The following is a 69,058-nucleotide window of genomic DNA, read 5'->3' as shown; positions in this document are numbered from 1 at the left end:
GTAACACAAGCCCTACCTCCAGGGCTTCAATGGGACAAAGCGTGCGGAGGGCTCTGCGGGGAGCTGAGGATTAAGTGGGATCCTGGGTGACGGAGGGCACCTCTCCCTTCCGGGAAGATGGGGGTGGGGGCAGCGGGAGGCCGGGGCTCTCCCTCTGTCCCTAGCTTTTCAATGCCCTCCCTGCTTTCTCATGAGCCTCGGGGTGCCAGGGTGGTATCTGTGTCTGGGAATGGCTAGCTATTGCACATGTGAACACACACCAGCATGTGAGAGTGCATGAGCCTCCATGAGCACAGCTGTGCAGGTGTGAGCATATGCAGGAGTGTGGGCGCCTGGGCCCCGTGTGGGCCAGAGGATGCTGGGGGGGATTTGTGGTTTCTGTTGCCCGGTTCCAAAGCCCTTTCACCCATCCTGGGAAGTCAAGGGGCTGGAGCCCGCCGGCTGGGCCCTGAGCCCCTCTCCCAGGATTGGCTACAGAATTAGGGGCCCAGTGCAAAATGAAACAGGGCACCCCTTGTTCAAAATGTGTCCACCTTAAACATGGCAACAGCAGAGCCTTAAACCACATGTGAGGACCTTCTGATCGTGGAGTCTGTGTGGCCGCCCAGCCCTGTCTCTGCTCCCTGGCAGCTCGGTGTATAGCCTGGGCCGGCCCACGGGACACCCAGCCCAGCAGTGGTGGTGGGTCAGCGGGAAGGGTCTGTAAAGTCTATGAAGCTACCCCCCACAGCCCCCCAAACTTGGAGGCAGGCCCTATAAAAAGTGCTTTCCCAGCCGCTCATTTAAGCCCAGGGTGAGGTTTTCTCCCGCGGACCAGAGGGCATGGAGTTTGTGTAGCTCTTGTTTAGAGCCAGGTGGCCGGATGCTGTGGGCGAGGCTATGCGTGGGCGGGACACCCATTAGGTGGCCAGGATGGCTCTGCTGGCTGGACGGGTGGCCTGGGCAGAGCTAGTGAGCCCTGGAGGTGTGGGCGGGTGCAGTGGGGTAGCAGGGTATCCTGATATCTCCTGCACAAGAAGAGGAGGCTGGCCTGGCTGGTGTGGCTCAGTGGTTGAGCGTTGATCTATGAACCAGGAGGTCACAGTTCGATTCCTGGTCAGGGCACATAGGTGGGGTGCGGGCTCGATCCCCAGTGGGAGATGTACAGGAGGCAGCCGATCAATGATTCTCTCTCATCATTGATGTTTCTATCTCCCACTTCCTCTCTGAAATCAATAAAAATATATTAAAAAAAAAAAAAAGCCAAGATGACCACCCTCAGAGAGCAAGGCCCCGGGAGGGCAAAGGACGATTAGCCCTGACATGCGGTTTCATGGAAGAGGTCCTCCCTTTCTCTCTCTCTAAAAATCAATTTAAAAACATTTCTTTAAATTAAAAAAAAAAAAATCCCACCTCTGGAACCGAGGGTTGTTTCTATGCTGCACGCCAGCCAGCCTTTTGTAGCCTGTTTCTCATCCGTAAAATGAGAACAGTTAAGTGTACTGCTCATTCCTTCAGCTCCTCAGCAAGTATTTATTGAGCATCTACTATGTGCCATGGGCCATTCTAGGCACTGGGGTACAGCCGTGAACCAAGCAGCCCCCGTGGGTTGTGAGAGTTGAGGATGCATGCCTGGCCCAGGCCCCCTGTACAGGCAGGCCAGCAGGTGGAATTCAGCAAAACAGGCCAGAGCTGAGATGACCTCTTCTGTCCTCAGGTGGTGGGGGACCAGGCAAGGGCCAGAAGGGAACAGAGAGAGGATGGGGGGCCAGAAAGAGAAAGAAGGATGAGGGAGAGGAAGGAAGGAGGGGTCGTCACCGCCATCATCCTCTCTGAAGAAATGACAGTTGTCAGGCACTCGCTAGTTGGCCAGTCACTCTGCTCAGCTTTCCACTTGTCCTGTCTTGTGGACTCTGAGGACCATCCAGCGAGGCAGGAGCCCCATTTGACAGATGAGGAAACTGAGGCTCATCGGGTGAAGCCACTTGCTTAAGGTCACACTGCTTGTGAGAGTGGAACCTGGGTGGATCCTTCCACTGCCAATCTTTTAATTATAGAGGGGACGAGCGGAGAAGCAAGGAGAGGGGGACAGGAGAAAGAGACTTGACCCGGGGAGGAGAAAAGCCCCCTCCGGAGGACTTTCTGGACCCCACCTCGTCCTCCTCTCATCCCTGCCTCTCTATGGTCTTCTGCTCCCGGGACTCAGGCTCGGCCCGGCTCTCAGGGAAGCCTTTGGGCCTGGCCCCGGAGTCTCCTGAGAATGTGGCAGCTGTTATTCCTCCCTAAAGATGGTGCCCCCACCTTGGGGCTGGATTCTTTCCTCAGCCAGGGACCTGGCACCTCTGGCAGCCCGGGGAGGCTATTTTTAAACCACACAGCTGGTTTTGATCGTGGCTGCTGCTATGTGTGTGTGGAAACTCTGGGTTCGTTCTGCCAACACTCAGAGCGAACATTGCAAATAAGCAGGGATGGTGCTGATCAAAGTGGAGGCTCAGGAAGAATGAGGCTGCAGCCAGTGCTCGGTTCGCACCTGGGCCCTGGGAAGAGAAGAGGGTGACAGAGCCAGAGCCAGGCAGGAGCTCCCAGGTCGGGACACCACAGGGTTTAGGCATGTTCCCCGAAGATGTAGATGAAGCCTGGGAGGGGAGGAGTGGAAATGTTAGCAGCTCGGAGTTCTGTTATACTCATTTTCCTTCTGGGAGATGGCAGGACATATAGGGGTTGAGAGCATGGATTATGCAGCCAAACAAACCTGCTTTTCAGTCCTGAATCTGCCTGTAACAATTGCATGATTGTGGGTGTATCAGTTAGCTACTGCCGTGTGACAGATCACCCCAAACTCAGTTGCTTAAAACAACATGACTCAGTGAGTGAACAATATAACCTGAACCATCAGTTGGATAGTTCTGGTGTAAGCTGGGGTCTCCCTTACATTTATGATCAGCTGCTGGGTCAGCTAGAGGCTCTGTTTCTGGGGAGTGACTGCTATCTAGGGTGATGGGGGCAACTGGGTAAGGTGTCTCTCACTCTCTGGCAGGCTTGGTCTCCTGATGGAGATAGGAGTCTAAGAGAGAGAGAGAGAGAGAGAGAGAGAGAGAGAGAGAGAGAGAGAGAGAGAGAGAGAGAAAAGAAGCATGCAAGGCTGTTTGAGGCCTCAGCTGAGATTTGGTGCAACACCACTCCCAGCAAGTCTGTTGGCCACAGCAAGTCACAAGACCCACCCACATTCAAGCGGTGGGGCTGCCGCTGCAAAGCCACCTTGCAAAGGGTTTTGAATGCAGGGAGGGATGGGGATTGAGCCTCCTTTTTTTGAATCAGTGCACCACTCTGGGTACTCAGGTAGCTCCCTGAGCCTCAGTTTCCTCACTTGTAACCTGGGAAGAATATGGGTGCTGTGGCAACTAAATAGGTGATGTACGTAAAGTCACTAGCAAAGTGCTGGTAGAGAGTAAGTGCTCAAGATGGGAGCTGTCACAGTCCCTCGAGGGGAGGGATTACCTCCTGCCCCTCCCCCACCATCTCTGGGAACCTGCCCCAGAGGCCCGCTCTCCTCTCCGGAGAAACCCCGCTCCAACGAAAACCTGCTGCTGCAGAAAACCCAGCAGAGCCAGGAGCCTTTGGCAAACATTTCTCCCACTTGCCTGCCTGCCTCGGGTGTCAGAACCAAAGGCTCATGAAGACTCACAGACTACTGTCCATCTGTCCTCCAGCCGGGCAGGCGTCTTCACTTTTTATTCAACAACACCAAGCACCTACTGTGTGCCAGTGATCTCTGCAAGGCCAGCTGTTTAGGTAAAGAAGTCCTGATGAAGTGATGAACAGCATGGGGGTTAGAGTTCATAATATTGTGCTGCATATTTGAAAAGTGTAAGAGACTGGACCTTCAAATGCCCACCACAAGAAGGAAAAACCTTCTGTAATGATGCATGGTGACCGTGTCTACTAGTCCAGTGGTCGGCAAACCGCAGCTCGCGAGCCACATGCGGCTCTTTGGCCCCTTGAATGTGGCTCTTCCACAAAATACCACGTGCAGGCGTGCACGTACAGTGCGATTGAAACTTCGTGGCCCATGCGCAGAAGTCGGTTTTCGGCCTGGGAGAGTCTATTTTGAAGAAGTGGCGTTAGAAGAAGTGGGGGGTGTTGGTCGGTCGGGCGACGGGAGACAGTGCAGGCGGCCACGGGATACGCAGCGCGGGGGAGGCGCGTGCGATTCATGCACGAGTTGAGTGAGCCAGGCAGTCAGCAGTCTCATGTGCAGTGGTTAGTGCTAGTCGTGTCCGCAAATCGTGCGCAGGTGACAAAAGTACCTACTTGAAGCATAAAGTTACCTGTATTTTTCCAACCAGCTGCAAATCCTACAGGTAATTTTGTCATCAATTTAAGAACTGTAATTGTTTTGTGTTGGTGGCTTTATTATTATAAAATGAAACCTTTTTTTAGGTGCCCCGTTTGAGATGGCTACAAAGAAGAAGCAAAGAAAAACGGAAGAGGAAAACCGTGAATTTAAAGTTGAATGTATCTACCTATGTAGTTTAAGTTTAAAAAATTTGGCTCTCAAAAGAAATTTCAATCGTTATACTATTGATATTTGGCTCTGTTGACGAATGAGTTTGCCGACCACTGTACTAGGCTTACTGTGGTGACCGTTTCCAAGTGTGTACAAACAGCAAGTCATTATGTCGTGCACCTGAAACCAATATAAATGTCAATTACACCTCGATTTTAAATTAAACAAATAAATATTTTTCTCGATGTAAAATAAAATGTAAAATTAAAGAAAAATCTTCGCTCTAGCCAGTGTTTTCAGTGGTTAGAGCATAAGCTGGTGCACCGAAGGGTTTTGGGTTCGATTCCCAGTCAAGGGAATTACTTCCTGGTCAAGTGCATCCAGGAGGCAACCAATTGATGCGCCTCTCTCGTATCGATGTCTCTCTCTCTTCCCTTCTCTCTCTCTCCCCTCCCTCCTCCCTCCTCACTCCCTCCCTTTCGCTTTTTCTAAAATCAATGAAAAAATATCCGAGGGTGAGGATTAACAAAACAAAAAAACCTTTCACTCATTCTCTTCAGAGTGGGTCATTCTAATTTGCTTAGACACTTTTCCTCACTTTATAATTTCTCAGAAATTTCTTTATTCTGTTTCCTTCCTAAGGGACTCCACAGCTTTCCGACCTTCCATTCTATGCATATAAAATGGTCACACATACCAACTGTCCCAGTGTTTAAATTAAGAAAAAAAAGTCTTTTAAGAAGTCAGCTATTGCCAGACCGGTTTGGCTCAGTGGATAGAGCGTCAGCCTGCGGACTGAAGGGTCCCAGGTTCAATTCCGGTCAAGGGCATGTACCTTGGTTGCGGGCACATCCCCAGTGGGGGGTGTGCAGGAGGCAGCTGATTGATGTTTCTCTCTCATCGATGTTTCTAACTCTCTATCCCTCTCCCTTCCTCTCTGTAAAAAATCAATAAAAAATATATATATATGAAGTCAGCTATTAAGGAACATCAGTTCCTCTATCAGCAGAACTAAACAGGTTCTGAGGGTGTTTCCCGACACTTGCACTTACCAAGTTTGTCATTACACTTTCACTTGCAAGATTCTTCGTTTTCTGTCTGTTTGTCTCCCAGCACCACCCGCTGAGGTTGGAGGGACTGAGTATAAATTCCTGAACAAACAGCAGGACCAGGATTTGAACCTTAACTAAAGGGTTAGATGCTCCATCCCTCCCCCCCACACACACACACACCCACTCCGGTCCCTGTCAGGGCTACTGTGTCCACTTGCACAGGTTGTGGACTGCACAACTCCGGGGCCCCCTCGCATAGCAGGCTCTGTGACCCTTGCAGTTGGGTGGGGTCCAGCCTTTAGGCACATGGGCCATGGTTTTGCTCCTGAATCTGGAGCCTGTGTTCTCGACCTTGGCTGACCTTGGAGTCACCCAAAGGACTTATAAAGTCCTGATGCCTGGCCATGCCCCAGACCAGTTGCCCAGAATCTCTGGAGTGGGCCCGAGCGTCTGCATTTTAGGGCTCCCTAGGTGGCTCCAAGTTTGGGCTAAGGTGCAGGCTTCTGTCTGGCAGGGTCAGGGAGAGTTACATAACCCTGAGGGAGGGAGCCTACTGGGCCAAGCTTGTGTAACTAAGGTCCTGCAGCTGCCGGTGACACATGTGCCCTTCCCCCCGCCCCCCCACTCCCCCCACAGGCCCCATTTCTTCACACTGTGCAGCTGCAGCCCGGCTCTCAGGTTTCCTGCGGTCGATAAGCCAGCTGCATCGGGCAGCTGCCCTCGTGGCCTTAGGCTGATTTATGACCAGCCAACATCTGGCCATCCGTGGACTGGAGCTGCTCTTGCCCCTCCATCGAGGGTGACGAACTGGCTGCAGAGAGGCAGGGAGGGCTGGGGGCAGGGGGGGGCAGGGAGAGAGCAGGTTCCCGGAGGAGCCCGTCCTCGAGTCCCTTGCTTGGGAGTCACTTGAGGGTTGCTGGGTCCCCCGTTGAACTTGGCCGCATCAACGTGCTGGCACATTACTGGGCATTTTCCCCTCCGAGGGCGGTGAGTGCAGCTTCTGAGGGCTGGGCAGCTCACGTATGGGGCAGGTGACGAAACGCACTGGGTGCCCGGCCTGGCAGCGGGGGTGAGAGTGGCCACGTGAGCTGTCTGGGGCAATGTGCTGGCAACGCTGCTTCCAGGACACTTCCCCTCTGCCCTGCACTGTGGAACCCCGTTCGAGGGAGGAAGGCGGGAGGAGGAGGCATGGAGGAGCCAGGGTGGAAGCCAGCAAGAGACGGACCCGGCTTGCACATCTCACCATTCGCGGAAATACTCATGCCCCCCTCTCTGTCCCTGTGTGAGGTTGTGGCCCCTTGGCCATGTCTCGCCCTGGAAGGGGGTGCCCTGCTGGGACATGAGCCCAGAGACGGGCCTGGCGGACGACTGTTTCTCCAGGTCAGCCACAGCTGGTCAGCACAAGGCGAATCCATAGCAGCCCCCCCCCCCCCCGCCCCTCTTGGCTCTAATCTCTCTGCCTTTCCCAAAGAGTTTTTGTCTTCACCTCTTAGTTGGGGGCCCGGGAACTCATCTCTTTCTGTTTCCTCCTCGGTCAAGCTGGCAGTGGGGGTGGGGAGACTCAGGGTCTACTCAGGGCAGGAAAGGGGGGGACCATGGCTCCTCCCAGGCAACCCCCCAAAAGATGAAGCATTAGCTTGGCAAACCAGCTCCCTGGACAGCTAACACAGCCCCTCTGCCCATCCCTGACACGTCATCATGGGAACGTCTGTTGTGCCCTCTGCTCAGCTTGGCCGTGCCCGAGAACCGGGTGGTGGGGCTGATGGGAAGCCACCCTCTCCAGAGCTCTGCGAGTTTGTTCCGTGATAATCACCGCTGATGCTTACTGAGCACTTGCTGGGACCCTTCCCAGCCTAGACACGTAGGAGTTCATTTAATCCTCAGCCCTGGGAGCCAGGTAAACTCCCATTTCATAGATAAGAAGACCAAGGCATGGAAAGGTCAGTTAGCAAGCCCAGGGCTGCACAGCATGTGGGGGCCGCGCGGGCGCTGGGACGCAGGCTGAACTCCGGGCCTCTGTGCAGAAGGCCTGCCCGGCCCTCTGCAGGCGCCGTGAGAGGGGATGTCGCGGTCCGGCCGCAGGGGTCACGGGAGTATTTCAGCTGCTCAAGAGGAACCGGAACTCTGGAAACCACATTCTTATCTGCTCCCCGCAAAAGCTGCAACTAGGCAGCACGCAGGAGCCATTGTAGTCGGTGGCTCCTCATTGCTTGCTTGCTCATTCATTCATTCACTCATGCATTCATTTGTTCAGCCAGTGTACACTGAGGCCTCTCACGTGCCAGGTTCTGGACCCAGGTGCACAGCCGTAACCAGACAGGCCAAGGCCCCTCTCCCAGAGTCCCAGGCCCAAAGGGGAGCTCGGTGATGATTCACAGCTCGCGGCGTATGTGCTATGCCAGGTGGGAGGGCTACCGAGCCTCATTGCAAAGATGGAAGAACCTGAACATGACTCAGAGCTGCGTTCAACACTGCTTTGCCCCTGATCAGCTGTGTGACCCCAGGGAGGTGGTAAACTCTGACCCTCGGGCTCCTCCTCCGCAGATACTGGTAGTGGCCTGTTACAGAACTGTTGCCAGGTTAGTTGAGCCCACACGGGGTGGCATTGGGGGTGGGCATGTGGCTGGGCTCTGTGGTTGGTCACCATGTCTGTTTGGAGAACTTTTGCATGGTGTGGGGCGTGCTTGGTGTGGGGCACTGTTCATCTATAAAGGCTGGAGTCTGAACACTCTGAGAAGAGGCCTGGCCTCTGTCTGCAGCCACCTCGGAGAGGTGAGTTAATCCCGTGCCCTGCATGCCCACGCTCACCTGCCACTCACCTCCCCGCCCGCGGGGCCCTGGCTGCCTCTGCGGTGTTGCCCATGCTGGGCTCCCTCGCTTTGTTCGGAGGGGCCTGCCTTCTTTCCCTCCCCTGTGTGCTCCCATCTGGAGGCCTCCAGCATCGGCAGGAACCTTCCCCAGGAGGCATCCCCGAGTCTGCAGGCTCAGGGCTGTTCTCCCGGCTACCATGGGCCAGAGGCTTCCCAGGATGTCCTGGGAAGGTGCCCCCATGCCACACTGTGACCTGCAATGCCAAGTCCCATCCTGCACTATGTGTTGGGGAGTGTAGAGGCTCACAGTGCCCGCCCACTGCCTGGAACAGAGCAGGCAGATGTCCCCCGTGAGAGCGAGTTCCTTCCAGGAACACAGGAACCAAGGAAGTGCCATTTCAGGCATGTTGGCAAAGGCTGGCAGCAGGCTGGCCAGCGGCCAGAGACTGGCTCATCTCCTGTAGCTGCCTGATGACCACTGGACTTCTCCCAGAGCCCCTCCCCACCTCCCTCTGCCCTTCCTGATAATGGTGTGGGCCACTCTGACCTCGCGATCGACTTACACGTTAGCCAGTGGGGAGCCATTGGGGGCGGCTGGAGGGGCCAGGCTGCTTGGTGACAGCATCTGCTGACTTGGTCTCTGGTTTCACTCTCGGAAGGTGGAGAGGCGCTCAGCAGGCTGGCTTCATGGTGTGTCACCGGTAGTCACGCATGGCCCTGAACTCTGAGGGACCCCATGCTGGGGCTAATGGGCCGCTGTCATTGTCTCAGTACTTCTTGAACAAGGGCCCGGATTTTCATCTCTCGGCCCTGCTCTCGGATATGGGGATGGTCCTGGCCCGAGGCCGTCCCCTTCTGGGAAGACACGTGTTTGTCACGAACATTCCTCATGTCTGCTTCCTCCTAAGTGGCCCCTGACGTGGCCCCCGGGGGCGATTCACTCATTCTCGTTCAGGGGCCCCTCAGAGGTGCCTTCAAGCTCATCGTGGGGCTCTTCGGTGCCCCAGTTTTGATCCTCCAGCTTTTCCCTCAATTTTTGACCTTTTCCCGGCCAACACTCACCAAGCCTGAGCCTGGAGTGAGCTTGACCTCCCTCCTAGTCCTCATGACACCCCTCTGAGATGGAAATGATGGTGAGCTCCACTTCACAGACGGGGAAGTCGAGCCTGGGAGACAGGGGCAGCTGACTGGGTGGCTGAATCCAGGCCGCGGAGCCCAAATCCTTACCAGCAGCTTCCCCTCCTGCAAGGGGCAGAGGCCACCCCCTGGAGGTGGGAGGAGAGAAGAGCTTGTCCTGAATCCACATGCTCCTCCCCTTTGCAGTGTCCCTTCCCCAGCGCCCGCTGGGCACTGGAGCCAGTGGAAGTCTCTGGGCTAAGTCTCCGAAGGGCGTGGGTCTGTGACTGCATCTCTGGGGTGGCGGGTGGTGACCCACAGGACCCCTCGGTGGGGGCACATGTGGTCAGCACCAGGGGCCAGCCTGGGCCTTGGCCTACATCCCATCGGGGCCTTGCCTAGGCTGGCAGAGTGGCCTCCCTGGGGACCCAGGGACTCGCTGTACCAGCGTTCCCAGGGCTGGTTCTAAGGGAGCTTTTTAAAGCCATTTCCTGGGCTACAAAGAGGAAGATGCCAATTAAGTGCCTGGCTGAAGCGTGAGACCCAAGCACCCTGAACCCAGTCACTCACGTGCTTCCTTGCGTTTCTCTCCTGGCCTCTGGGACCTCTCACTGCAGTCCCTACAGGGGAGACTTCTCAGGCTGTGCCCCCTCCCCCCCCCGTGCCCGGGTGCTCCTCACAGTGCACACCCCACCCTGCAGGTCTGCGGGCTCAGGCATTTCTAGCCATCTCCCCATGGCCAGGTGCTGCTGGTCCTGGAGAGAGAGGAAGAGGAGGAGGAGGTGGGGAGAGAAGGGGGGACATGCAAGAGGGTGAGAGAGATGAGGGAGGAGGAGAGGAAAGGAGGGGGGATGAGAGAGAGAGACAGAGGGGAGAGAGAGAGAGAGAGAGAGAGAGAGAGAGAGAGAGAGAGAGAAGGTACCTAGTGGAGGGGAAGGCTCAGGAGGTGTGTGTGGTGGTGACTGGCATGGGCTATGCCACTGGGGTCCTCGGCCCAAATCCCAGCTGCACCACTGCTGGCTGTGGCTCAGCGTGCCCTCCTCTTGACAATGGGGCAATGACAGTCCACACCGTGGGCGGTGTGAGAGCAGAGGGCCTGGCACCAGGCGGGAGCGCAGGCCCCGTGGGTGAGTTTTTTTGCCTTTTATTTATTTATTTATTTATTTATTTATTTATTTATTTATTATTTTTAAAAATCTCCACTGGAGCATTTTTTTAAAAAATTGATTTTAGAGAGAAAGGAAAGAAGAGGGAGAGAGAAACATCGACGTGAGCGAGACACATCGACTCGTTGCCTCCAGTATGCACCATGATGGGGATCGATCCCGCAACCCTGGTGTGTGCCCTGGCTGGGAATGGAACCCGCAACCTTCTGGTGTACAGGATGATGCTCCAACCAACTGGGCCACCCGGCCAGGTGCCATGGGGTTTTACGTTATTTGAAATATGACCCAAGCGTGGCTCTTTCCAGAGATATTCCCTGCCCCGATTTAGGACTCCTCCCTCCCCAAGGAGGGATAACCTGGCGGTGGAAGAGTCTCGTAAACGTGAAAACAAAGAAGCGAACCCCACACGTGATGCTTCAGCGTGGAGGGCGTGGCTGTGGAGAACATCCGGGAAGGGAACTTCATGTTTTGCTTCGCACACTTCTTCTATGTCAGTGCCCTGGGGCTCACTGCAAGGGGTGCCCTTGACCTCTGATAAAAAGTTGCAAACGCAGTACAGAGAGTTCCTGAAGACCCCGGCTGAGCGCACTCAGCTGGAATGGAATGTCATGGGGCCTCCTGACCAGGGAACACTTGGCCAGACTAGGAGGCCAGCTGGGAACACTGTTGCTTACGGCGCCGTCGGCCTCGCTTAGAGATCTCCGGGCCTGGGCTGCCCCTTGCCTGCCCCAGGCCCCGTCCAGGGCCGTGGCGTTCAGCCCTCACTTCTCCTGAGTCCTCTGGCCGTGGCACTTCCCCATCACTGCTTGTTTGGAGATCTGGGCCATTTGGGGGAGCACAGCTCAGGTGTTTGCTGAAACACCCTCCAATCTGGGTCTGCCTGATGTTTTCCTCCTGGTTGGACCAGGGCTGTGGGGTTCCGGAAGTGGACCGCAGAGGTGACGTGCCCTTCTTGTCACATCCTATCAGGAGGCTACGTGATCTCCACATGGCATTGTTTTACTTATAAGCCGTTCTGGAAACATAGTGATGCTACAGATGTTTCCTGTGGGATTTCTGCCTGCTGATCCAGATGTGGAGGTGCATGTCCGCCTCTCAGAGCCCAGGGGTCTCTGCACAGAGATCTCCGGGGTTAACTCTGGGGACGGCCGTGGGGCCCAGCAAAGGGTGTGGTCATCAGGGAGTTGAACCCTACCTGTTTTCATTTTGACAAGTTACTCGCTTTTTCCACTGAACCGTCATTGAAACTGTGACTGGTCCCACGCTGGCTGCAGGACAGGGACAGTGCACAGACACGGAGGAGGCCAGGCACAGGGGCTCACGACCCGAGTGCGTCTCTGGGTTCCAGCCCGGAGCTCACAGAGGCCCCTGTCCTGTGGGCTGGAGTGGGAGGAGCCCAAGCAGAGCTGCCGGCTCCCCGGCTGCACTTTGGGGGCAGGCTCACCGACCTCCATGCACAGGAGGGGGAGGGGCCCGTACAGCACGTGGGCCCACGTCAGGGGGACCACACAGTGTGGCCACCATCCGAGTGGCTAAAGCCTCATTCAAACACATCTCCTTCCAGGCCAGCATGACCCAGAGCCCCCCAGAAACAAAGCAGACACCTGGGGGAGGGCCACCTGGGGGAGGGTCACCTGGGGGAGGGTCACCTGGGGGAGGGCCACCTGGGGGAGGGTCACCTGGGGGAGGGTCACCTGGGGGAGGGCCACCTGGGGGAGGGTCACCTGGGGGAGGGCCACCTGGGGGAGGGCCACCTGGGGGAGGGTCACCTGGGGGAGGGCCACCTGGGGGAGGGCCACCTGGGGGAGGGTCACCTGGGGGAGGGTCACCTGGGGGAGGGCCACCTGGGGGAGGGTCACCTGGGGGAGGGCCACCTGGGGGAGGGCCACCTGGGGGAGGGCCACCTGGGGGAGGGTCACCTGGGGGAGGGCCACCTGGGGGAGGGTCACCTGGGGGAGGGCCACCTGGGGGAGGGTCACCTGGGGGAGGGCCACCTGGGGGAGGGTCACCTGGGGGGACCACCTGGGGGGACCACCTGGGAAGGGCCAAGCAGAATGTGAGTTAGATGTGTAACCCCTTCCCTCCCATAGAAACAGCTCAACTCCCTCCCTGTCTCCCTCTCACGTGGTGATGAATGAAATCCCAGGGAACATTGGCCAATGAAGGTGGGGCTTCGCAGCCAACTCACTGTTCCTAGCTCCTGGGAAACCCATGTTTTCATCTCCCGAATAGCACGAGACTGTGCTCCAAAGCCCGCCCTTGCCCGCCAGCCTCGGGCAGCAGTGAGCTGAATGACGGAGCCCCTCTCACACCCACCTGGAAGCTCTGAATGCGATCTCATTTGCGAAAAGGCTTTTTGCAGATGTCATTAAGGATCTCCAATGAACTCACCCCGGATTAGGGTGGGCCCCAGGTCCCATGCCCAGTGTCCTTAGACCCGAAGGGAAGGGGCGGGGACACACAGAAGAAGGCCACGTGACGACCAAGGCAGAGACTGGAGTGATGCTGCCACACGCTCAGGGGACCTGGGGTCGCCAGAAATGGGAGAGGCAGGAAGGCATGCCCTGGGGCCTTCAGAGGGAGCCTGGCCCTGCCAACCACTTGACTTTGGACTTCTGGTCTCCAGAACAGGGAGAGAATGGAGTTCTGTTGTTTTAAACCACCGAGTTCGTGGTGTTTTGTTACAGCAGACACGGGAGCTAATACAGACACCATAAGTGGTTGTGATTATCATAACTATTCCTCTGTGCGGTTCAACCAAAATTCACCTCCGACCTCAAGTGAGGGCCGGCTGTGTGCACACCCCCACGGCTGTGCACCAAGATGAGCGCCTTGCACTAAGGGCATCCTCTCCCCGCGAGGGGCCACTCCCTGGAGGGTGTACCGGCCCCTCCCTTGCTACATGGTGTTTGAGAAACCTTCTCTGGCATCCCGCAATCTGACTTGGCCAATTTCCTTGCTGAAATCAGACCTCCTCATAACACTGAACCCCGGCAGCCTGGCTTCCGGAGGCGGCACCTCCCCCACAGGCTCTTTGGAAAGACAGCAGGGCCAGGTGGGTGGACAGCAAAAGGCTCAGGTGTGTGGTCCTGGAGGAGCTATTTCGTTCTTTTTTTTTTTTAAATATATCTTTATTGATTTCAGAGAGGAAGGGAGAAGGAGAGAGAGAGATAGAAACATCAATGATGAGAGAGAATCATGGATAGGCTGCCTCCTGCATGCCCCACACTGGGGATCGAGCCTGCAACCTGGGCATGTGCCCTGATTGGGAATTGAACCTTCTGGTTCATAGGTCGATGCTCAACCACTGAGCCAGGCCAGCTGGGCTGGAGGAAGCTATTTCAAGACACTCTGCGCCCTGGGGGCTGCCTAAAGACAGCACGAGGACCTGGAGGGTGCAGGAAAATATTTAGCGTCTTTGAGGGGCATTTGGCTAGAAGTGAGTTCTCAGGGGAGATGCCCGTGGGGAAGAAGCCACGTATTCTGGAATGGGGCAGACTGGGCACGAATCCCCGCCGCCACGGCACTGGCTGTTGACCGATGTGCAAGTTAGACCACCGCCCCGGGCCTTCTCTGCAAAGGGGCTAATCATGGTTCTGCCAGCGCTGGCCAGTGAGACAACTGACATTGTGCCACCGTGGCTCTGGGCACAAGGACGGCATCTAAGATAAGGAGCTGTGCCCTGGCTGGTTGCTCAGTGGTTAGAGCGCCGGGCCGGCCACCAGAGGGTCCAGGTTCGATTCACAGTCAAGGACATAAACCTGGGCTGCAGGTTCGATCTCTGGGTGAGGATTCACGGCCCTGGTCGGAGATTCCTATCACGTTACAAGTCACTCAGGGTGGACGCATCTTAGATGCCTCAGAGCCACGGTTGTACAGCGTCAGAGTTTTGTCTCACTGACCGGCGCTGGCAATACCATCTTAGCCCCTTTTGCAGCGAAGGCCGGGGCCGGTGACCTAACTTGCACCTTGGTCAGCAGCCCTGGTCGGAGAGCATGTGGGAGGCAGCCAATCGATGTCACATCAATGTTTCTCTTTCTCTCTCTCAACCCCCTTCCAATCTCCCTAAAAAGTCAAAGGAAAAAATAGCCCTGGGTGAGGATTAACCATAAATAAGTAAGTAAGCGGTGGGAGAGGCTCCTGGGAGCACCTCTGGGGAGTTTGGGGGATGTCACCCAGACCAGGGGTGGTATTTCCATCCCGCTACCGCCAGAAGCTGAAGATTCCGAGGTTGGCCACCACTGGCTCCTGTCTCCCAGCACCCATTGCTAAATACTCTGCTGTATTTATATTTTCAGTTTGGTTTCCTGCGCCCAGGCCACCCAGTTGGTATTTCACTCCCTGCTTGCTCCGAGCCTGGTGCGCGGGAAGCCTGCGGCTGGCGTGGTGGCTGCTCGCCACTGCTGTCCACGCCAGCTGCGACTTCCCCTGCTGCCCGGTCACAGAGAGGACCGACCTCTGCTGCCCACGTGCAGGCCCCTGGGCTCTCCGGCTGCCCCTGCACGTGCCGGGGGTCCTGTCTGCCTGGAGAGTTCCTTCCTCCAAGCCTTGCCTTCTGGGGGTTCCTGCACCCCGATGTCTCCCCACATGTTCTCAGCCCCTCCTTATTCTTCTAGACCCATTGTGAGAGTCACCCGTGACGGCCCAGGTTGTCCCCTTGCAAGTTCCCTGGATCTTCTCGGCCTCTGTGCCATGAATTTGAACTTGACTTTGCTATCTAGTTGGCAATAACTAGTATTTTCCAGTCCTCCAAAAAACTTCTGCATACATCACTTAATTTCCGCACTATCCCTGCCAGATGGTGGTGTGAGTATCACGGGCTCCATTTCACAGGGGAAACTGAGGGCCCCACAGTCCTGGTGCCAATGAATGTTATTTACCCAGATGGCTGTCCTGGCTGGAGTTTACTGATCTGAATGTTCAAATCCGAAGGCTTCAGGCCACGCTGCTTCCCACCCCAGCAAACTTTTATTATGTAAACTTTCCAGCATGCAGAAAGGGGCAAAGAATTTAGTACAATAAAAGCCTGTATGTCCTTTGAATCTCCGCGCTGGTCCATAAGCACCGCAAGGGCACGGGGAGCGCAGGTCTGCAGGTGCAGGGTACAGGCACTCCGTCCAGGGGTCGCCCCAGACCAGCCTCCTCAGACTCGCAGTCACCAAGATCCTCCGGGGCGTCACGGGCACAGTCGGGCTTAGCAGTGCTGCTGACCCAGACTTTTGTCCACTCTGGAACCCAGCCTGCACATAGTAGGTGCTTAGTTCGCACCTGGGGAACGAAAGGACGCCAGCTCCCTCCCTCTCGGTTCAGGGCTCTCCTGGGACAATGCCCATCAGGGCTAACTTGGGGCACAGACCTGAGATTTGCATGCGTTTTGACTGAGGACCCGGGCAGCTGGCAGGCAAATGCAGGGAAATGGCCCTCGGGCTCCGGGAGAGGCACAGGGAGGAGCCGTGGGGCAGGGCCCCCGCTTTCCTTCTGGCTCCCACCTGCCCCTGTCCTATTTATAGCCCCACGGGCGGGCGGCCGGGGACTCTCCCCAGACAGTCGCCACTAGGAACATTCCTGGGCTACTTGCGTGCCTCCGGGCAGCCAGTCCCACAGCTCGGGCTGGAAGATAAAGGGCGCCAGCCCAGCGCTGAGCCGGCTCCTCAGACCTTTGCTATCAGTCCCGTAAAAATAGCCTGCTTCTCGCTATTCTGGGCCATGGAAACCCTCAGGGAGACACGCTGTTCTGAGGAGGACCAGGGGGAAACCCGCGGCTCACCCGGAGGGGAGGGGAGGGCCCTTGCCAACCCCCACCCGGCCGCACGACTGACCGGCATTTCCAGCAGATGGGCCAATTTCTACAAATCGCAAATTAGCGGCCAATGTGTAAGAATAATGGGGAATGTTCTCGCGAAAATGCAGTCCTGCCTCTTTCTACTCCCCTTTTGGTTGCCTGCCAGGCTCAGAGGCCTTTGAGCTCCTGGCCCTGGGGTGACTTGACTCCCTTCATGGGGGAGGGGCTGTTTGAAGGGGAAGGGTCTTAGCAGGAACCTCTCAGGTGTAGGATGAGTTCACAGCAGAGGTCCCTTTAAATGTCCTATGCCCGTTTGGCTTAGTGGATAGGGCATCGGCTACGGCCTGCGGACTGAAAGGTCCCAGGTTCAAATCTGGTCAAGGGCACATGCCCAGGTTGTGGGCTCGACCCCCCCCCACATATATATATAAACAAAACAAAGCACATACTAGTAGGTGCTTGCCTTAAAATAAATAAATAGATACATAAATAAAAAATAAAAATCCTATCCCATCCCAGCTGAAACGTTCTCTCCTCTGATGAGCTCCTTAAGGACAGCTTTCTAATGGGTGGGGCGGCCTGGTGCCCACCACAGAGGCTCGGTGGCATCCATATTCCCTTCCTGCCCCACCAAGTCCGCCTGCAGCTGCTGAGTGGCCTTAAGGACCAGGAAGAGCACGCAGTCCTGTCGAGGCAGATGCCGGTCGGCTGCGGTCACTGTCCTGAGATGCCCACGTCGGCGGCAGCAGCAGTTTCTCAGGGTTCTCAGCGCAGGTGACGCAGGTGACCGAGCATGAGGAGGCGTTGATATTCACATGCTGGCTTCGAAGGCTTCTTTCTCCGGCGAATGAGCCTCCGTGTTCCCATCTGTAAAGTGGGGGTGGTGACCCGCTCACAGGCTCTGGTAGGTCCCTGGAGGGTTTAGTGCACAGCTGGGTTAAACATCCTCCAGGTCCCTAGCTTGGCACCCCTGCTGCTCACGATTCACATTATTCTAACATTATTTTGCATCCTGAAGAGCAATCAATGCAATCCTGTACCCACAGCCTTCCCCTCCTTCCCCCTCCCTTCCCTCCTCCTTCCCTTGTCTCCTTAGGGTAGCTGCTTGGAAACAAAGTTGCATGACTGCTTTCGCAGGCCAGGCTTCAAGGTCAAGCAGCCTGTCCAGGGCCAGGCAGAGTGTGAGAGCAAACCGCTCCGCCGCTGGGGGAGGGGGTGAGGGTGGTGATCTCTGGGGGAGGGGTGGGGACTGAAGATCCTGAACCCCCACCCCCACCAGACCCTAGCCCACCCTCGCTTCTGGACCAGGAGCCTCTTTGCATATGCAAAGGAGCTGCTCAGCCTCCCCAGGCCAAGTGGGGCCATTCCTGCCTCCTGCTCTGCTCTGCCAGCGGCTGCAGCCACTGGGGGTGAAACCGCTGGGGACCTTGGAGGGGCTGAGGTAGGGACCCCCATCAAGGGCAGCAGAGGAGCCTCCCTCCTCCCTCCTTCCCTGCCTCCCTCCTTTCTACTTCCTCTTCTCTCACTTTCCTTTCCTTCTCTCTCTCTCTCCCTCCTTCCTTTCCTCAGATCTTTCTCATTTCTCTCCTCCCTCAACCCTCTCCCCTCTCCCCTCCTGTCCTCACCCAAACCCTCCACTCCAGGGTACACACAGTTGGCCAGGTGCCCAGTGGGGGTTAAGGAGTGGGTGTCCTTTAGCTCTTCTGACCCTGGAGTCTTTGCAGGTTGCAGCAGAGCTGGGGACAGAGATTCACATTTCTGGGCTGACCTCACTCTCCATTTCCTTTAACACATGAGTCAGGGGAGCAGAGCCTGACAGGGAAGGTGGGGCTGGAAGTCTCCCCTCCGTCCCCAGAATGATGCTTCAGTGGGGAGCGCAACCAGAGCCTGCCCCGCCCCCGGGGTCCTGGTGTAGGGGTCTAGGTGCGGCTTGGACACTAGGAATGTTTAAAGTTCCTGCAGGACTTAATGCACAGGCAAACTTGGGGATGGCTGTGCCAATGAATATTTGAGAATCCGAATAAAATGAACTCTCCTTTATTAAGCAACTCCTGCACACTGGATTTCTTTATTTTTGCAAATGTCACAAACTGAGCTCCCTCAGGGCCAGGCAGGCTGTGTGATTAAAAAAAAAAAAAAAAACAAAAAACAAAACAAAACAAAAAAAAAACAGACAGAGTGAGAGGCAATAGGGAATGGTGAGGACTGTGGTGAACAACTTGGCGCACTTGGTCATCACCATCCTAGGAAGCAGGCCCAGTGCATTTGATCATCGACAGATCCAGAGCAATAGGATCTCTGAATTTTAATGTGAAACGAGCCAGTTTAACAACATCAGCAGCTAATGAGCTTAAAGAAGGTGGGGTGGGTGAGGACAACCATGCCCATGGCTGGACGTAGCCTGCAGGTGGCCAGTTTGAGGTCTTGGCTTCATGGCCATTACCTTTTTTCCCTCATTGAAGTGTCCATGGAAGTTAGTATTATCACTCTTTTAAGAGATGAGGAAACAGACTCAGAGAAGTGAGGCGGCTGACTCTAGATTGCTGTGGTAGGCAGGATAATGGCGCCCCAAAGATGCCCCACCCAAATCCCTGCGACCGGGGTTATGTCACGTGGCAAGGGAAATTAAGGTTGCTAATCAGCTGAATTTCAGATAGGAAGAGTCTCCTGTGTTAGCCACGTGGGCCCAGTGTCATCATAAACATCCTTTAAATGTGGAAGAGGGGGGCAAAGAGTCCATGTCAGAACTGGAAGATAAAACTGGCCTTTTTCGTCGTTGTTATTGTTAATCCTCACTCAAGGATATTTTCCCATTGATTTTTAGAGAGAGTGGAAAGAAGGGGGAGAGACCGAAAGAGAGAGAAACATTGATTGGTTGCCTCCTGCTTGCACCCCGTCCAGGACCGGGGATCAAGCCTGCAACTGAGACACGTGCCCTTGGCCAGAATTGAACCCGGGCCCCTTCAGTCCAATGCTCTATCCACTGAGCCAAACCGGCCAGGGCAAAACCGGCCTCTTTTAACTTTGAAGGTTGGAGAAGAGGCCACATGCCAAAGAATACAGGTGCCTCAAGAAAATGGATTCTGTCCCTGAAACCTTCGGAAGGAGCACAGCTTGCTGACACCCTGAGATTAGCTCCTGAGGCCCATTTAGCCATCTGACCTCCAGAACCAGAACCATCTACACTAATAAAAGAGGTCCCCACTGGGGTGCCTGGCCAGTCTGGGTGAGGGGCTGAGGGCTGTTTTCAGGCTGGGGATGACTGAAGCTCCCAACCGCTCCTTTTCTTCTTCTTCTTCTTTTTTTTTATTCTGGGCCAGCTTTAGCTTGAGGCTTGGCTCCAGCTCTTAGGCCTCCGTGGCTGAAAGTAGGTTTCTGGTCTTCACTTACAATGTTGCGAATCTGCTGGCTGAAGTCCGGTGGTATTTGTTACAGTTTCTTAAACTGCAGGCTCAGAGGCCTGCAGCACAGGCGGGGAACGTTGGTTTCCTCAGTCACTGAAGCAAGCAAGCCTCATGTTAGTTTCAAGCTGCCTGGCTGCCGGCCGCCATCTTGTCTGACAGTTAATTTGCATATCTCGCTGATTAGCTAATGAAAAGGGTAGCGGTCGTACGCCAATTACCATGTTTCTCTTTTATTAGTGTAGACTAGAGGCCCACTGCACGTATTCGTGCACCAGTGGGGTCCCTCGGCCTGGCCTGCGGGGATCAGGCAGAAACCGGCTCTCCAACATCCCCTGAGGGGTCCTGGATTGTGAGAGGTCACGGGAGCTGCAGTGCATGTCATAGCTACCAGCCGGTCGGCCGGTCAGCCGGTCGGCTGGTTGCTTTATATATATATATATGGTTCTGGTGTTCTGGAAGTCAGGTGGCTAAATGGGCCTCAGGAGCTAACCTCAAGGTGTCAGCAAGCTGCGCTCCTTCCGCAGGTTTCAGGGAAAGAATCCATTTTCTTGAGGCCAGGCCAAGGGACCCCACCAGTGCAAGAATCCATGCACCAGGCCTCTAGTAAGAAGATAAATGTGTGTTGTTTCAAGCCACTAACGTGTGGTTGCAGCTGTGGGCTCAGTGGTGTCCTACATAAGCTGTGGCCTCTAGGGGCCACGTGTGTGTGTGTGTGTGTGTGTGTGTGTGTGTGTGTGTGACCAATCGTGGGGGGAGGGGGTAGGGGATGGGGAAGGGGTCCCTGGTTTCTCCCAGGTTGCACTTCCTGTGGAGAAAAGTTCTGAAGAGCAGCAGCACTGACCCTTTTACAGTCCATCTGAGATGGCTTTGACCTCAGATTTCACCACCTTCTCAGCACCGTGGATGCCAATGCGCAGCTCTACCCAGGGCTCTCCCACGTGGTCCTCAAGCCACCTGCAGCCATGGTGGGATTGTCCCCAGGCTGTGGACAGCAGCAATGATAATACTAAAAACAATTTGCTTAGCCCTTACTAAGCACAGGGCCCGTGCCCAGCAGTTTTCCCTGTATTATCTCACTTCAAGATCTCAAGAGCCCAAGAGGTGGCCTGTGTTACAAAGGGGACCCCAGGCACTGAGAGGTTCCGCAACCCACCTCCTGAGTGAAGAAATGAAGCTCAGAGGCAGTAACTAGTTTGACATCCCTGACAAAGAGGAGGTGGTAGGTGCAACCACGGCAGGGCTGGCCATCCTCAGGCCTATGCTCTTTCTGCTGTCAATCTTATCTACACTAATAAAAGAGAAAAATGGTAATTGGCGTACGACGATACCCTTTTCATCGGCTAATCAGGGCTATATGCAAATTAACTGCCAACTATGATTGGCAGTTAACTGCCAACTAAGATTGGCAGTTAACTGCCAACAAGATGGCGGTTAATTTGCATATGTAGGCACAATGCAGGGAGGCGAAAGGGAAAGCAGGAAGAAGCCCCCTGCCACTGACAGTGATCGGAAACCCAGGGGGGAGCTAAGAGCTGGGGGGCAGGGCATAGGCAGCCCTGGGGCCGCCTTTGCCCTGCCCCCGAGCCATGATTGGAGAATCAGGTGCCTTTTCCACCCTGGCCAGTGATAGCAGGAAGTAGGGGTGGAGCCAGCGATGGGAGCTGGACACGGTCGAAGCTGGCAGTCCCGGGAGCTAGGGGTCCCTTGCCTGGGCCTAAAGCGGAGCCCATGATCGCGGGGCCGCTGCAGCTGCGGGTCCCCGCTGCCCGAGCCAGACGCCTAGGCCAGAGGCGTTAGGCCTGGACAGGGGCGGAGCCTGCAACCGCGGGGAGCTGGGGGTCCCCTGCCCAGGCCTGACACCTCTGCCAGAGGCCTCAGGCCTGGTCAAGGGGCCGATCCGGTGATTGGTGATCGGAGGGTGATGAGGGTCAACTCCTCTGGCCGAGGTATCAGGCCTGGGGGGGGGGGCTGAGCCGGGGATTGGGGGGATATGATGGTCCCCTTGCCCAGGCCTGAAGCCTGGGTCAGAGGCGTCAGGCTTGGGCGGGGGGTGGAGCAAGCGATCAGAGGGAGATGGGGGTCCCCTGCCCAGGCATGATTCCTGGGCCAGAGGCCTCAGGCCTGGGCGGGGGCCAGAGCCAGTGATCGGGGGGAGATGGGGGTCCCCTGTCCAAGCTGACACCTCTGGCGGAGGCGTCAGGCCTGGGCAAGGGGCCGATCAGGTGATCAGAGTGTGATGGGGGTCTACGCCTCTGGCTGAGGCATCAGGCCTGGGCCAGGGGCAGAGCCAGCAATCAGAGGGGTCTGGGGGGCCCCTGCCCAGGCCTGATGCCTGGGCCAGAGGCATCAGGCCTGGGCTGGGGGCAGAACCAGTGATGGGGGGAAATGAGAATCCCTTGCCCAGGCCTGACACCTCTGTCAGAGGCGTCAGGCCTGGGCAAGGGGCCGATCCTGCGATTGGAGGGTGATGGGGGTCAACGCCTGAGGGCTCCCAGTATGTGAGAGGGGGCAGGCTGGGCTGAGGGACACCCCCCCCCCAGTGCACGAATTTCGTGCACCGGGCCCCTAGTTAAATAATAATTCCAGATTTTTAACCGCCCCCCTCCGCCCCATACACACACCACCTTCCTCATTGCCACTGTGCTGAGCACATGTGGAGGTGGGAGAGGTGAGGAAAAACTCAAAATTTCTCCTGGAGGCTGGCTACTGCGATAGGTGTCCCTGCAAAGCCACCGTACTTTGCAGAGAGAAATTTCCGTCATGAACGATGGGTGTTGTCCATCTGACTCAGATTGAGAGCCCCAGGTTGTGCGTCGTGTTGCTGAGAAATATATCTTGTTATTAGGTTGCTTAGCCATTTGGTAAGGAATTTAAATGAAGGATTTAGCCTCAGTTTCCTCATCTGCAGGATGGGAATGATGGGAATCAAGTCAATGAACTGCTATTAGTTTAGAAGAATGGTCTGGATTTCCGCTTCTTTCTAAAGAAACCCTCAGGAGGGCAGAAGGGACACGTGGAAGTTGCGGGTTAATTTTTGTGCCTGTGAAATTCCAGCGCGGATGCAAATGAGGACAAACAAGGTAATAGATACCGAGGTTAAACTGGCTGTGAGCATGCCACTTCTAACTCACTTTAAAAATCAAATACACAGACAGCACACAAGCGCTGCTGCGGCACATGGGAAACACCATTCTGAGCATTGCTCTGTGGCAGGCACTGCTGGAGGCTTCACAGACTGTGACGCGTTCGTTCTCATGGGTGTGGCTCCGGGAAGCTGCTCCCATGATTCCCATCCTGCAGATGAGGAAACTGAGGCTAAATCCTTCTTTTAGTGCCTCAACAATAGGGGTGTCCAAGGAAGACATGGAATTTACTTTAACCCATCTTTTAAATGTGCCTCAATTGCCCTCTCCTCCTCTTTTCTCTTATTTCACCCAGTTCCTATCTATCCTTCAAAGCTTAGAAAGTTGGCCCAGCATCACCCCCCCACAAGGCTAGTGAATGCCCCCGCTTCATGGCTCTGAAACACCTCCCATATGCCTGTCCTCAATGCCCTTCCCCACTGCCAGCCAGAGCTCCTCCAGGGAGGAGCAGGACCCCACTCTGCCCCCTCCCCAGCTCGGGGCACATAGTAGGTGCTTAGTGATCGCTTCTTGAATAGATGAGTGAGTGAATGAATGAAGCAAATGCAGAAAGCAAATTCATATTCAAAATCCAGCGTAGCTGTGTTTCCCACCGCGGCACCAGGACAATGGAGATGGTCCCTGTCTTCGCTGTTAGTGTGTCTGTCTGTTGAAGGTGCTTTGAGCCTCTTTTCTCATCTACAAGATGGGGACACCTGTAGGAAGGGGGCGGTGCTGCCCCTCCATCAGGGGGCCGCGGCAAGGATCGAGTTGATATTGTAGCGTGTTAGAGCTGTGCCCGGCACAGACAACATGCTCGAACATGTTAATAGCAGCAACATTACGTATCGTGACATACATTATCTATTTATCTAGATCGTTGCTGTTTATGGTAAGTGACATTGGTTTCCCACCTACCCCACACAGTACTGTGAAGTTTTATTTAAAAATAAACGTATTTGAGACTCAATGCCATCCCCACTAAAATACCAACGGCATGTTTCACAGATCTATAATGAACGTTCCAAAAATTCATCTGGAATAAAAAAAGACCTCGAATAGCTGCAGCAACCCTGAGAAAGAAGAACAAAGTAGGTGGGGTCTCAATACCAGATATCAAGTTGTATTACAAAGCCACTGTTCTTAAAACAGCCTGGTACTGGCACAAGAACAGACATATAGATCAATGGAATAGAATAGAGAACCCAGAAATCGACCCAAACCACTATGCCCAATTAATATTCGACAAAGGAGGCAAGAGCATACAATGGAGTCAAGACAGTCTCTTTAATAAATGGTGCTGGGAAAATTGGACAGATACATGCAAAAAGATGAAACTAGACCACCAACTTACACCACACACAAGAATAAACAAAAAATGGATAAAGGACTTAAACGTAAGGCGGGAAACCATAAAAATACTAGAGGAATCCATAGGCAGTGAAATTGCAGACATATGCCAAAGGAATTTCTTCACTGATACTGCTCCTAGCGCAATGGAAACTAAAGAGAAGATAAACAAATGGGACTACATCAAAATAAAAAGCTTTTGCACAGCAAAGAAACCATCAACAAAACAACAAGAAAGCCCACTGCATGGGAGAACATATTTGCTAATGTTATCACCGATAAGGGTTTAATCTCCAGCATTTACAGGGAACTCATACAACTCAAGAAAGGAAGATAAACAATCCAATCAAAAAATGGGAAACGGACCTAGATAGACACTTTTTGAAAGAAGACAGAAGGAAGGCCAAGAGACATATGAAAACATGCTCAAAGTCACTAATCATCCGAGAGATGCAAATCAAAACGACAATGCAGTATCATCTCACACCTGTCAGAATGGCTATCATCAACAAATCAACAAACGACAAGTGCTGGAGAGGATGTGGAGAAAAAGGAACCCTTGTGCACTGCTGGTGGGAATGCAGACTGGTACAGCCACTGTGGAGAACAGTATGGAGTTTCCTCAAAAAACTAAAAATGGAATTCCCATTTGACCCAGTGATCCCACTTCCAGGAATATATCCCAAGAAGCTAGAAACACCAATCAGAAAGGATATATGCACCCCTATGTTCATAGTAGCACAATTCACCATAGCTAAGATTTGGAAACAGCCTAAGTGCCCATCAGCAGATGAATGGATTAAGAAACTGTGGTACATCTACACAATGGAATACTACGCTGCTGTGAAAAACAAGGAGTTCCATTTGCAACAGCATGGATGGAACTGGAGAGCATTATGCTAAGTGAAATAAGCCAGTCAATGAAAGAAAAATACCACATGATCTCACTCATTTGTGGAATATAGTGAACAACATAGGCTGATGAAAAGGGACAGATCCAGAGACAGAGAAGCAGCGATAAGACTGTCAAAACTCAGAGGGAAAGTAGGGGAGGGTGGGGGTAGGGGGAGAGATCAACCAAAGGACTTGTATACATGCATATAAGCCACACCAATGGACACGGACAAAAGGGGGGGCGAGAGCATGAGTGAGGGGGAGGGTTATGGGGGGACTGAGGTCAAATATGTAATACCTTAATCAATAAAGAAATTAAAGATTGAAAAAAAATAAACATATTTGATTTTTTAAAGTGAGTTAAAAATAAGGCAGTATCTGTGTGGTGGTACCCGGCTGTGGTCTAAATCCTGAGGTGGGACGGTAACTCAGTTTGGGGCAGCTTCTACAGTCGAGCCCTGGCCGCTGGGGACAGGACCACTGCCCCCGTGTGGCCTGGGGCCGGGAGGGCGGAGGCTTTCTGAAGCGCCCGGATGTGCTGCCACCGGGCCTTGCCCACCTTGCCTGCTCTGAGGGTGCGCGTCCGGCCCAAACCTGGGCTGGTATTTTTAGCATGAACGCACCCTCCACCGCCTCCTACGCTCTGACCAAATTTAGAAATCTCAAGAGGTCTTTGCACTTCCAAGCCCCGTGGGAGCAATGAATGAACAGGCTCCTGTCCAGCCAGAGCCAATGCCAGTGCTTGCAGGGAAGCCCCAGATTGATTGCACAGCGAGAACAAGTGAGTTGAGGGACCGCGTATGTGGTCTGGGTCACTGCAAAATCATGCATGTGTGTCTGGACGCACAGCCGGAGAGGGCGTGGGAGGGGCTGCTAACAATGGGAATGCAGGGATGGGGAGGGGGGGCCAGGCTGTTTAACGTAAGTGTGCATTGCTTCTTAAATTTGAAAACTTTGAGCAGCAAAACGTTTATATCCCGAGATTGAAAAGCCTCAAACCACACGTGTGTTTGGGATTCCCCAGTTAACCGAGGGCTTCTGAGGCTGTGTGTGGCGGCCCCTCGCTGTTTCTGAAGATCTGTCACCCACCACCTCTTTCTTCCCTAGAGCAACTCAGATGCTCTGGTGCACCTGGTGCTGGCTCCACCCTCAGCTCCAGGGAGGGGCATAGTCAGGGACCAGGATCTGAAGGCCACCACGACTTCCTGCTCTGCTCCACAGGGTGTGGACCCCACCCCCAGCCCCCGGGAGGGCCATGGCTGGTGATAGCCAATCGGAACACAACAGCCCCTGGTTCCTCAGGGCTGGGTCTGGCCTCCAGCAGGGAGATTCCTGTGGACATTGTTGGAAATGGAGAGCCTGTTACCCCCTGCTGAAGAGCTACTGTGGGACCTTCTTTCACATCAACCAATTCATTCCCAGGCTTGTCTGAACAGAGATTAGGTCCTTCCAAGCAAAGGAGGTGGCACAGCTATGAAGTTACACATGCCGATGGCTGAATTATCAGGAATTTTGCATATTGGTTGTTAAATGTGGCCAATATTAAAATTAAACATATGAAGTGAATGATATTAAACATCCTATATAATAAAAGGCTAATATGCAAATTGTCCCCTTGACCAGGAGTTTGACCAGGGGCGGAGCTGGCTGGCCAATGGCCTGTGGCCCCTCCCCTTGCTGGCCCCGCCCCCAATCAGCCACACCCCTGATTGGGGCCGGGGATGGACAGCCTCCTGTGTCTCCTCCCACCAGCCAGCCCAGATTGGGGTGGGCCAGCCAGACTCCACCCGCGCACAAATTCGTGCACCGGGCCTCTAGTATAAGTAATAAATGCTCAGAACTTATCACTCCTTAATTATTTCTACACTTTACTGCTATCCATGCCCGTGGAGTTATTCACCTGTATTGTCTCGGGATAGTGGAAATACTGCATAATGGTGCGTGCCTGTGTCTCCTCCAACTCCACACAATGATTCACTCTGGCAGCTTGAAACCGAGCCATGGTGGGGGTATTTACATCATGGGAATTGGCAAACAGGACAGTTAGGGCCCCTCCCCCCGCCCCCGCCCCAAGCTGTTGTTAAACATTTACTAGCAGAACAGAGGCCTGATAAAAGGCAGGTCTTGTCTGCTTTTCAGGAGCCCCAAGTAATCGGAAAAAGAGATTATAAGTGTCTTTAGGGCAAGAACCACACCTCAGCTCTCGTGGTCTCCCCGACATCAGCCAAGGCATTCAATTATGTATGTTGAATAACTTAAGGAAATCGGAGTCCAGGAAGTTGAGGGCTGCATCTGTGGTTACCTAGTGGTGGAGTGGTGTGAAGAGCCGGTAGAATACACTTGGTTTAATTTACGTCAGCTGGACTCAGGGGGCCGGCAGAGCCACTTCCTGGGGTGGGACCAGTCAAAAGATTGGACGCCACCCAGTCTGACTCTCCCGCCCAGAGTTAAGGGGATGGATCTCATGATGTCAAAGGCCCACCCAGATGTGATGTAACTTCCTGTAACTCAAGTATGTAATAAAGCAGCTTTCGGAGCTGGCTCTCTCTCTGTGTGTGCTCTGCCCCTCCAGGAGAGCAGGCTCTCTCTGCCTGTCCCTCTGGAGGGCAGGCACCACACTCAGCCCAAGCTTTTAATCTGTTTTATGTCTGTCTTTCATTTATTTCTTCAATCCCGATGGCGCCTCCTAGATTGTAGGAACTGGTTCAAGTCTCCTTCTCCGTGCGGGCGTGGGAAGAAGACAGCCCCAGGTAAACCGCTCGGTATAGAGTAGGGACCTGAGTGCAGCTTTTACTTTACTCCAGATCCTAGTCAAGAAAGAATAGATAACCTGAATAGTCCCGCGGTCATTAAAGAAATAGTATTTACAGTTAAAACTTTCTAACAAAGAAAACCCCAGAACAGGTGGCTTCACTGGTAAATACTACCATTCAAAGAAAAAAATAATCATAATTCTACACACACTTCTAGAAAACAGAAGAGGAGAGAAGACTTCCCATCCCATTTTATGAGGCTAGCATTGCCCTAATACCAAATATACTACAAGAAAAACATCTGTAGACCAATGTTGCTTGAGAACATAAATGAAAGAATTCTCAACAAAATATTATCAAATCAAACCCAGCAAAATATGAAAAGGATAATACATTATAACCAAGTGATGTTTATTTTGGAATGCAAGGCTGGTTCAAAATGAGAAGATCAGTCATTGTAATTCGTCTTATCAGCAGATACAGCAAAAGCAAATAATCTTCTTAAGCACTTGACAAAATTTAACATCCATTCATGATGAATTCTCAGCAAACTGGTAAAAAAAGAAATGTCCTCAACCTGATAAATGGCATGTACAAAAAACCTACAGCTAACATCATACTTAATGGCAAAAATGTCAGGCTCTTCCCCTAAGGGGCAAAGATGTCTCCTATTCAACATCCTACCGGAGGTCCTAGCTAGTGCAATATGGTGAGAAAATAAACACAAACAAATTGGAGAGGGAAAAATAAAATTTGTGTCTCTATTTGCAGATGGCATGATTGTCTCTATAGAAAACACCAAGGAGTCTACCAGAACTGATAACGAGTGAATTCAGTAAGATTGCAGGATATAAGGTCAACATACAAAACTCAGCTGTCTTACTCTATTGCTAGCAATGAACAATAGGAAATAAAAAAAATTAAAAAGAGTACAATCACAATAATATTCCCCCCACCCCCCGCCAAAAAAAAAAACCACACACATGAAAAACTTTGGTATATATCCAACATCTGTGCAAGATCTGAATGCTGAAAACTATAAAACGAGGAAACAAGGATGAAAGAAATCAAAGAAGATGTAAATAAGTGGAGAGATACACTGCATTCACGGATTGAAGACTCAATCTTGTTAAAATGTTAACTGATCTATAAATTCATCTCTCCTGCCAAATCCCAGCAATCTTTTCCTGTACAAGTCAACAAGTGTGTTTGAAAGTTTACATTGGAAGGCAAAACAATCTAGAATAACCAAAACAATATTGTAAAAGGACAATGTTGGAGGACTCACATTTCCTGATTTTGATGCTGACTATAAAGCTACAGTAATCAAGACAGTGTGGTACCCATGAAGGGCGGATCGGTGCAACAGATCGGAGTCCAGAAATAGACTCCCACATGTGGGGCCAATTTACTTCCAGCACAGCTGCAGCGGGAATGAGATGGACAAGGAGTTTTTTTTCAATAAATGGCGCTGGAACAACTGGTCACCCACATGTGCAAAAAGCGAACCCCGATCCATACCTTGCATCATAAACAAAATTGGACTAAAAAAGGATCACAGGCTTAAATGCAAAACAGAATTATAAAACTTCTAGGAGTAAACCTTGGGGGAAAAATATCTTTGTGACCTTGAGTTATGCAAAGATTTCTTCAAAAGGACACTCAAAGAATGATTCATCAAAGAGAAAAGAAAGATAAATTAGAGTCCATCAAAACTTTAAAAAAATCTGCTGTTTGAAAAACACTGTTACCAGAATGAAAAAAGAAGACACGGACTAGGAGAAAATATTTGCAAAACATATGTCTCATCAAGAACTTGTGTCCAGAATCTCTAAATAACTCTCAAACAACCTAATTTTTAAAAAATGGTTAAAAGATTTGACCAGACATTTCACTGAAGAAGATATGCAGATGGCAAATAAGCCCATGGAAAGCTTTTCAAAGTTCCTATTACTAGTCAAATGGAAATGAAAACCACAATGTATTAGCACTGCAAACCCAATAGGAGGCTGAAAACAGAACAGCAAAACAAACCCTGACGATGCCAAGTGGCAGTGGGTGTTGGGCAGCTGGCACGCTCAGACCTGGCTGGCGGGAACACAGAATGGTGCATGCCTTTGGGAACAGGTTTGGGAGTTTTTTTTTTTATAAAATTAAAGATAACTCCACCTGTTGACCCAGAAGTCTCACTTAAAGAGGAATGAAAATATATGTTTGCACAGAACCTGTACACAAATGTTTATGACGGCTTTATTCTTAGTCTGGTGGGAACCATTCCCCTGCCCCTGAACTCTGCATGGATAATGGGTTGTGGACTGCCCATACCATGGAATGTTACTCTGCCATGTAATGAACAAGTGGTCCACCAGCAGCAGGACTGGATCTCAGGTGCGTCTGTCTGTATCCTATCCCGGTGGTTACTAGGGGCTGGGGGCAGGACACAAAGGATGTTGGGGTGACGGAGATGCTCTATGACTTGATTGTAGTGATGGGTACATGGCCATTCACTTGTCAGAACTCAGAGAATTATACCCTTAAAAAGGGGGTGGGGGATTTTACTGTATGTCAGTTATACCTCCAAAAATTAAAAAATGTTTAACGAAAAAAGATGTATTGTTGGAAACTAGCACTAAGAAGAATTGCAATATCCATTTCATTTAGATAACCAGTTGTGAGGAGTAAACTGATGTCTATTTGCCCAACATCTGAGGGCCCCACCTTCCCATCGCTAATGTCTGATTCTTCATGGAATTTAAAAAATATGAGCCGGTATCTACCTGTACTCATCCATCCACCCATGCTGGGATTGTCCCGTCTGTCACAATAAGGGGTAAGAATCATCTTTAAGAAGAACCAGCGTCCTCCTTCTGCAGGGCCCCGTGTACCCAGAGGAGCGTTACCTGACACAGGACACACGCTTGCACGGTCAGACACGTGCACTGTGAAACGGTCCCTGCCCCCGCGACGCCGTCACCGGGAGCAGCACCTCCTGGACAGTCAGCAATCCTGGGTCTTCTCACTGTCCCTCTCCTGTCACAGCTGCCGCGCTTGCTCCCCGTTCCCTGAGTTTGCCATCTCGGTGCCAAGCCATGGAGGAGGCTAGCAAGTCCCACAACACAGGTGAGCTCTGCCTCTTTCTGTTCCTGCTGGGACGGTGAGCGGTGGACAGGCCACTGGAGAGAGGCTGCGTTCTGTTCTGGGGAGAACCTGAGAATGGAAGCTATGGCTGCTGCAGAACATTCGCATCTCTAGTTTTCCCAGCATGAGTGAGGGCGGGGAGGACCGAAGCCTGGAGAGCAAGAGGCCCCGGAGCTCGCTTTGCAACAAAACTGGAAAATGCTGATTCTCCGGGGCCACCCCCTGCTAATTCCACGGGCCTGGGGGTCCAGGAGTTTGGTTTCTATAAGCTCCCCAGGTAATCCCAATGCCCCAGAGCATTCTGAGCCACTGCTATCCAGGGCCTCGAAGGAGCTGGAGTGTCCCCCAAGATGACGGAGTTGGATGAAGGTCAGGCATGTTGAGTGGTGGGAGGTGTACAGAGCCACGCTGCAGGGGGAGTACCCTGAGGCCCAGGCGGACGGAGTGAGGGTGACCAGTGCAGGGACAAGTGCACACCCAGGTGACAGGTGCCGCAGCCCTCCCGGGAGGCCCCCCGAGGACTGGGTGTCGCCTGTAGACAAAGTGACCAATGATGATGGATTTAAAGTAACTCACTGTCAAGCATGCTGTTTTGTTCTCACTTTACTGATTCTGCTGGTTCAGGCCTTGGGACGTAATTATACCGAAGATCAGGATGAGTCTTTTGGTCAGTGACCTTTGTCATACTCCACGAGCAGGAAATGGCAACACGGTGCCTTTCAGCTCTTTGGTTGCCCCTGAGAGGAGCATGTCACCCTGTGGCCAGCTTCCACTCAGCCTGGCTCAGTTAAGAGGTTTTTTGTTTTTTTAATCCTCACCCAGGACACTTTTTCCATTGATTTCTAGAGAGAGTGAAAGGAAGGGGGAAAGAGAGAGAGAGAAACATCGACATGAGGAAGACACATCGATTGGTTGCCTCCTGCACGAGCCCCCACCAGGGCTGGGGAACCTGTGCCCGAGGTACGTGCCCTTGACAGGGAATCGAACCCATGACCCTTCAGTCCTCGGACGGAGCAAAACCGGCGGGCTAAGAGGTCTCTTTACTGCCGTTTTGTCTCCGCACGCATGGTGAGCGACCTCTACGGTATTCTACCTGCAACTGCTGAGGGAAAAACGGATATGTGTCTTTTGAAACCCTAGATAAGGGGTCCTCAAACTACGGCCCGCGGGCCACATGCAAATACAAATATTGTATTTGTTCCCGTTTTGTTTTTTTAAATTCAAAATAAGATATGTGCAGTGTGCATAGGAATTTTTTCATAGTTTTTTTTTAAAAACTATAGTCAGGCCCTCCAACAGTCTGAGGGACAGTGAACTGGCCCCCTGTTTAAAAAGTTTGAGGACCCCTGTCCTAGATGGTGCGTACTATAAAAGACAATGACTTAAAGGTCAGGCTCATACGCAGCCAGGCCTTGGAAATGATACAAACCTACTAAAGTAATGTCATAAACTAGGATGCCACTCAAAATCTGTTTTATCAGATATACTCAATCAAAAATAAACTGCAATATGCCCTGGCCACTGTGGCCAAGTGCTGAGAGCATCGGCCTGCCCAGCAAAGGGTCCCGGGTTCGATTCCCAGTGAAGGGCACATACCTGGGTTCCAGGTTTGATCCTGGTCCCAGTTGGGGTACATGCGGGAGGCAATCAATCGACGTGTCTCTCTCACACTGAGGTTCCTCTCTCTCCTTCCCTCCCTCCCTTCCACTTTCTCTAAACATCAATGGAAAAAAATATCCTCAGTGAGGATTAAAAAAAAAAAAACTGCAACAAAAGGATCAGCAAAATGTAGCTGAAGTCGGCTGGTTAAGGCAAATGTCCTAAGGTGTTTAAGTGTGACTAGCACTGCCCATTAATGACAGAGCCATAAAGCATACATTAAGTCTCCCTGCGGTTTTCCGTGGTTACCAAAACACCACATTGATGCTGGAAATGACATCTGTAAACGTGCCATGTTCAGTAGTAGCTGTCAGACTTCACAATATCAACTCTTCGCTTAGATCCTCAGGGCTAACCCTCCGCTGGGAGCCGCCCCGTCAGTGGCTGACTGCAGCAACGCAGGCCTCAGCCGCCAGGTCCTAGGTTTGTTTAAAAAGCGTCCTTTACATAGTAAAACTGTTGTCAAACAATGTTGTAATTTAAACACCCTCCCCCCGAAACAGAGACGTTAAATTGTGCAAGAGGTATACATTCCAGAACGATTTCCTGTGGGCCGCAAAGCTATTTTAAGCTGAAGCGTTCCCGTTCTGAAGGTGGCTCCGTCCCCAGGCGTCTGAACTCAGGGCCTCCACCCCGTCCTCACCTCCAGGTTTTGTAAAGGCCCCTTTCTTCACGTGGCAAAATCAAGTGCAAGAAGCCCTCCTGTTACGAATAGGGGCAAACCATTGTTCACCTTTCTCTATGGTACCACATTGATCACGCCCCCGCGGGAGAGTTTGTTCCAACTTGGCCATTCCTATCAGAGGCTCCAATAGCTGCAGGTGTGTGTCCACGGTTGGGGAGGAAGGAGGGCGGAGGGGAGACACAACTGCCCTCTTGTGGAGACCGCTGTCATCGCTCCTGCCTCAGAAACCGAATGCACTAATAGTTACTGCGCTTGACGAACAAACGAGTTTCTCCTTTCATCAGGCGTTTGGTGGGAGTCTGGACACATACTATAGACCCAAAGACCATCATCTGAATTTCATTCTACATCACATGCCCTCAGGTGTTATACATGGAAAACACCGCAAAGCACTTACAAAAGACAGCTTATGAGGAGGTGTTGCTGTTGTTAGATACCAACTGGGCTTGCAGTTTCAAACAGGTTTTTTGTTGTTAATCCTCACCCGAGGATATTTTCCCATTGACTTTTAGAGAGAGTGGAAGGGAGGGGGAGAGACAGAGAGAGGGACACAGTGATCGGCTGCCTCCCACACGCGTTGAGGCCAGGGATCGCAACCGAGGTACATACCCTTGACCAGAACCAAATCCGAGACCCTTCAGTCCGCAGGCCGACCTCTACCCACTGAGCAGCCCAGCCAGGGCTAAACATGTTTATCGGTTCTCTTTAAATTTAAAAATGTTTAATTGTAGTAAAGTACACAACATAACACTATTTTAACTATCAGTGGGCAGTTCAACAGCATTGGGTACATTCACGCTGTTGTGCAACCATCAGGAACTCTTTCATCTTCCCCAACTGAAACTCCGCACCTGTGGAACACTAGCACTCCATGCCCCGCCCCCGGCACCTGCCATTCTCCCTTCTGTCTCCAGGAATTTGACTACCCTGGGTCCCTCATATAGGTGGAATCATACAGTGTTTGTCTTTTTGTGTCTGGCTTATTGCACTTAATGTGATGTCCTCAAGGCACATGCACGTTGTAGCAGGTGTCAGAATCCCTTCCTTTTTGAGGCTGAGTGCTATTCCATGGTATGGATGGACCACCTTACGGACCCATCCATCCATCCATGCACACTGGGTGGCTTTCACGTATTGGCTACTGTGAATAGTGCTGCTATGGCCGTGCGTGTGCAAATAGCTCTTCAAAGCCCTGCTTTCAATATTTTAGGTCATAGGGTGGTTCTATTTTTAATTTTTTTGAAGAACTGCCTTACTGTTTCCCATAGGGGCTGCACCATTTTACATTCCCACCAACGGTGCACAAGAGTTTCGATTTTTCCACATCTTCATCAGGGGGGAAAAAAGACATTTTTAGGAACCACCATGCACATTTTGTAACAAAGATAACTTTAAGTCATTTTATTGAGTTATGCAAAACATCTTTAAACAATAGTAAAAAAATAAGAAACAATTACAAAAGTTCAAATAGTCAGAATGGTAGCATATAACAGACTATGTCTCACTATGTGAATTCAATGGTTTGTTGTTATGAAAAGAATATAACGCCCTCCCACAGGCTCACCTTGTCCAGCGCTTCTGACTTGGGATATTTTTAACAACAGATCAGCATTTTAAGAATTTGAACTGAGCTAACAAGATGGGAGAGATTCTTAAACAATGTAGTCACGGTGTAATCATGGTGAAGTACACTTTAACGTCTCATATTTTTATTTGTCAATTATACCGCAATTAAACTGGAAAAAAAAAGAATTTGAATTTAGGACCCATCATTGATTTTAAACTCTGGGGAGAAAATTTCACAGCAAAAGCAAGTGCTGAGCTCAGAAGAAAAAATGCGTCTCATTATGAAGATAGGAACTAGTTAACTTTAATTCTGGGCATTTCACATGCTGTTCGAAGATGGGAAGGTCTTCAAAGGCTCATTGTTTACTGGGGGCTCTAAAAAGGTACAAATTCTTCTCCAGGACACATTTTCACGACCAGGGTTTTGTTTTTTCTCTGCCAATTATTTTGAAAACATAAAGTGGTTTCAGCAGAACAAACGGGTGATGACCTGATATGCTGATAAGCAGTAATGGGAAGTAACCAGGGTGATTTCCTTCCAGCCAAAGGACACAATTCAGGAAGCACACAAAGACCTAAATGCAGGCTTTGCTCAGACACCGAGGTGAAATAGGTTAAACATTATTTTCTAGTCGAATTTAGAGTTTCTCATTTTCCACTCAGTTTTTGTTTTGTTTTTTGGTATAATATTGAGGTTCTTTGTGTTGAATCTAAAACTCATTAAAAGTATTATGATGACTTTAAATTTTATGGAAAATTCATTTGTACAAAAAAGGATATAAAATTTATATTTTATGTTTAAAAATTGTAATATTAGAACTATCACGGGCATGTACAATTCAACATAAAGTTTTCCAGCTTTGACTGTTGGCCGAAGCACTCAATAGTCTGTGCTACGACAGCAACAGGTATTGTCCAAAAATCATTGCTCATTCATTGTGGGCCACTTTGGCCAAAATCTAGTGAATGAATTCATGGGTTTGGGATTTCATCCCTCAATTCAAGATGTGGGCCTCTTATAAAATACCTGCAATGTTTTTTGTTTTAATTTTGTAAATATTCAGTGAAAAACAGGCAAACAATCCTAGGCACTGCCTCCAGCTTTGGAAGAAACTATGACTACCAGTGTCACAAACTTCACGGAGGAAGCTAAGCGTTCCCAACCCGCGTGAGGATGGCGCGCTGTGAGAATGGCCCGGACGCCTCACCCGTTCAGCATGCTGAGGACCATCTCGCAGGTCAGGTCTCCATCCAGGTCCTTTCTTCCGGCTGTGGTTTCCCCGCAGTTGCCAGGAGTCATCTCTCCTAGGTACTGGTCTCCCCTCACCATGGAGGCCTCCTCAGCCTCCCAGGCAGCGGCTTCTTGGGGGGGCGGGGGGGAGGGGGGAGAAAGGCACAGGGTTGACACATTTAAAATAAGGCCAAGGAGCCAGTGCGAATGTATTTTGGTTGTGAGCCTAGCAGCACTCTTTTTAGAAAGCAGTCTTTCTGGGATGGACAGGACGACTAGTCTGCTCTCAGCCCTGCCTCTGTCAGGGTTCCTCCACCTCGGCTCTGCAGTGTTCTCCGTTGTGGGGCTTTAAACACGACCCGCGCATTTAGGTGAAGTCACACATCTATGCAGATGTTTTCAGGTCCCTCCCACTTAGAGCCCAGGTCCAGGTGGCCTGGTCTTGGGCTTGCTGTTGGAATCCACCTGGCTTGTCGCCTCCAATAAACGGGTGTACCTGGTGTGGGTCGAATCGCTGCCCCCTCCCCCAGTTGTGTCCACACCCTAACACCCAGCCTGAGTGTGACCTTTTTGAAATAAGGGTCTTTGGAGAGGTAATTAGGGACCTCGCGATGAGATCATCTCAATTTTCCAGGCAGCCCTCAGCCATGACAAGGGCTTTGTAAGAGACAGAAAAGGTAAAGACAGACAGAGACTCGGGTGATGCAGCCAAGAGCCCGGGAACGCTGGGGCCACCAGAAGCTGGAAGAGGCAGGAGGCCCGGAGGGAGGGGGCCTGGCCACGCCTCCATTCAGGATGTCTGGCTCCAGACTGTGGGGGGTCTGTCACCTCCTGGTCCAAGCCCCCCAGTTTGTAGTCGTTACTGCAGCACCTCCGGTGCGAACACAGCGCTCAGCAACTGACGGCTCAGCTGAGGGAGCTTCAGGGACAGGAGGGCGGTGGGCATCCAGCCTCACCAACGTGCCCCCCAGGAACCCATGTGGTGGGGGGTGTGGGGTCTGCCCAGGGCTCCCCAGTCCCTCCCTACTCCGACCTCACTGCAGCCCTGAGAGGGGGTAAGTGACCAGACTGCTTCCCCCCTGACCACACGGGGCCAAATGGAGCTCAAAACCTGCCCCCAAGTGGCAGGAGCCGCTCCTGGGCCAGGCCTGGGCCGGTGCCTTCAGGGCCTGGGCCTCAGGGTTCCCGGGTGCGCTCCCCGCAGAACGCTCAGCACCCAGGGAAAGGGACAGCGAGCACATCATGGTCAAAGTCACCCCCAATATGTTTAAAAGGAGGTACCGTATTCGTCTTCCTCCTTCGGGACCGCCCACATCCTCGCCTGGGTCCGTCCTCCTGCTCCGGGGGCCGCGGCCGCACACTTCCCCGCGTGTCTCCGCATGTTCGCCTGCGGGGAGCACACACGCTGAGCCCGAGGAAGGCGCGCGGCCGACGCGCTGTGGCCACGGTGGCGCGTGCCTCACACTCTGACACAAAAGGGTGACTTTGTAAAGGTGACCCTTTCTGTTGTGTGTAGGTCGAGCCAAAAGCTGGCGTGTTTTAGATAGTTCTTTGTAACAGAGTCAAAATGGGCTTTTCTAGATTGCTTCTACTCTCCGAGGCGAGGCTTGATATTAATCCAGAAATTCAATGTATTGGTCGACTTTATGAAAACCAATAACAGACCAGAGCCATCACGGCCCTGCCAGCTCTCGCCTGCCCCGCTCTGAGCTATGAACACTGCGAACAGCAATCAGGTTACAGTGGGGGTCTGTCCTGGGCGGGCCTTGCAGCGATATATCCTCAGGCAGGAGCATTGCGGAGGATTTGGCATCAGGTAGAAAACCTTCACTCTCTGCAAAGCCCATATGCTAGTGGCAGATACCGGTGACATGCCATTAAATTAAATTTGCTGATTACATAAAATTCCCATTTTGACTTCAGGATGGGGCTTCCCGGGCTGATGGGTGGCGGAAGGAGGATTCGCATATGACAGAGGGGGAAGGTCACGGGTTATTGGAACTCCGTGTGGAGTTTGTGCACAGGGGCTGGTGCGCTGTGGCCGAGGGCAGCCTGGCCGGCCGACGGCTCCTGTACAGCATGTGCCCCGGGACAAGCCACATCCCTTCATTTACGAACGGCCACCTCCGGCTGCGTTCGTGCTTTAACCTCAGACACGAGCAGTCGGGGCGGAGAGGGTCTGTCTGGTCTGAGGAGCTGAAATAGTCACTGTCTGGCCCTTCACGGAAAATCCCGCCGGCCCCTGGTTTGCACGGTGGTGATGGGCACACGGAGCCTCTCGGGTCGAGGATGCCCTTGAGGATAAAGGGCGATGGTCCCTTCCCCAGAAACGTGCAAAGACATGTGCACACCTCGTGAAGGGGGGGGGGGTTGGGGGGGGGGAGAAAGGCACAGGGTTGACACATACAACCTCGTCAAGCTCGCGGTTAAGAACGTCTCACGTCAGTTTTGAATGAACAAAAAAGTCAAACGAAAACACACCCAACCTTTAAAAAGCAGGTGGAGGAACCGACAGGACACCCAGGCTATTTAGGACTCAGGGGGCGAGGTAGTGAGACAACCCCTGTGCCGGAGAGAAGCTGCTCCTGGGAGGACCCAGCATCCCCAGTGCAGAGCAGGGTCCTCCCGGGAGGAAGGGGACCTGCCTGTGACGCCCCGGGACGATTGTGTGCTGAAGCACAGAAGCTTGTTGCCCTGGCTGGTGTGGCTCAGCTGGTTGGACCATTGTCCTGTACACTGAAGGGTGGCGGGCTTGACTCCCGGTCAGGGCACATTCCTGGGTTGTGGGTTTGGTCCCCATTCTGGGTGGGTGCAGAAGGCAACCCATTGATGTGAGGGAGATGGAGAGTCTTCATATACCCCCTGCCCCACATCTGCACACCTTCCCCGCTATCAACACCCCCACCTGATGGTACATCCTATATAACACAAGACTAATATGCAAATAGACCAAACGGCAGAATGACCTGTTGTTATGATGCACACTGACCACCAGGGGGCAGATGCTCAATGCAGGAGCTGGCCCCTGGTGGTCAGTGTGCTCCCACAGGGGGAGCACTGCTCAGCCAGAAGCCGGGCTCTCCTACCTCTGTGGCAGCGCTAAGACTGTCTGACTGATGGGTGGGGAGTGAGCCTAAGCCGTCAGTTGGACATCCCCTGATGGCTCCCGGACTGCGAGAGGGCGCAGTCCGGACTGAGGGACCCTTCCCCCCCATCATGAATGAACGAATTTTGTGCACCGGGCCTCTAGTTTGTTATAACTGATGAACCTACATTGACAGGTACGTCATCATCACTCAAAGTCCACAGTTTACCTTAACGTTTGCTCTTGGTGTTGTATGTTCTATGGGTTTGCACAGATGTATAATGACATGTGCTCATCATGTATCATACAGAGTAGTTTCACAGCCCTAAACATCCTCTGTGTTCACCCAATCATTCCTCCCTCTCCCACTCTTGAAAACCAGTGATCTTTTCCTGTCTTCATAATTTTGCCTTTTCCAGAATATCATATAGTTGGAATTAAATAGCACGTAGCTTTTCAGATTGACTTCTTTCACTTAGTAATGTGCACTTAAGATTCTCCCATGTCACCTGGCTGGTATGGCTCAGTAGTTGAGCGTCAATCTATGAACCAGGAGGTCACAGTTCGATTCCCAGGTTGTGGCTCAGCCCTCAGTGGGGGATGTACAGGAGGCAGCCGATCAATGTTTTTCTCTCATTGATGTTTCTATCTCTCTCTCTTTCCTCTCTCTGAAATCAATAAAAACATATTTTTAAAAAAAGCAACAGCAGAAAACGCTTTTTAAAAGATTCCCCCACGTCTCTCCATGGCCTGACAGCTCACTTCTTTTTAGTGCTGGGTGACATTCCATTGTCCGGATGGACCACAATTTAAGTGCTCATTCACCTACCGAAGGGCATCTTGGTGGCTGCCAAGCGTCGGCTATCATGAATAAAGCTGCTATACATGCCCACGAGGAGGTTTTCCTGTGGACATAAGCTTTCAGCTCCTTTGGGTAAATACCAAGGAGTGTGACCGCTGGATCGTATGGCAAAAAACATGTTTAGTTTCGTAAGAAACTGCCAAAGTGTCTTACAAAGTGTCTATACCAGTTTGTGTTCCCACCAGCAATGCTTTTTAAAAAAATATGTTTTTATTGATTTCAGAGAGAGGAAGGAGAGGGAGAGAGAAACATCAGTGATGAGAGAGAATCATTGATCGGCTGCCTCCTTCTGGGGATTGAGCCCGCAACCCGGGCATGTGCCCTGACTGGGAATTTAACCATGACCTCCTGGTTCATGGGTGGACATTCAATCTTTGAGCCACACCGACTGGGCTTATTTTATTTTTATTTATTGTTAATGCTCCTTAGAGAATATTTTTCCATTGATCTTTAGAGAGAGTAGAAGGGAGGGAAGAGAGACAGAAAGGGAGGGGGGAAGGGAGGGAGAGGGAGAAAGAGAGAGAGAGAGAGAGACAGAGAGAGAGAGAGAGAGAGAGAGAGAGAGAGAGAGAGAGAGAGAGATGTGAAAGAGATACATGTGGGATACAATCCAGGAACATGCCCTTAACCAGGAATCAAACCCATGACCCTTTGGTGCCTGGGCCAGCGATCTAATCACAGCACGCCAGCCAGGGGCTTCGCCACTAACCCAGCAGCAGTGTCTGAGAGCCCCAGTTCCAGCTCTTTCATGGTGTGTTTGTTAGTTAGTTTGTTTGTGAATCCTGGCGCCGGAAGATATTTTTCCCATTGATTTTTAGGGAAAGGTGGGAGAAAGAGGGAAAGACAAAGGGGAAACATTCCTGTGAGAGAAACACATTGATTGGTTGCCTCCTGCCTGCACCCTGACCAGGGCCCAGGCCGGGGAGGAGCCTGCAACACAGGTACATGCCCTTGGCCAGAATCAAACCCGGGGCCCTTTGGTCTGCAGGCCGACGCTCTATCCACTGAGCAAATAGGCTAGGACCACTATGGCTTCTTCAGTTGTAGCGATCACAACAGCTGGTTCTAGGGGTATCTTTACTGTGATGCTGATTCGGATTTCCCTGGTGACTAACGATGCCAAGCATGTCTCATGAGCTTCTTTGGAGAAGTGTCTGTTTAGAAGTGTCTGATTTTAATTGGTTATTTGAGCTTTTTTATTATTAAGTTGTAAGAGTTTTGTATACATTCCAGATGTAAATCCAAATATCTTCCTTCTCGAATGAAAGACAAAGTTTGAAAGCTTCTGATTCCACGCTTTGAGGGACACTATGGGGCCAACTCACTCTGTTCTCCGCTTTCTGTTTCTCTCACCAGAGGGCGCTCTGCACAATGTTAACTCCATGGGAATGCTCCTTTTTGGAGCTTTGCCATGGCTTTTATTTGACATTTTGAACTACTGGCAGTAACACTCCAGAATTATCCCACGATGCTACCTACCAGAACACACAGCTACCCTACCTTTCAAGAGAAAAAAGTTTTCCTCCGTAAAAATAGTCAACTTCAGATAACTCAAACTTTTGTAAAGTTAGCATGGAGCATCCATTATCTAAGGACCTAGCTAATTATTTGTGTGTGTGTGTGTGTGTGTGTGTGTGGGGGGGGGGGGGGGTTAAGTGGCCACACATTCTTTGTCACTCTTCCTTTCTAAGGGGCCTCATGCCCCACCTTTGAGTATGGGCTGGGCTCGGTGGTTCGTTTCTAATGAATAGAAGGAATGTTGTCACTTTTAAGACCAGGTGACAAAAGGCTCGGTGGCTTCCCCCTTGCTCACTGGAGCAGTCCAGTGGAGAGGTCCGTGTGCCCAGGAACCCAGGCCTGTGCCCACCTCCACGGAGTGGCTCCCCAGCCGGGGCAGCCTTCAGAGGGTACAGCCCGCCAACACCCTGAGGCAGCCTCGCGGGGGCCGGCAGCCAGAGCACCGGCCAAGGGGGGCCACAGACCGCAGGTCAGACATGTTTGGTGCTATAAGCCAAGCGGCGTGAGGCAATTCGTTAGGCCGCAAAGAGAAAACAAACACAACACCCCAAAAAGAATAAAGCGGAAGGGTAAGTGGTTTGCTGAGCACAGCACCGACAGCGCTATATTAAGACCATCTGTGAGCGTTGGCTGGTTTGGCTCAGTGGATAGAGCGTCGGCCTGAGGACTGAAGGCTCCTGGGTTCGATTCTGGTCAAAGGCACATGCCTGGGTTGCGATTGCAGGAGGCAGCCAATCAATGGTTCTCTCTCATCACTGATGTCTCTATCTCTCTTTCCTTCTCCCTTCCTCTCTGAAATCAATTATATATATATATCCGTCCATCTGTGAAACACTGAAAATTGCATTCTGCCTGTGAAGAAGCCTAAATCGCATTCACTTTCTAAGCGTCACACTACAACTAGGGGTTCCTCCTGCGTTGCTGTGCGCCTGGGAACCCCTAAAAGTATTTGCAAGGCTTGTTTGCAGGACTGTCTTTTCTGGCAGAAGGAGAGACACACTTTGATAGATTGCCAAGCGCTCTGCGACTACCAGCCACTTTCCCACGGCACAGCGGGCGCTGCCTGGCAGGTGCATGCCTGGGGCTGAGCCCCTGAGAGAGACCCGGGGCCTGGGAGGGAGCGGGTCCTTTTGGGAGACGGATGGCGCCCGGGAGCTTACCTGGCGGGAGAAGACTTTCCTGCACTTGGGGCATTCCGGCGGGGAGGCCGCGTGGCACCTCCTGACATGGGCGCTCAGGAGCTCCTTCTCTGCGAAGCGCTGGCTGCAGGACAGGCAGGCGAACGGCTTCTCTCCAGCGTGGGTCCGGGTGTGAAGCGCCATGCGGCGCCCCTGGAGGGAGGGGGGGAAACGGCCGTCAGCTCTTCGCAGGGACGTTTTGTGTCAGACATTATTTATCCTGTGTTTCTTTCCCCCCAAAGATGAGCGCACGACGAAGAAAAGTCACAGCGGAGACATTCCCGACACAGCGGTGGGCGGCCCTGCCCAGGCTCCAGCGGCCCACAGCCCGGGGGTCGGGGTCGGAGAGCACACCTCGGGGAGGGAAAGGACCACCATGCTCCCCCCGGAGCCCACGGATTTGCAGACCCGCTTCCAGCACTGTTCGCAGTGAGCGGCGCTTCCGAAGGGCGGACGGAACTCGCAAATTAAACACACAGAGTTCCAGTTCAGGGGCCGTGTGGGGCTGGAAGCAAAGAGGCTTCCATTTCCCTCCTACTTCCTGATAGAATGACAACAAACCTGCACATCGAATTAGAAGCATCATGGTGCAAATGATTGCTCTCAGCAAAGAAACAACAGACATTTTAACCAAGATTTACAGGACTAAAGAATTTCGGGAGCCCTAGCCAGTGTGGCTCAGTGGGTAGAGTGTTGGCCTGCGGATTGAAGGGCCCCGAGTTCTTTTCTTGTCAAGGGCAGATGCCTGGGTGGTGGCCTCGATCCCCAGTGGGGGGGGTGTGCAGGAGGCGGCCGATCAATAGTTCTCTCTCATCATTGATGTTTCTATCTCTCCCTCTCCTTTCCTCTCTGAAATCAATAAAAATATATTTAAAAAAAAGAATTTTGGGAGAATCAGGACAAAAAATATATAAAATCAAACAAAAATACACATTTTATTTGATTTAACATGCTATGATTATTTTTTTGTTAATCCTCACTCGAGGATATTTTTCCATTGAATTTTAGGGAGAGCGGAGGAGGGCAAGACATTGATGTGACGTCGACTGGTTGCCTCCTGCACAACAGGGCCCGGGCTGGGCAGGAGCCAGGAGCCTGCAACCAAGGTACATGCTCTTGACCAGCATCGAACCTGGGACCCTGGGTCCGCAGGCCGACGCTCTACACCCTGAGTCGAACCGGCTAGGGCTAAAATGCTGATTATTCAGATGACACACAGGAGCACTTCCGCCCTCCTGTTAATTACCGAATGGACAGTCTTTCTTCATGTCTCTCTCTCCGGAACACCCTCCGCCCCTTCACCTGCCTCTCATCTCCAGGACCATCTCCCGGGCTCCCCGCTGGGAGTCACCGTCCCACCTGGAGCCCGGGTCTCCAGAATCAAAGCACTCAGAGCACCCAGCAGCGTCCCAGCTCAAGGTCCCCTGTCTGCGCTCTGCTTGACCCCCCCGGGGCCCCTCCTCCCCTCCAAGTCTTGTCCATCTCCCAGGAAATTCTCCTGGTTCATCTTTTCTTTCCTCATTTATTTCTTAAAGCATTTACCATTTATAGCTCCTACTTTGAAACACAGTAAGTACTGACTTCTACCTTTCCTAACCAGGAAAAATCCAAGTGGCACATGCTTTTAAAAAAAATCCTCACTCAAGGATAGGCTTTTCATTGATTTTTTAGAAAGAGAGGAAGGGAGAGGGAGAGAAACATCAACATGAGAGGAAAACATGGACAGGTCGTCTCCCACATGCGCCCCGAGCAGGGATTGAACCTGTAACCTGGGTGTGTGCCCTGACTGGGACTCGAACCCTTTTGGCGTACAGGACGATGCTCCAACCAACTGCGCCACCCTGGCCAGGGCAGTTCTCACACTTTTGGTCTTAGGACCCCTTTTACTCTTAAACATTATTAATGCTCAAAAAATTATTAACACTGACTCTATTAGACATCAAAACTGAGAAATTAAAATAGTTATAGATTCTTTTAAAAAGAACAATAAACCAACTACATGTTAACCTATTTCTATAAACACATTATTTTTTTCAAAACGAAAATGAGTATCTGGCTTAGCAGATAGGGTTGCCAGTTACCTTCTGGGACATGCATATATACAAAAGTACTTATTTATCTGAAATTCAAATTTAAACGAAGACAGCCTGGTTCTCTCTCTGCTTCTGCCTTCAGTCAGCTGAGATGTGTTGTGGTGGAGATGCTAGTAGATGAAGGAAATCTACTCTCACAGATAGGTAGCTGGGAAAGGGGCAAAATTTTAATAGCCTTTTCAAATGATTGTGGACATTCTCTTTTTGATATTACACCAAAACTCAAAAAGTGGTATTTCTTAAAAACTGGCTAGAACGTGGAATCTGAAACCACCCAATGAACTTTTGTACTCTGCGACATGAAAATCCGTTGCTCTGTCTTATACTTTGAATGGATTCTTTACCCAGCCCTCATTTTGTAAAATAATAGATTGGTTGTTTGGAAAAAAATCAGTTTGAGTTACGAAGAGCTTCTGAATGCCAACACATTTCATTATACCATATACAAAACTGCTTTCTTAAAGTCACTCCCATCTTTGGATATGTTTCCCAAAATTCTAATTCTAATTCCCTCTTAAAAGCTGATGCATCCTTGGCCACAATATTTCTCTGAAGTGATGTGCCTGTTTCCTTTACCTTCCAGGAGAAGGTATTGGTATTGTTAAATACCCAGGAACTGAGTAAGCGGTTTGTCGCTTGCGCTGGCAGATCCTGGAAAGTGGCCGGTTGAGCTGGCACCACCAGCAGCCCCACGGGCACTGTCCCCACAGGCACTGTCCCCCAGACGCTGTCCCCACAGGCACTGTCCCCACAGGCACTGTCCCCCGGATGCTGTCCCCCAGACGCTGTCCCCACAGGCACTGTCCCCCGGATGCTGTCCCCCAGACGCTGTCCCCACAGGCACTGTCCCCCGGATGCTGTCCCCCAGACACTGTCCCACAGGCACTGTCCCCCAGACACTGTCCCCCAGACGCTGTCCCCCAGACGCTGTCCTGCCTCAGAGGGGGAGGTGCTTCATCCCGACCCCCAGCCCGTCACCCGAGCAGTCAGGGTGCAGACGGAATACAGTTCCTAGCTCTGCTGCTTCCCCAAGGACATTAGTGAGGAACACGGCCCGTTATTTCTGCTTCCCGTGCACAAAGGGGAAGGACACATGGTGACGGCACTGCTTTGCTTTGTACTAAGGCACCTCCACGGCTCCTGCACAACCAGGGCCAATGCCACACAGCAAAGGGCATACTGGCATTAATTCATTATTTAAGGACAATATTTTTAAAAATCCTTAGCCAAGGATATGTTTTTATTGATTTTTAGAGAGAGAGGAATGGAGAGGAAGAGAGAGAGGGAGAGAGAGAAGGGGAGGGAGAGGGAGAGGGAGAGGGAAAGAGAGAGAGAAACATCGATCGGTTGCTTCCCATATGCACCTTGACCAGGAATCAAACCCACAGCCTTTGTGGTGTAGGGGACGACACTCCAACCATCCGACCCACCTGGCCAGGACAATCCTATCTAAGAAAGAGGGAATATACTAATTGACCCTCACACCATCACAAAGATGGCAGCACCCACAGCCAATAAGGAGGGGATATGCTAATTGACCCTCACACCATCGCAAAGATGGTGGCACCCACAGCCAATAAGGAGGGAATATGCTAATTGACTGTCACACCCTCAAAGATGGCACCCACAGCCAATAAGGAGGGGATATGCTAATTGACCCTCACACCATCGCAAAGATGGTGGCACCCACAGACAATAAGGAGGGGATATGCTAATGGACTGCCCCACCCTCAAAGATGGTGGTGTCCACAGCCAATAAGGAGGGAATATGCTAATTGACTGTCACACCCTCAAAGATGGCAGCACCCACAGCCATAAGATGGCGATGCCCAGTCTCCTCAGTCCTGCTGGGGCGGCAGGCACATGGCAAGGATGGGCCCACCCCCAGGCAGACCTGGCTGCTCCACGTGCCTGCCTCCGGAGCCCCCAGTCCCCCAGCCGCCCAGGGCCGGCTGAGGCTCAGGTAACCAGGGCTGCCCGAGGCTTGCACTGCCGGTGGTGGCAGCAGCAGAGGTGTGATGGGGCATTGCCTTCCCCTGATCGCCCGGTCGCCTCCCACCCCTGAGGCTCCCGGACGGTGAGAGGGAGCAGGCCGGGCTGAGGGACCCCCCTCCAGGGCATGAATTTTCATGCACCGGGCCTCTAGGTAACAATAACAAGTTTGATCTCATGGCCCTGATTGGTTTTGAGGACCTCTAGGGGCCTATGAACCATACTTAGGAACTGTTGCTTTAATTTATTGGCTCATAGCTGCCTTCTAGTTATTTTCAATAGCCTTTTTATAAAAGCATGACTGTTTTCAGCATTTTCAAAGTGACAGAAAACCCCACTCCAGCCCTCCATTCTTCCATAGTCCACGGCCTCCCACCGCGTCCCCAAACCGACGGAAACTCAGTACCTGCTTGCAGGTGTAGCTGCAGTGCTCACACTTGAACTTCTTCTCGTTCCTATGAGTTTTCTGGTGCTGAAGGAGGCCATAGCGGTCGTGGAAGACAGCAGGACAGTAGTGGCACTCCATCCCTGCGGCTTTGTAAGTGTGCAGGTTGCGGATATGGACCCCTAAAACCGTTACAGGACATTGTATTTGGGGGTGTTATTTCCTGTGAGGCTGCTCTGAGCCAGGGTTCCTCACGCAGCACTCTTAGCACATGGAGGGTGCAGGCCCGTTAGCAGCATCCCTGGCCTCTGCCCACCAGATGCCAGGAGCAGCCTTCCCTTCTCACAACCAAAATACCGCGAAGCTGCACTAATGCGAACCAGCCACCAGAGGGCACCACAGGACTGGTGGAAAAAATACAAGTTCCCAGACTAGCTCCTGCAGCCCAGCGGCCTTGCCTCCCTGGCATCAGGCCCAGGGCGCCACAGGTTCCCCTGCAGAAGGAAGTTCAGCAACTCAAACACTCACGCAGGTCGCTCTTCCTGGCGATGAGCGCGGCGCAGTGCGGACACTGGTACTTGGGGGCGTTCTCGCTGTGCTTCTGCACGATGTGTATTTTCATGGTGCCGCTCTGGGTGAAGCGCGCGTGGCACACGTGGCACTCGTAGGGCTTCTCGCCTGCAGGGTGACGACAAAGACGACCCTCGGCAGCGGGGCCTCACCCCGCACGCCTCATCCTCCCCAAGGGACACTGGGGCTGAACGCTTGTCTTTTGTTCCCTGGGCCCCTGCTTCACCCCCTTCCTCCTATGTCCACCCCCAATTAGTACAAAATTCCCAAGCCGAATCCAGACCCCATCTAGCTCCCATCCTCGATGTAAGGAGCTGAGAAGCACATATGAACACATTGCTTCTACAACGAAGCATAAAGTACGTGCACGCTGGGACCAGCGCTCTGTTTTACGTGCTTCCAGGTTGAGGATGCGTTAAGGAGCTGACTTTTAAGTCCTGAACAACCAATGGCAGCAAATGCTTGATGGTGTCTTCCTTGTCACAGCGGCGTGACAGCACAGGGCTTATGTGGGCTCCTGGATGCCACATAAACGCAAAGGCACAGAGCGAGTCCCCAGGCCGAGAAGGCGCGGAGACACTCACCCTGACGCTCGAACCTGAAGAGTAAGTCTTACCAGCTCACTCCTGAACTGAGACGTGGCCTCCAGCGTGAGCCTCGCTTACCTGAGTGTGTTCTCATGTGCCGTTTCAGCTTGTGGGTGTCCTTGCTGGCGTAGCTGCAGAGGTGGCACTGATAGGGACGCTCCCCCGTGTGTGACCGGATGTGGCGCTTCAACTTACTCGCCTAGTAAACACATGGAAGGTACTTGTTTGCAAGAGAAACCAGAGAATTTTAGATCCAATTTATCAGCATTATAGAGAGAGATTGACATTTTAACCTCAGACCTTACTTGGCACCCTGAGAAACACGAAGAGGTCATTGCTTTTTATCTTCTGTTGCCAACGACTGCTTTTCATTTGACGTGCGTTTAAGATCCTTCGGGAGCAACCAGCATTGGTTTCCAGAGACTCTCAGATTCAACTTCACGTTCCACAGGGAACACGGCAAGCTGGCCACTCGGTGCCGCCCGGGACTGATTTCCATTTCCAAGGCCGCTTACACTCGGGCGGCAAAGTTTAGGCCACGATGCAGAAGCACAGAGCAGGGCGCTTTCGTTTGCGTAAGTAACATGAGGATTTTGAAACATTTGCTCTCTGAGAGGCGGACACCTGTCTGAGGCCCTTCTCAGGTTCTGTGGGACTCACGTGGCCATCAGAGATGGTGCCATGTGCCCGGAGTTTCTTTACAATGAGTCACTTTTAAGTGGAAGAACATACATTCTAATTTGATTAATTACGTACCCCAGGCAACCAGTTAGAGGGCAAACCGCCCATTACCTCCCATTTGATCACTTTTGCCTGATGGTTCTGTTACCCCCCAGAACCAGGGCAGGGGTGACGGAAGTCAGAGAGCCCGTATGCCCTGCCTGTGGTCTCTGGGTCTCATTCCCCAATAAGTGACACGCACACATAAGCCCGAAGAACATTCAAGAACAAATGAAGACTTAGATCTAAACCAAAAGCATTAGATTTTTTTTTTCAGATGAAAAGTAGATGTCTTCAAGTAAATCAGAAAGTGAAACAAAAAGAATTTTTAAGATGATAGCATGAAAGATTTGATGAAGGGCTGTGATGATCAAAGGCTGCTATGTGTCAAGCTCCTCCGGATAGCTTCACAGGGGAGGGTGTGGGAGGGGGCGCTCAGAGCTTTCACAGGATGTCTTGGGCACCCCAGCGTGATGCATTCCTGCTGGCGTCTGTGTGAGAAATGGCATGGGGGTGCGGGGAGCTTAGGACGCCCCGCTTAAAGCAGACCAGTATGGCAAGACTTGGAAACTTCATAAAACGGGGTCACGCGTGCCAGGCCGGCCAGTCCACAGGCTGCGTGCAGACGGCGGACTCCGGATGAGGGTCTCAGTGCACCTCCATGTTTGCGCTCAGCCCTCAGGACACCAACCGAAGTCCACTCCAGGCTTGAGCGTCTCAGAGGGCCTTGTTCTTTGAAACTTTCATTTTTGTGTTTTCAAACTAAAGTTGCAACCTTTAACTCAGATGAGAAAGAACTTTCAAAAACAGTAAGAGCAGAAAAAAATTCTTGGAATCAGAGTCTGACCCTGTCCGTGAAATTCCCTCGTGTGTGAAACGAGGTTGCATCATTCCCCTCTTTCAACGTTAGTCGTGCCCTTTAACTTAGTTCCCTTCCGGAGTGCAGTATCCTGTCCCAACTGGGCTCAAAACCAGGTCCCACAGGTGTCCCGACAGACAGTGGAGTCCTTAAAAATTCCTCGTAGAATAGACAGCGAAAGCAATGGTCACGTTCGTTCGTCTCATCCAGCGAGCGGCTGAGCCTGCCAGAAGGTCTACATGAAAGGATCTGGTTGATATGACCGGGACACATGACTGAAGTTTGAAACACTCGGTTCCTCTGTAGTATCAGGGGACGGTATGTTTAAACCTTCAAGCACGTCGCTTTGTATCTGACCAAGAGCCACTGAGGCAAAAGCGTCAGCCACCCTGCAGCCCGGACCTGGGGTCTGTGTGGAGCGGAGACATTTGCGTCTGTGGACCTGAGCCCTCCCTAACATACGAGGGAGAGCTTTGAGCATAATTTGAGATTCATTTCCCAAGCACCTCACGCAGTTCTATTTGTAATTTGTACACTTTTATATATTGCTTTTGCTAACAGGTAATCAAAGCAAAAAGAAATCCAATTTTCTATTTTCAATTTAGAAAATTGAATGACTATTATTTCCTGCATAGACTGTGTATGAATAATATCTTTAATAAAACCTCTTTTGTAAGGGATTCTGCTGTTAGTTTAATGTAACATAATTTACAGCGACTTCTTAATAAGACGCCACGAAGCTTTAAGCACACGTGTGAACTTACTTCTACGCTCGCATACTTGCACGTGGAACACTGAAACGGCTTCTCGTGAGTGTGTCTGTAACGTCTGTGCCGGATGAGCTCTCCGCTGGTGACAAATGCCATGTCACAGTCACCACACTTGTGCGGCCTGGTTCCTGTAAAATCACACAGTTTATCCTGTTCAGCAAGATTTCACCACAAGTTTCCTTAGAAATGTATAACGTCTGAACGACACTCAGCCTCAACATGCATTACATGTGACGAAGAGGCTTGCTCTTCCAACCTTACACAGGCCAGGCAGAGGCGAGAAAAATCTTTGTAACGTCAGTGTTGTTAACTGAAATGGCAGAAAACAAGACAAAACGAAAAAGCCTAAAGCAACACGTTATCTTCACATAGAACAGGTTGCATTCGCATCCTTGACGCCTTAACACGCGTCGCTCAGGGCCGCGTCCTGCTCGGCGGTCACCTGTGTGGGTGTTGATGTGGTTCCGTAGGAGGGTGACTGTGCGGAAGGTTTTCAGGCACAGGTGACACTCGTGCGGCTTCTCGTTGGTGTGGGTTTTCGCGTGACGGTTTAAGTTCGCCGCCCTGGCTGTGGTGAACATGCACAGGTCGCAGTGGAAGGCCTGCTCTGTGCCTGCGGGAAGGAGACAGTTGATGCTTCTGTAACAACCTCTTTGTGTTTCAATTTCTCTTGGGGGTGATGAAAGGACGCTGGGATTAGACAGTGGCCGTGAGTGCACACACTTGTAAATACGTTAAAAACCCAAAATGAGCTGGGAATTGGGGTTTTGGGGGCACAATTTCTTGTTTGAAATATATGAGAAACTACTATATAGCGAGGGTTGCAAATTCAACCGCCGACGGGAGCCAGTGGCGGTACTGCTAAGTGAGTGACCTGGACCGCCGGCCGTGGTGGCGGTGTGACTTCCTAAACCAAGTCACTTCCCAGCCCAGCCACCTGCTGCAGGAAGAAGGAAACACAGCCAAGTGTTGCCAAATAGGACTTTAAAAAAATGAGGTAAAATTTGAGATTTGGAGGGTGAACTCTTAATTTAAACAAGTAAGAAATTATTTTTTTAAAAAGCCAAACAAATAATTTCGAAGGTCAAATTCATCCTGTGGGCTGCCAAGATTCAATCTCAGTTTTTTAATTTGTTGTTAATCCTCACCCAAGGATATTTTTTTCCATTAATTTTTAGAGAGAAAGGGAGGGAGGAGGGGAAGAGAGAGAGAGAGAGAGAGAGAGAGCGAGAAACATTGATGTGAGAGAAACACTTCGATTGGATGCCTCCCAACCGGGTCTGGGGATCAAATCTTCAACCAAGGTACATGTGCTCTTGACCGGGAATCGAACCAGAGACCCACAGTGCACAGGTGGGTGCTCTAACCACTGAACCACACCAGGGCTCAATCTCAGTTTTTGTTTTTGTTTTTAATATATTTTATTGATTTTTTTACAGAGAGGAAGGGAGAGATATAGAGAGTTAGAAACATCGATGGGAGAGAAACATCGATCAGCTGCCTCCTGCACATCTCCTACTGGGGATGTGCCCGCAACCCAGGTATATGCCCTTGACCAGAATCGAACCTGGGACCTTTCAGTCCGCAGGCCGATGCTCTATCCACTGAGCCAAACCGGTTTTGGCATCAACCTCAGTTTTAACATAACTTCAAGGTCCTTCCTAATCTCGCCTGATCTCCCTCTCTGAGCACCATCCAGCCTCATTATGAAGCCACACCCACAGGCCACTTCCTGCTGCCTGGACGGGTAGTCCCCACTGAGTGGTTTCCTAGTCCTTTCCTGGCCTCACCTCACCTTCCTCTCCCCCAGAGGCGCCTCTGCTGCCTTCTCCATATCACTCCTCCTGGGCGGGGAGCGGCTGCACACTGGGGAGTGGATCAAAGCCCAGCATTCCATGTACATGCACAGCACTTTGCAGGAGCATTTTCTGCGCTTTTGAAACACTGGTGTGCAAAATGCAAAACACTTGGCTTTGATGCACAGTATACAACATCAGTTTGACATTTCTCCCACTTCCTGACATTCTGAGAGCAACTAGAAGTCAACCACTTAAAACTTCAACAGCAGCCAGTTTTATGCAGGGTCTGTCACACCATGAACCCGCCTACCCTTGGTCTTCTGTTGAGTTTTTGGCGAGTTGGCTGTTTCAACAGGTGGCTGACTAGAAGCAGGACGATCTTCTGTTTCTTGCGTGTTTAAGTTTGAAATTGCCAGAACAACTTCCTGTCCCCGCCTTGCTTCCAGAAGAAAGAGCTGGTCTTGCGCTAGCTGGACGCCTCCGTCAGCGGGCAGCGGGTCCTCCTCCGGACTCTCCTCAAGCTAATAAATAAAAACGAGCGTTCAGACAAACACGACACGTAAATCACAACCTGACTCAACGCTTTGCCTTGATGACACCAAGGAATACTTAACGAAAAAGAAAACTAAAGTAGCACATAAGGTTGTCCGTGGCAACCAGCATGCTTAAGCGTAATTATTAAGCATCAAGGAGTTTTGGTGGTAAAACAACACTATTTTATTTTATTTTTAATATATTTTATTGATTTTTTACAGAGACGAAGGGAGAGGGATAGAGAGTTAGAAACATCGATGAGAGAGAAACATCGATCAGCTGTCTCCTGCACACGCCCTACTGGGGATGTGCCCGCAACCAAGGTACATGCCCTTGACTGGAATCGAACCTGGGATCCTTCAGTCCGCAGGCCGAGGCTCTGAGCCAAACCGGTCAGGGCAAAACAACACTATTTTAAAAAAGACCGCACAGTGTCACCTGATAGTATTCTAATTGGTGGAACTCTTTAAACTCTTAAAAAGGGCACGTGCTCTCCAGGATTTTTCTGGGAATTATTTTAGTGTGGTTCATTTGTCCATACATAATACGTCACAAAAGGCAACCTAAAAAACAGTTTGTTTTGTAAATCTCCACGTGAGGGGTCAGTTTTTTAGAACCAGCCGTACCTTAGTCAGCCCAGGGCTTTCGGCGGGGCTCTCCGCACACGGACTGTCCTCAGGGGCCAGGGCCACGCTGTCCTGCAGGACCTGGAGCTGCACGGGCTCCACCGCCCGCAGCGAGTACAGCTCGTCCTCGATGCTGATGGTCACGCACTGGTGCAGGCTCTGCCGGGACCCCTCTCGCACCCACAGCAGCGAGGGCAACGCGCTGCCCGCCTGCGGCATCATCCCCGGCCCCCCTTCTTGGTGCTGTGGCATCTGACAGCCGACCTCCTGCAGCTCCCCGTCTTTGAAGGTGGGGTACACCGCCTGGAGGGTCAGGATGTGCCTCCCGTCGTCCTCCATGGCGGCGGGCACCAGCTCCTGCTCTCCCTCGGAGATATGGGTCAGGAGAGCCCCATAGGTGCACTTGGCCTCCACTCCCCTCGGGTTTGGGGGCTCCTTCGCTCTGCGCACGCCACCCTCCTGCTCATCCTCCTGGGCCTTTTCCGGTACCAATTCTAGCTCTTTGATTTTGGTGAATTGCCTGGAAGGGCCCGAGACCTCCGTCCTTGCCATTTTGACTCGGCCTGTTTGAGAAAGAAGCAAGCGGTCGGTGGGGCACACTGAGGTTTGGCCCCAGCAGCTTTGGGGCTGACCTCGGAGGCTTTAGCCTCATAGGAATCAGGACTAAGCTGACTCAGTAGAGGCCTAGGAGGGGCTGAGGCTCAGCAGGATAGGCTAAAGCAGGCATTTGTTCAGAACATTCTAGAACCGATGGATTTGGGCTTGAGCAGGTTTTCAGCGAATGCACGACCTAGGACAAGCAAGGTGGCCTGAGCAAGCTTTCCACCATTGCACAGTTCCAGACTGAGCACCATTTCAGCCACCCGGGCCCGTGGGCCTGGAGTCTTGAGCCCACACCCACTTGGCAGACGGAGCATGCGCACCCCCACTCCCGGCCCCTCCCCGGCCCGGCCCCTCCACACCGCCCAGCCCACCTGCCCGCCTTCCCACCGCCTCACCCACCTGCCGGCCAGCGGAGCAGCACGTGCTTTGCAGGGGGCCGCGCCCGGGAGGCGTGGCCTTGGTGCTGGCCCGCCCTCCCCGCCGTTCCGCCTGGACTGAGGGCTGCAGGCGCTGCCAGCCCAGGTGGCGGCTTAGGCTCCAGGATCAAGGGGGATCTAGGATAGAAGGCTGCTGTGTGCGCAGGCGCAGGGCAGAAAAGCAGGGGGTGGGGGTGGGGTGCTGGGTGCAAGGGGCGGGGCCAGGGGGCGGGGCGACTGCTGAGGAGGGTGGTGGAGGGCGGGACCTGAGACCTGGAGGTGGGGGTGATGAAGGAGGAGAAATAGAGGGGGCCAGCAAGAGCCTGAAAGACCTGGGGGGGGGGGATGAGGAGGGCAGGTGGAGGGGGACCTGAGACCTAGGGGGTAGGGGAGGACGGAAGTGGAGGGGGACCTGCAGGGGGCGCTGAGAGAGCTGGGGGGAGGGGAGGACGGAAGTGGAGGGGGACCTGCAGGGGGCACTGAGAGAGCTGGGGGGGGGCAGAGGAGGACGGAAGTGGAGGGGACCTGCAGGGGGCGCTGAGAGAGCTGGGGGGAGGGGAGGACGGAAGTGGAGGGGACCTGAAGGGGGCGCTGAGAGAGCTGGGGGGGGAGGACGGAAGTGGAGGGGACCTGCAGGGGGCGCTGAGAGAGCTGGGGGGAGGGGAGGACGGAAGTGGAGGGGACCTGCAGGGGGCGCTGAGAGAGCTGGGGGGGGAGGACGGAAGTGGAGGGGACCTGCAGGGGGCGCTGAGAGAGCTGGGGGGAGGGGAGGACGGAAGTGGAGGGGACCTGCAGGGGGCGCTGAGAGAGCTGGGGGGAGGGGAGGACGGAAGTGGAGGGGACCTGCAGGGGGCGCTGAGAGAGCTGGGGGGAGGGGAGGACGGAAGTGGAGGGGACCTGCAGGGGGCGCTGAGAGAGCTGGGGGGGGGGAGGACGGAAGTGGAGGGGACCTGCAGGGGGCGCTGAGAGAGCTGGGGGGGGAGGGGAGGACGGAAGTGGAGGGGGAATTATAGGGGGCGCTCCCAGTGACAAAATGGGGGGAGTGACGGGGAGGGAGCACCAATAGGAGTTGGAAATAGGCGGCGGGTGGATGGACCGGGAGCGGGAGGAGGGAACCTGTAGGAGGCTCCAGAGACCTGAGCAGGAGATTGGGGGGGAGGGGGGGGGAGGAGGTGAGGTAGGAGGGGGTCCAAGACATGGGGCTGTAAGTCAGCGGAATAAGAGGCGTTGGGGTGGGCAGGGTGAGTTGTGGAGGGGTACGGGGAAGGAGGAAAGTGGGTGGGGATGTCCGGCAGAAGAGGGTGGGGAGACGGGAGTGGAGAGGGCCAGTGCAGGGGGGCAAGGGGCCCATGCTGCTGGGAGCCGTTCCCGGGTCTTCAGACGTCATCAGGTTCTCCCCAGAACGCCTCCTCCAGTGGGAGGCGAGGGGAAGTGGCCTGAAGGAGATGCGAGAGAGACTAGAGTCGGGGACACACAGCTGGAGGGGCCGCACGTGGTGAGAGCCGGCACTACAGGGGCTGCTCGCGGGGAGTGTCCCCTCCGCGCCTGCTCTGCGAGGATCAATGCTCCCGGTGGCCCCGGAGCTACAGGTGCAGGCGTGCGCCCGGGGAGCACCGCAGTCCCACGCAGAGGCCAGAGCTGTCCTGTCTGTGACAGGGCGGCCTCCACGGCCCCTTCCAGTGGCTCTTCAATGTTGTGTCACGTTCTTGTGCATAGGATGCACTCAAGTCTATATTTTTTCATTTTCGATGGCACGAAGGATGGAACCACATTCCCTTTCAAAAGGAGCGCGCGTGCCAGCAGTCCTGCCTTTGTTAGCTAGCGGCTCGCCTGGCTGGCTTCGACACACGGTCTGGGTTTCCATTACAGCCTATGCATACTATACGGAGGTAAATAGTAGAGGGTCAGGGAAAATAGTGCATTGTGATAACTTCTTTTAAATCATTTAGATGAGTTTCTCCGCCCGAACAATCACCACTTATTTAGTGCCTTCTCGCTCTAATGCGCAGGCAGCTGGAAAGTTTGACCACTATTTATATAATAAATGTGTGTTTAGAAATTTCAGCTACCAATTAAAAGCACATTTTTTAAAGCAGGTATAAGGCCAGTGGAAGGAGGGGCATGGAAGGAAGAGTGGGGTAGCCCTGGAGGGGAACACGTAGGGTCTTAGAGAGGATCGGGGAGAGGGGAGAGAGGAGAGGGGAGAGGGGAGAGGGGAGAGGGGGAGAGGAGAGAGGAGGAGCAGGCGGGAGGAGAGGGTCTTGAAGGGGGGAGGGGGTGCCAGGGATGAGAGACTAGGAATGGCAGGGAAGACAAACCAGCAGTTTTTCTTCCCTGCGAAGCTGCGAAGATAAACTTCGCTCCTATCCTCAGGTTGCACCGAAAATTAAATTTGTTTTCTTTGCTCTTATTAGACATCCTGGGAGTCTCTGAGGGGCGGCCACCTCGGACCGCTGAAGGGCGCGTCACCTCGGAGCTGCTGGGACCCTCTTTCAGAGGGTGGGGGTGGGGGACAACACCAGGAGGGGGCAGTATATAATCTCTTCATAGTGAAAGAAAGAGAAAAGAAACTCGCTCAAATGATGGGAACGTGATTCAGAGCATCCCTATCTTAGATACTGTGTGGTTTGCTACTTATTATGGTTTCTGTTTGTTTATTGACGCCTGGAGGAATAGACTATGACAAGAATGTTCAAAGGCCCGGGAGGGAGGGCCGGCCCTGCTCTGAGGAGCAGCTGGGTGTGTGTGTGTGTGGGGGGGTCTTGCCCTGACCCCCTTTCTTTCCTGCCTCCCTGCACAGGGGGAGGGAGAGCTTGGTTTTCACATCCCAGAATCTTCCAGAAACCAGCGTCATGGTTTTCGTTTGTTGCTCCGCAGTGATGTTTACCCGAACCGCTGAATGACACCTCTGACCTCTTCGTGTTAAGAGACCTCTCTGGCCCTTTCACTTTATCCAGCAGTTGTCCCTGCACACAGTGGGTGTTTATAATGAACGCAGGTCTCTTCATTGGGGTGCTCAGACGGCCTTCCTGAATGGTAATCCGGCACCCAGAGTTTCCAGCTTTGACATGGGTGTGTGACCTCCCAAGATGGACTCGGGCCTGCTTTAAAGTAAGAGGTTAACCCACAGTAGGCGAGGAGGTCGCCCTGGACTACCCAAGATGTGTGAGCTCTGCCCTGTGTGTCACTACCTCAGCTCAATTCTAAGGAAAAAGAACCGAAAGAGATTTCCTTCTTTGTTGACTATTGCAGTTGGAGAGTAGACGCCAAGTGCTTCTCCTGCGTGGTTGGTTGGCTCTGCGTTTATTGATATTACTCCGGAGCCTGTCTAGCAGCTGGTACGTCCACCGTTACCTAACCCAGCCTTATGTGATAAGTTTGGCTCCTCTAAGTGCCACAGCGATAATTCGTACCCGAAAAGTACATCAACAGGCTGGTTCTTTTGCCTAAAATGATCTTGTTATCACTCTGATTTCAACCAATAGGTTGGAAAGGAGTGTCTGTTTTCCACGTGCCAGTTAGCCTCTGGCAAAGGCTGTTGGATCGTTACACTTTGGACTTTGGTATGAACACAGAGAGCATGTACCTTTACCTAACAGGTGGTTCAGCATTGCTCATGGACTTGGCCACAGGGGCGGGAGGCTGGGGACACATGCACAGGAGAGTTCTTCAAATCAGTAGGAATGGTCATAAGAAGAGGCAGGGTGCCAGCATGGGCGTTGGACTCTCAGGTAAAGTGTACCAAGTGTCCCAGAACTCTCTGGAACTTTATCATTATAACCTCTACCTTGTCCTGTTTATCTATGAAGAAGCATTGGGCAAATACATAGATAAATATGTAATAAAAGTTTGTTGCATTTAGCTTGATTAAATGGAGTCTGAAAACAAGCATCTTGGGGTAAAAAACCTGAAATTGTGTACTCCAACCCGTTACTGGTAGTTAATTTGGGGCGGGGGTGCTGCAGGGGACAATGCAAAGGACTCTGCTTTATTCCTTTCAACAGTACACGTAGTGTGTGCAATAGAAAAGCTGGTCTACATTTTTGTTGTTGGGGAAAAAAATCTTGGAGGATCAAAAATCTGAAATAAATTCTGCGGGTCTATGGACTGTGCTCCATCTGTCTCTGTATTCCAAGCTCCTAGCTTCTGTGCAGCCCAAGGAGGCAGCATACCATGGTGTAAGAGTGGTGCCCAGCTTCCCAGCTGTGTGGCCTTCGATGGGTTACTCACCCTCTCTGAGTCTCCATTTTTCCATCTGTAATGTGGGTCTAATCATAGTACTTCCTAATTTTATTATTGTGAAGAAGAAATGAAATAATCCACTGCAATTGCTTAAAAATCACACAGTGCTTGGGATATAGTGGCTGGAAAATAAATGCTAGCTATTTTATGATTACTCTCAGTTATGCAACAGTTGTTACTAGTTATAATAAAGTTATTTAATGTCATTGGGATTCTGGAGGTCTTATGAAATTGACTTTTCAGAATATTTTTGCTAGTTCTAAAATTAAATCCTCCTAAAAAAAAAAAAGAAAAAAAGAGACATCCCTAAATATCCTGGCAGAGAATAGATCAGGTCTTATTTTACAGCTTTATATTTCTCAAGCAGGGTTAGCGTTAGAAAAAGGGCTGAATTTGATGGCATGGCTAGATAATACCGAATTCGGTGCTATTTAGAAGTTGATGAATTTACTCCTAAAACCTAAGAGGGTGACGCTTGCCATTGTCCAGTGCTGAGGGCAGTCCGGGATGTCCTGCTTTCTGCCGAAGCTGCCCCTTTCCCGTTCCTGTCGAGGTCAGCGGTCACCTCACATGGGTGGCTTCATGCGCAGCCTCAGTGCCTACCGTCTTTCAGGGACATTATGGGAGGGAGACAGGAGGGTGGGAGTCAGTCTGACATCAGGGTGGGCATCGGGGCTCCCAGGGGCTCCTGCCAGAGCCCCCAATGGCATGACATGACAATTTCTTTAACCGGGCTAGCCAAAGAAAGTGTGGTCTTTTCCAACTTGGGATGGAAAGCTGGTGATGCTGGACCTTAACATGCTGACTCAGAGGGGTTACTTCAGCTCCTTGAGGGTCCATAGATAGAACTTAGATTATAAACCATTTCAAATGTGCTCAGAACGTGCCCCCTGTGCTCCCAGAGCAAATTTTTCTCACCACCCCCAAACGCACCTCGGCTGCGGGAGCCGGCAGCCTGCGGCGGGAGCTCCGAGGAAGGGCCGCTTTCTTAGGGCCCTAAAGGTCGCACATGACCCAGCTGAGCCTCCTCTCGCCCTTGAATGACACGGACATTACTGCAGCCGAAACACTTTTCTTATCGGGTGACTGCTCAGGGAGTGTTTATTTGGAAGCTCTAATGTCATTATTGTTTTAAACGGCCCGGCCGACGCACGAGGACGTTGGTCTTCGGTGTGTTGACCTTGAAAATGTGGTCTAGAAGGAGGCCAACATGCTGGTTTGTCCTTCTCACCCTGGTCTGCCATGCTAGTCCGAGCCAGCTCTTGCCAGCAGCTTTTCTGACCTGACACCACCTCCCCCCGCCCCGACGCTAGCTGGCTGCCCTGGGCATGGTCCTTCCTCATAAATGCCAAACACGTCCATGTTGGGGGTCTCCTCCCTCCAATGTAACCGTGTTTTCTCCAATTAGCTGCCATCTCAAATACTCCCCTCTCCAGCACGTGGCTCCTGTCAGCCCGGCTTCCCTGTCCCTTCTCTGAACCTGGGTTTACGTGTTTGCCTGCCTATTGTTAGCTCCTCTCGGGGTGGAGCTCCTGGGGAGCAGGGCTGTCTTCTTGTCCTCGTCCGCAGAGCCGTGCACGTTGCCTGGCACTTATGCGCTAAATGAACTCGGAGAGTCCAAATGTCAGTGTGCTTTCACATCGTGTTTTCTGCCGTGAACTGGAGTGAGGGCACCACAGCTGCTCTTGACCTTGACAACAGCCCACACAGCAGACCTAACTCACCATGCTCCATCTCCTCAGCCTTTATCGCTGCGCAAGCACCTGGCCCTTGCACACCGCCTGCCCAGCGCATGGCGTTTCCCGGGGTCGAGGTGGAGGCCCTGGAGTTCACGTGTGCCCGCGCCTTTCAGCACCGCTTGCCTGCTTTCGTCCTCAGACTTTCCTCTGGCCTCTTTCCAGCAGTCTGTCAGGAAGTTATAGACTAAGCACTCTTTGGCAATTAGACTGGGCTTCAGTTGTTTTTGAAAGATGAATTTAGAGGTAATTTTCCAATTACCAGCCGTCGTCAAATAAACGGAGACAAAAGACGGCTGGATCTTTCTCTTGGCATGAACGGTCCTCGTGCCTGCAGGAGCTGGCCGTGGTGTCTTAGTGATGAATGCGGGGAATCAGCAGCTTAAAAACCAATTAGCTTTCCGCTTCTTTTGCTAACGTGGGGCCAGTGCTGGCTGCTCGGGGATGGAGTTCGAACAGGGCCAGCGGGAAGTTGAGCTGGCAGAACTGATGAAAGGCCCGCTCCAAGGGCGTCCGTGTCTCAGCAATATCCAGACCTTCATCTTCATTTGATGGAACACTTCTGAGTCTGACCTGTCAGTGCAGGCATGAAGGGGTGATAGCTGTCGACGCCTGTTCTAGGTGCTGCCGCCTGAAGGCATCACGGGGCATTTTTCACGGGAGCCTTGATCTGCGGGTGGAAGTTTGCCTATGCATTTGCTATCTGTAAAGATGTCGCACTTACCCACACTCATATTTATAAGGCGATAACGTGGTGTTTTTCTGCCATCGTTTGTGTGTCATTTTGCTTTGTTAATGGTTGCACTTTGTCATGGGTCTGACAGGAAGGCCTGGGGGTCACCTTGGAGTGTTGTGTTGCATGGGCTCGGGGCCTGATTTGCAGCCTCGAAGGTCCAGACATTTAATTCTGTTAGGACTCTACTGTGGAACTCACCAAACTCAGAAGGCCCTGTTGTATCAACCAAGGTGCCAATTTCTTAATTTACAACAAAAATACTACCTTTCCGGGGAGACAGACCTCAACTCTTCCATCCAGGGAGCCCCATTCCTTGTAGCTGCCATGATCGGGTGGGAAGACAGATCTAGTACAGAATCCCAGCTCCACTGATGACCTCAGGCAAGCCTGACCTTTCTGAGCCCCCGTTTCCGCATTTGTAAGGCAGTCATCCAGGGAGGCAGTGAGGAACACACATGTGAACTGCTGGGCCCAAGAAGAAACATTGAATGATTTTGATAGGACAGCCAAGTGCAAAGGTGAAGAATATAGACTTTGGAGTAGTGTGTGGATTCCAATCCCAGCTTCTGCCACACGAATAAGTGGCCCCCTATTTCTGAGATTCAGTGTCCTCATCTGCAAATCAGGACTGAATGCTCTCTAACTCGTGGACTTGTTGCTGTATTGAATGACAGGCCATATTGGAAAGCCCATGGCGTGGTGACCACGGCTCCTGGATGTAGCAAGGGCTCGAATGAATGGAAGCTGCCCTATTATTAGGCATGTTCATGGCTGTGGCGGTTAGAAATAAGTAGTAATGGCTATTGTGGCACCACCAGCAACAAAAGCAAAACAGCCGAGAGGTGCACGTTGCTTAGTGAGCAGAAAATTGACCCAAGGGGTGGACTGTCCAGGGAATCCTGCTGGTGCTATTCATGCTCTGGGCTGAATGATCCTCTTTTTATTTTTGGTGGCAGGGGGTGGGGGGTGGGCTGTCCTTTTCATGGCAGGGTACTGAGCAGCATCTCTGGCCTCCACCCACTAGATGCCAGGAGCACCACCCCGTTGTGACGATGTCTCTGATCGCACCGCGCTGGAGAAGCGCTGGTCCAGGGGACCCCTGCACCCAGACCACGGAGAAGCCCGTGAGCCTCCGCAGCACGCCCGCGCCATTATAAACTCCCACTGGCCCAAGTGTTTTGCGTTGACTCTCCCTTTTCTGGGTTTAATCTAAGCTCTCTTTTGTCCCTTCGATGACAAGTATCAAGTGGCTATTATGAACCCCGTGCCTGGAGGATAGTCTATTGGAGAACAGGCTCAGCCTCTGTCTAGGAAACAGGCCACAGCCCTCCCCTCAGCCCCTCTGCTGCTCTCTCCTTGCTCCCATGGGTCAAGGCCACTGCGTCCGGAGCAGGACACTTCTTGGTCCTGCAGTGACAAGCCTTGCCCGCGTGGAAAGGCTTCTTCTGAGAGCTCAATGTTTTCCCTGTGCGGACGTGCACGCTACTTACTAGCATAATAACGGTCGGGACATGAGTTTACCACATGGGTCACAGATTCCTGTGCAAAATGGGGACCGTGCTCTATCCCCCAACTGGTGTGTGGAGGCAGGTTAACTGAGCTTCTGCGGGTTGTTCCCTGGTCTCTTTCCTGTCCAATGTCAACCTTATTCCAAATCGTAGACCAGGCCCCTTGATGTTTACCACAAAGTGGTTTTTACGGACAGAGCGTCACGTAGTGCGTCGAAGCTTCCGTTTCCTGCTCTGTTATCCAGTGCCCGCGTCCGTCTGCATTACTGTCCATTCCGAATGCCCCTTGCCCGCGGAGCTAGTGTTTCGTAAACCTCCGCATCATGACCAGAACAGCCGGTCCCATTGTAATTTGGACTCATGTCGGGGAAGGCCTGGCCGAATGATTAAAAGTTCAAATTATTTTCCAATTAAAGGAAGATATTTCATTGCTTTCAAAGTGAGCAAGACCCGGGCTAGGCAACTATCTATGACTTTAATAAAAGTCTTTGGGGAACCATTAAGTACACAGACAAGCATGGCTGGGAGCTCCATTCTGGGAGCTCCGTATTGATCCCTCATTGGAGTCCATGTAGGGTTCCCACCGAGAGCTAAGTGCTCACACAGGCCCTCTCTGCTGAACGTGTTTGAAGCACGTGTGTGCTCACGCCGTGGCAACAGTTACCAGAAATCTTGTTGACACTGTCAGTTTACTTAGCAGAGGCGCGCTTAAAAGATCCACAAAAGCAAACTTTAACCCGGCCTCTGTCAGAATTCCTAGTAGAGGCACAGAATCGACGAGGTGTGTTTAGCTCCCCACCCCCGTTTGACCTTTGAGAGCGATCGCTTTACATTTCTCAGCGATGCCACGTTCAGATCATGCCACTTTTCACAGATGCTTCACATAATTTCATCTGGGACGTCCAGGTGTAACGGTGTTCTGTTTTAACTACTGATTTTTTATTGAAAAACAAAAACTATAAAAAATTTGCTGTGCGTTCGCCTGCAGTAGCTCCCTACCTTTTTCTCATCGAGTCGTTGCCGTGCGGTCTGTGCCAAGCTCGCAGGCCTGGACAGACAGCAACAGACCTGGCCAGGCTCAGGGCCTGTCTCTAATGAGCTAGGTTAATTTCTTCAACATTCAGTTTCCTTATTTTTGAATAATCTTCCATTTTCCTACCTATCAGAGTTGTGAAGATTGAGTTTGGGAAGCGAGGGGGTCTGACGACTAAAAGAAATACTTTATACAAACACCTGCCAACAGGGTCTCTTAGATCTGAAGAAGGACGGGTTGGCATATCAGGGCTCTAAAAGGATCTCCCAGAGAGTGTGCAGAAAGGCAGCCATGGAGAAAGGCGGGAACGCCACGAGGGACAGTTCACAAGACGCGCTGCCATTTAGAGATAATGCCAGGTTGAAGGCAGGAGGTGCAGTGCCTGCTAAGGAGGGCACAGGCGGCCCAGTGACACTTGGTCTCTGGTTATGCCAGGAGGGCTGGGCAGGCAAGATGAGCAGATGGAGAAAGTAGATTGGTGGTTGCCAAGGGGGAGGTGGGAATGGGGAGTGAGTGCTAATGGGTAAGGGGTTTCTTTAGGGGCTGATAAAATGTTCTAAAAGTGATTGGGGTGATGGTTCCACAAATTTGTGAAAATATATGGAAAACCACTGAGTTCTATACTTGTAAAGAATGAATGTTAGGGTGTGTTAATTGTATCTCAACAAAGCTTATTATGGAGAGAGAGAGAGAGAGAGAGAGAGAGAGAGAGAGAGAGAGAGAGAGACTTATGCCTGTAAACACTTGAGACAGGATTTTAAAAATATCATTATTTCTGTTAATAAAAATCCCGCTTCCAGAGACTGAGTTGCTGAAAGAATTGGGTTTAGGATCAAGAGATCTGGCTCTAGTGCTTGGGCAAGTCCCTCAGCCGCCCAGGGCCTCAGTTTCCTCATGTAAATGTTAGGGACTTCGACAAAATGACCCATGTGTTCCGTCCCAGCCCTAAAAGCCCTGCCGTTTCCAATCTGCCATTCCTGTCTGCTTTCTTCCCAAGCATCGCCCCCCAAATCCCCCCTGCCAGCACTCACACGAAGAGAACTTGCTGTGTGGTATGACCACAGATGTTTTATACGTTGGGTTTCCTTTGAGTCGGGCATCCTTAAAACCAGAAGTTCCCAGTTCTCCTTAAGCTGTCCCATACGAGTCTAGGAATACTCACACACCCACGCACGGGTCCCAGAACTGTGACCCTTGGCCTATTTTATGTAACCTACCTGTTACATAATCATCAAGTTCAAGTTAGGAGTGTCTTGACTTTTGCCTCGGGTCCAACACCTGCCTGCGGGACTTTTATCACTTTATTTTCCTCCTCGCTCCTGTTTATCTCTCCTGCCCTTCAAGTCCCTTGAAGGCATTAGCACAAACCTCACCTGGTTGAACTGATTAGTGGAAAACAAGGCCGTCAGCCTGGGGCCTTGAGAGGGTTTTGCAGGGCGATGCCGGCCGCTCAGGCTGGAGCTGACGTCGGCAAGTTAAAGGTGGAGGAAGGGAAGGTTCGAGCTGAATCGCAAGCTCAGGGTCGGACACCAACTAATAAAATAAATGCGTGGTAGTGGCTGCCGGGCAGACAGTGGGCTGACGGGGAAGTGACAATTGAATCGGCGGGGGGCTGAGCAGCAGCGAGGCGAGGCGTGGGCTGGATGGAAAACTAAAGAAACAATAAAAGCCGGCATGGCGGGGAGAGCAGAGGCGGCTGTCACCTTGTCTTAGGAGAAATTAAGAAGCCAGACAAATTATAAGTGTACTTTCATCTGGAGACGCGCTCAGACAGCCCGAGACTGGCCCCCGGGGGGTGGTGAGTGGCGCCGGAGGGCCCTGTGCGCCCGCTCTGACTCGGCATGGCCCCGTCGGGACTTGCCGCCATGTGCAGGTGTCGATGAAGCGCAGGGCTGGGTGGTGCTTGGGGTGTTGCTGGATGTCCTTGACTTTCCTGTTCAGGGAGGGAATAGAAGATAAAGTGAGGATGGCGACCGTGGGGGAGGGCTCTGTGTGTCCAGCCATGGGCTGCCACAGGGGAGGGCACTGCCTGCCACATGACCTGGTGCAGTCAGAGAGGACACTGAGGCGCCTGCCTGAGCACTCACAGCAAGGACTGTGCTCCTGACCTCCCCGGGAGTCCACCCCGGAGTCCTGAAGCCGCCGTGTGAATGGTGAACCGTGCCTCTCGCAGGGATGGCCGGAGGGGGTGCAGCCACGGGAAGGGTTTCCAGGGACACCTAGACTTGGATGACACTCATGCCCTTTGTCCTGCCACCAGAAAGGAAGTGGATGGGACCACTCTGAGCACTTCTCCTTCTTCAGCATTCGGTTGCTTCTCCTTCTCTCTATTGGCACTGGTTTCACTAGGCTCTCCATCAATAATGCCTGAAAGAGCGCGCCTCAGTGTGTCTTGGGAACAAAGGCGGGAAGAACCTGTCCCGTTCAGACAGCTGTGGGCCTAGCCAGGCGGGGCTGGCCAACACCTGCAGCTCAGGTGAGCTCCAGGCTCACGGAGCAGCTCAGCCCCAGTGGCCAGCAAGAGGGGGCTCCCTCAACCGTGCTCCCCAGCCCACACCCAGTCCTGCAAGCCCGCTCGGCCACCGCGGCCTCTGCGCATTGAGGAGGGATTCAGTCTCCTTCTAGAGCAGCGGTTCTCAACCTGTGGGTCACGGGTCGCGGCCCCTTTGGCGGTCAAACGACCCTTTCACAGGGGTCGCCTAAGACCATCCTGCATATCGGATATTTACATTATGACTCATAGCAGTAGCAACATTACAGCTATGAAGTAGCAACGAAAATAATTTTATGGTTGGGTCACAACATGAGGAACTGTATTTAAAGGGCCAGAAGGTTGAGAGCCACTGTTCTAGAGGGTTCTCTCCAGTTCTCAAGTGTCATGACCAAGTGGAGGGAGGAAGGCTGATTGCGACCTGGAAGCCGGTTTCGCAGCCAGCACACACAGCCCTCCTCGCGCAGGGCCAGCTCCGGGCCCAGCACCATCTTTGCCCCCGATCCCAGGACGTCAGGGAAGCCGTGGAGTAGGGTTTCCGGGTAGATCCTCCCGAAAGGAAACGCGCAGCAGACGAAGAAGCCCCGTGGACTGCCCAGCCCCAGCTCATGTTTCATGGGGATAATAGAAGGCATACTTTGTTTTCAGGGTGTAATTTTATTAGCCCTTAATGCAAAAAAGGTAAGATGGATTCCCTAGTATTTTATAATAATTCTATCAATTTTCTAATGCCATGCTATTATAATAAGCATTTTACTGAACGTGATGAATAGGTAATTGCATTCCTTATCTATTAGCATATCATAATTTACCACCCCAAACTTTTCTCTCTTATCCCCTTCATTCTTCCATTTTCACTATTAAAAAACTTTTCAATGTTTTCTAAAGTGGCTCCTTCAGGCTTACGTTGCAGGCTTTCTGCAGCAAACCTGTGTTTCTGTTACCGCCTCTCTCTTCAGATGGCACATTACCCTGAACGGTTTAATGAATACACTAACAGATGAATTCATAACCACCAGAGCAGGTCCCGGGGAAGCAGCGCGTTCAGGGGGCTCAGCCGACGTTGAGTGGATGGTGGCTGACTGTCTTCTGATACAAGATGAACTCCATGTTCCCCCAGCTCTCTCCTTCCTGGCTCGTAAGAGTGTTCACTGGCAGTTACATAAACAAGCACGAGGGAAATTATTGCCTAATTTCAAAACCATAAATGAATCACTAATATAAAGCGCACCTTTGCTTCATGCTTGTAAGTCTCAGGTGACTCATGGCGCGATGCTGTGCTTTCGGAGACGGGCTCGGAACAGGCTGACCTGCCCGACGGAGGCCCTGGCGTCCTCCGGGCGCTGCGTGAATGCAGGTGCCTCTCCGTGTGGGGAGGGTTCACCCGAGCGCCCTCCCCCCCAAACCACAGGCGTCAGGGCGTGTGGCCCTGTCCAGCACCGGGCAGGTCGAGGAGCCTCCCTGGCTGCCACCCACCACATGCCAGTCGTGCTTCCCTATGTTTGTGAGCACCCCCAAAGCTCCACACATTTCCAGAGGCTGCCCCGTGGCAGTGGGGGTGAGGGTCCTGCCCCTGGTGGAGAATGTGTTCCAGAAGGCGCGGTTCTGCCAAGCTCTCAGGGTGTGGACCTGTGTAGCTAAGCACCTACCTGTGGCTTTTGGCCACTTGGCTAACCGACAATCCATGGAATGTAGTACTGCTATTTTTTATTCTTGTAAGACACCTGTTTTTGTTTTCTAAAAGAAGAATGATTTTACGAATGGGCTCTGGGCTCTCAGGGAAGGAGAAGGGTAGTGTATCCCATACACATAAAACCTGGAACTCTCAGTGATCTGCCTGAAGTCTGAACAAGATACAACAGTAGCAGGAATCTGAGGCGGGGAAATGCACCCAGGGGGGTCCCTCAGATGCACCAAGGGGAACACTTACTCCTGGCTGAGTCCTCCACGGCCAGTGTTATGACTCCGAGCCTCCATCCTCAATTCCAGTGCTGTGAGCAGCCTGGCGGTCGATGGCTGCCAGAGGAGGGCTCCTCCCCACCAGCTCCTGAGGCTGAGGTCTGGAGCTGGGAGGCCGGCGTGCCGATCGGCGGTGAAACCAGGGCTGGGCCAGGATCACTCAGCCTTTGGGAACCAAATCATAATTTCCCGGTGCTCAAGACCAGAGAATTCAAGCAAAGGGGTTGCTCAGACAAACCGAATCCACCCACTATGACACACAGTGTTGAGCACGAGGTTCAAGACGGGGACAGTCATGACCAGGACTGACAAGGTGTTTTGCAGCACCGAGCTCACATTTGAATCAGGAATTCTGGGATTTAACACACAGACAAATGAAAACACGGATGAAAAATAGTAATAAATGCCAAGAAGAAAACACGGTGGTGGCCGTGGGTGGTGGGTGCCAGGAAATGACAAGATGGCCCAGCCATGCACAGACCAGGAGGAGCACTGCAGGCCGGCAGTGGAGCAGGTGCAAAGGCCCTGTGGTACAAATGAAG

General features: G+C 52.2%; 2 protein-coding genes and 1 long non-coding RNA gene across 3 annotated transcripts in view; 1 reads left to right on the top strand and 2 right to left on the bottom strand.

Annotated features, from left to right (window-relative positions):
* The window catches only part of LOC132239211 (uncharacterized), a 10,072-nt gene extending 5,163 nt beyond the window's left edge, over nt 1–4,909 (top strand). Inside the window, exon 3 of the long non-coding RNA XR_009454002.1 lies at nt 4,420–4,909. This is a non-coding gene — a long non-coding RNA (uncharacterized LOC132239211). The remainder of the gene's footprint in view (nt 1–4,419) is intronic.
* Nucleotides 4,910–34,818: 29,909 nt separating this feature from the next.
* LOC132239210 (transcriptional repressor CTCFL-like) lies at nt 34,819–49,189 on the bottom strand. The gene is made up of 5 exons (XM_059705218.1): nt 48,563–49,189; nt 47,856–48,005; nt 47,349–47,509; nt 37,496–37,601; nt 34,819–36,345 (listed from the first exon to the last, which is right to left on the bottom strand). Exons 1-5 carry the CDS (start codon nt 48,576–48,578, stop codon nt 36,188–36,190), a joined length of 591 nt encoding a protein of 196 aa, XP_059561201.1. The 5' UTR covers nt 48,579–49,189; the 3' UTR covers nt 34,819–36,187.
* A 1,494-nt stretch (nt 49,190–50,683) lies between these two features.
* Nucleotides 50,684–54,344, bottom strand: LOC132239209 (transcriptional repressor CTCFL-like). The gene is made up of 4 exons (XM_059705217.1): nt 53,793–54,344; nt 52,943–53,153; nt 51,276–51,446; nt 50,684–50,961 (listed from the first exon to the last, which is right to left on the bottom strand). Exons 1-4 carry the CDS (start codon nt 54,342–54,344, stop codon nt 50,684–50,686), a joined length of 1,212 nt encoding a protein of 403 aa, XP_059561200.1.
* Between the last annotated feature and the right edge of the window lie 14,714 nt (nt 54,345–69,058).

This window comes from Myotis daubentonii, chromosome 8 (assembly GCF_963259705.1).
Source record: "Myotis daubentonii chromosome 8, mMyoDau2.1, whole genome shotgun sequence".
Lineage (NCBI taxonomy): Eukaryota > Metazoa > Chordata > Mammalia > Chiroptera > Vespertilionidae > Myotis > Myotis daubentonii.
This window is presented reverse-complemented; position numbering and strand designations above follow the sequence as displayed.

Excerpts from the sequence above, each read along its gene's own strand:
- LOC132239210 (XM_059705218.1), bottom strand. Across the intron at positions 47,510-47,855 it reads CGCCAGGAAGAGCGACCTGC|GGGTCCATATCCGCAACCTG; the intron begins GTGAGTGTTTGA and ends TAACGGTTTTAG. Across the intron at positions 37,602-47,348 it reads GCAGCTACACCTGCAAGCAG|GCGAACATGCGGAGACACGC; the intron begins GTACTGAGTTTC and ends TGCTCCCCGCAG.
- LOC132239209 (XM_059705217.1), bottom strand. The coding sequence starts at position 54,344 with ATGGCAAGGACGGAGGTCTCGGGCCCTTCCAGGCAATTCACCAAAATC. Across the intron at positions 51,447-52,942 it reads AACTCAACAGAAGACCAAGG|GCACAGAGCAGGCCTTCCAC; the intron begins GTAGGCGGGTTC and ends TCCTTCCCGCAG. Across the intron at positions 50,962-51,275 it reads CCACATCAACACCCACACAG|GAACCAGGCCGCACAAGTGT; the intron begins GTGACCGCCGAG and ends GTGATTTTACAG.